The sequence below is a fragment of the Lissotriton vulgaris genome, chromosome 1_1 (assembly GCF_964263255.1).
Source record: "Lissotriton vulgaris chromosome 1_1, aLisVul1.2, whole genome shotgun sequence".
Lineage (NCBI taxonomy): Eukaryota > Metazoa > Chordata > Amphibia > Caudata > Salamandridae > Lissotriton > Lissotriton vulgaris.
Window position 1 is genome coordinate 1,361,957,948 of NC_141685.1, and position 72,089 is coordinate 1,362,030,036.

Here is a 72,089-nt window from a genome sequence, read left to right on the forward strand (position 1 = left end):
GAAGTTGGGTACTTTAGGGCTGATTTCAGTTGCAACACTATGCCTCACGCAAGACACATTACACGGCCACGGGCCCTAGTCAAACGGGCTCAACGACTCGCCTTTACCTCTGACAACAACACCATTACAATGGGCTTTGTACAATGCATTTCCGTGGCGGCAATGCCACCACGGAAAGGCATGCGGAGACTCCCTGCGGGGGCCCCTTGCGGGCCCCCTCGGAGTCCGTGGCTTGGGGGGTGCACATGGGGGGAACCATGTGTGCAACATGGCAGGCACCTGTCATGTTGCGCTTTGCAAAGTGCAACGTGCACTTTTACCATTGCGGTGGGCGGAGATTCCTGCTCCGCCCGCCGCAATGGTAAACATACAGGATGGTCCCGCCTGTGTGGCGGGCGCATCCTAATGCCATTGTTGGGACCCCCGCACTGTGAGCGGGCGGTCCACTTCTCCGTTAGGGTGGCGGGCGGCCAAAGCCCGCCCGCCATCCTAATGGACCCCTAAAGGTTTTCTCCATGTACAACAAGAATAAATCCCATATATAGGGGGATCTATTATCTATTATAAGTTATCTATTACAAGGTCTAGTCTTTTAGCAATCTAATGCTGGGCAAGGTCGTATTACAACCATCATATTACAGCGAGTTCATATGGGGACCTAGGGCAACATCCTTTTGCGGATTAACACTGTTTGTGAACAGACCATAGGTTTTGTATATTGTACAGTTCTCTGTAAAAAAAAACGTAGCACTATCATATTGTTCTACAATTTGCACACAATCAAATCTCCTTAGGCCTTAAAGACGGGTGCCCCAAGAGGCAGTTATAGGCCTTTAGTGAGGCACTATACTCTATAACATGAGTTTTCATATATCAAGTAAAGACGAAGTAACAAGGTGCATCATGAGGATAGAAATCCCTCCCGAGCGTGCTGTATTAAGCCTGCCATAAAAAGCACCAAACCCTCATTCTGCTCATCAGATCCCATCCCTCCCAATTTTATAAACAACAAGAAAATTCAATATAAGTGTTGGACTTGGCCCTTTTTGCAGGGTCATCCCTAAACTTTTTGCCTTCCTCCTCTATTTTTTCTGACCTGTTGTTGGTTGTTTTTTTACTCTGGGCACTTTACCACTGCTTATCAGTGCTAAAGTGCATATGCTCTCCCTATTGTAAATTGATGTATGGATTAGTGATTCCATGATTAGCTGATTTGGTTTACTTATCAGACCCTAGTACAGTGCACTGAGTGTGCCCAGGGCTTGTAAACCAAATGCTGTTAATGGGCTTGCAGCACTGGTTGTGCCACCCACAGAAGCAGCCTGTAAAAGTGTGTCTCAGGTCTGCCATTGCAGAGCCTGTGTGCAGTCTGCTACTGCCATGTTGACTGGGCAAGTGCACCCACTTGCCAGTCCCTAAACCTTCCCTTTTCTTCATATCAGACACCCTTATGGGAGGCCCCAGGGCAGGGTGCATTGTAAGTATAAGTTAGGACAAGCCCTGTTGTGTGTGGCATGTCCTAATAGTGAATTACAGCAATTTTCGTTTTTCACTATTGCAAGGATACCTGTTCTCCATGTGCCAGAATGGGCAGTTAGATTAAACCTCTTATAATTCTAACTGACTCAGAGGACATGGTAGAAATTCAAGTTTAGTACGCCTGAACTCAGAATGATAAAATACATATTTTAGCGAAGTTGGTTTTAACATTCTGTGTTTGAAAATACCACTTTTAGAAAGTAGGTATTTTCTTGTCTAACTACCCAAGCCTGCCTCTACTAGTTTGTGTATTCCTTGTCTGGAGTTTGAGTGACAGGGCTGGGGGATTCCAGGAGACAGGATGAGTCAGCCCAGTGGTGAATATAGAGATCTGCATCTAGATGGGTGGGAGGAGTTGCACTTGGGACCTGAATAGGGCTGTGCCTGCCTTCCACAATGCCGGCTCCACCCCCTGTGGTGCGTCTGATGTCTCTACCCTGCACTGTGAAAAGAGAGAAGGAGTCATGCCAACAGATGCTCCAGGGCTGTGCCTTTCCTCCACAATGCTGGCTCCAACTCCTGTGGGGCGTCTGATGTTTCTGCCCTGCACTGTGAAAGGAGAGAAGGAATCATGTCAACAGAGTGCTCCAGGGCTGTTCCTTTCCTCCGCAATGCTGGCTCCACCTCCTGTGGGGCGTCTGATGTTTCTGCCCTGCACTGTGAAAGGAAAGAAGGAGTCATGTAAATAGAATGCTCCAGAACTGGTTTGGACTAGGCAAAACCCCCTCTGCCCTCAGAGGACAAATAATTTTGGGGTATAAATATTGGGACCCTCATCCCAAGAAATTAGATCACTTTTGGACAACAAGAAAAAACCTTTGCTGAGGAGAGGAACCTGACGAAACTGAGGAAAGACTATCCCTAAGCTGAAGTGCTGCTTGGGGGACTGGCCTACAGTGGTTGCCTGACTGCCAAAGAAAGGTGAGAGGAACTTTGTGTGTACTTTCATCAACTTGTGTAAGGCTCTCCAAGGGCTTGCAACAGAGCTTGCCTCCTGCTGAAGTCTCAGGGACGGCAATTGCAAAAACAACAAGTGATGGACCGAATGTGGATCAATGTCACACATTCACCCCAGTCAAAAGATCTGGGCCCAAATCCATCGTTTTTTTGCACTCCACACCACCCTGGGTTAGACAATGGCGATATGCAAATCAGCTCTGACCCTGTTGCCCCATGGGAACAGTCCAGTCCGAACTACAAAAGCCATGTCCTTCCCAGAACGGAATCAAGCATCCGAGGAACGGACCGGTTTCGAGGTAACACCTCTCATCAGCCCGGCTAGCTTGACTCCAAGTGGTGTGGAGTGCCTGGGACCCACGTCTGGGCATCCCCAGCGCACTTAGGGCGGCAATTGCAAAAACAACAAGTGATGGACCGAATGTGGATCAATGTCACACATTCACCCCAGTCAAAAGATCTGGGCCCAAATCCATCGTTTTTTTGCACTTCACACCACCCTGGGTTAGACAATGGCGATATGCAAATCAGCTCTGACCCTGTTGCCCCATGGGAACAGTCCAGTCCGAACTACAAAAGCCATGTCCTTCCCAGAACGGAATCAAGCATCCGAGGACCATACCGGTTTCGAGGTAACACCTCTCATCAGCCCGGCTAGCTTGACTCCAAGTGGTGTGGAGTGCCTGGGACCCACGTCTGGGCATCCCCAGCGCACTTAGGGCGGCAATTGCAAAAACAACAAGTGATGGACCGAATGTGGATCAATGTCACACATTCACCCCAGTCAAAAGATCTGGGCCCAAATCCATCGTTTTTTTGCACTCCACACCACCCTGGGTTAGACAATGGTGATATGCAAATCAGCTCTGACCCTGTTGCCCCATGGGAACAGTCCAGTCCGAACTACAAAAGCCATGTCCTTCCCAGAACGGAATCAAGCATCCGAGGACCGTACCGGTTTCGAGGTAACACCTCTCATCAGCCCGGCTAGCTTGACTCCAAGTGGTGTGGAGTGCCTGGGACCCACGTCTGGGCATCCCCAGCGCACTTAGGGCGGCAATTGCAAAAACAACAAGTGATGGACCGAATGTGGATCAATGTCACACATTCACCCCAGTCAAAAGATCTGGGCCCAAATCCATCGTTTTTTTGCACTCCACACCACAGCAGACTTCACCCACTGGCTCCTCAAGAGTTCTCCTGAAGTGCCTGCAGTTGTGTTGGACTTTTTAGGGACTTGCGCGTCGCAAGGAGCTGGTAGCACGACTCAAGATCGAGAAGTGTGTCGCAGAGCTGCCTCTTCACAACATGAGGTGCCTCGCATCGCCAGAGGAGAGTATCGATGTTGCAGCAGATGCCGCCGCCTCACCGGGAAGCGTGTCGTAGGAGTAGAGGATCGACGTTGTATCAGTCGCCGCCGCATCTCCGAGTAGCATGTCGCAGGGCCTGTCGCCGCTCATCGCCGGAGAAGAGGATCGACATTGCAGCAGATGCCGCCGCATTACCGGGAAGCGCGTCGCATCAAGGAGAAAGCACCATCTTTATTTCTTTGCACCGGATCTTAGCTGCATTTCCATCGTTGCAACACTTTCGTTGCCCTTCGTGTCGCATCTTAAGGTACATAGACTCAAAGTGTTGCATTTTAAGAACTAAAGAGAACTAAGCTAAAACGACCATCTTAATTTTAGGATTGTGAATTTTTGTTGGTAGTGGTCTTGTGATAAGCCTATATAAAGAATACTTATTTTTTATATAAAACCTGTGTGGTATCCATGTGTAGTGTTGTCACTTGATTACTGTATGTGTTCACAAATGCTTTACACACTGCCTCTGAGATAAACCTGTCTGCTCGTGCCAAGCTACCAATAGGGTGAGCAGGGGTTATTTTAGGAGTATACCCCCCTTACCCAGACTAGAGGCAAGGGGCCCTATTTGTCACAAGTACCTACCTGGGCCAACTACAGACCCCCAAATCTAACAATAAGAAAGGACATTTTGAGACACACAGCTACGGGGTTTGTTTACTAATTACCTTGTCTCTTACTTATGCCAGAGAAGCCATATGATCCTCAGTTACATCTCTTCCTTCTTAGAATGAGTCAGGAGTCGAAAAAATAATTTGGGGTAAAAAGCGAAAAATCTCCTGCGAGTTAGGGGCTTAGATACTCTTTCACTTTTTTTTTACTTTGTTATTTATTTCCTCAAGAAAGATGTATGTGCCCATTACCCTGCTCAAGGACACTACATAATAATTGAAACAGTGAGATTATTTTTGTCCATTGAAACATCCCAAATAACGAAGATGGTTGAAAATAGTTGAAGAAGATTCATAAATGTGATCAGCATGGATTTCGTTTTTTATGGTAATTTGTGTAAATGTGGTTTATTAGATTCTTCATGGCTTTTTAATGGCTAGCATAAGCGTTTACATAAACAAGGGACAAATTAGTAGGCTTGAGTGACAAAAAATTCCACAGCGCTCCATGGAGGTCCACAAGCAGCAGAGTGAGATAAGTCACGCTGCTGATTTTTACCACAAGAAGTAAAACAGCGTGAACAGCACCACAAGCAGAGCAAGAGGAGCAAGCTTCTTTCTGCCAATTGAAAACATGTTTAACTTGAGTGGCAGCTTCCTCAATGCAAGTGGCCGGTTTTTCAACATGAGCAGTAACGATCTGCTGTGACCACCCATGTTGAGGATTCTCGCCAGGAGATAGTCAAGCCTTGGTGAGCCAGGAGAGAGGAAATACTCCACTCCATGCCACTTTGCAGAGTTTTTCAGATCTCCGTGCTCTGTGCGGGGCACAGAGTGGGAAATACTCTGCAAACTCCGGAAGTGCAGCAAAGTTTACTGCCCAGCTAATTAACAGAATTATTTTCTTCATGTTGCTTCTCTTGCACATGTCTGAACCAAGCAAATTCATAGACAAAGACCAGTGTGTCCCTGTGTTTCAAATTTGGGAATGTGATTTAAGAAACATGTTCCACCCAAATCTTAAATTCTGCATTAAAAAACCTTGCTGAGTGGGCCTTTTCAAGAGTGTTGCAATATGCCCCACACCTACTTAGTTTTAAAACTCTATCTTGAAGGATTATGCCAGTCATGTAGCCAAGAATATATGATAGCTCTCATTAAAGGCAAGAGTATGGATTTTCTTTATTTAATTTATTATGTTCCAAGGGCACCTTAAAATGCATAACAAACAAAGAATGGACAATGTTTACCTTCAGTTAAGTGTGGGTAAGAACATTCACATTACACATATTTTTTGTGTTGAAAATTTGTATTGAGTTTTATAATATAATACAAGTTAATAATAAGGCATCAATAAGTGGTTAAAAAATACAATACTAAAAAAAGATATCAATGGAGGTATAACATTTGCTGTTGAATAAAACAAATAAATATGGAATACATAAATAGGTATATAATAAATGTTTATTTAAATAAATATGTAAAGAAAGGAAATGGTGAGGGATCCCCCATAAATGTGATCAGTGATATCAGTCACAGTGGTCAGAATCGAAAGATGGCATTTCGGCTGGTACCTGAAAGTTGAAAGGTACAAGGTCAGATTGGTAAAGTAGGCAATTGCCCATCCTCACAGTCTAGCAAGCAACGTGGAGGCACCATGAGCTCATAAAATATCTTTTGCCTTGCTTTAAATGTTGGCTTGCAAAGAATTTAAATAACTTTAAGTTAGGTAAAGGGGGAGTTAGCTGGGAAGAGAGTATGCCTCTTTAAACACTACAAGAGGTAAGACAGTTCATAAAAATGTGCTTCCATACAATATTGTACTCCAGTAGCGGCCTCATCTCTTCTCCAGTGTCACAACCTCTCCCACGAAGGAGCTACTCCACAGAATTCTACTACTCTTTGAAGTCTCTAAACAGCCAGTAGGAGTTTTGTACTCATTCAGATTATTTATAACAATCTGACCGCGACCTGATAAACACCAGTCTTGGACTCTAGGGGGCAGATAATGTTACTTACCCATCGGGTCCCCCTTGCATATGAACTAGATTTGCAGAATTATTTTGCTCTTCTGTGGCAATCCCAAAGCATCCATATAGGGATGACAGTCAAGCTCTTGGGAGCTCTGTTCTCACATGATGCATGTAATTAATTCATATAAACAAAGTCTTTCTCTTTTAAAAGGTTTTGCACCCAATCTTAATCAACATAAATGTGTTTCTTATATGATGAGGACTGCTTTGAATGACCCTACCCCAGAAACGCTACTTCTACAGCACCATTGGGATGTGAGCCTCAGTCTCTCCATGTCGTATGTTGATTTAACTTTTTCCCAAGACTCTTGAAAACCTATGCATTTACTTCCTTTTCTACACACCCAACTGTAATGTAATTTAAAACATTAATCAAATGTCTTCCATCAGAAGTGGTTCTGGAATTCTAAGACTATGAAGGGCCGATTTTATTCTTTAATATCTAGGAAAAGAATATTGTGGCACAGTAAAACAGTGGACAAAATATAGAGGGACAAAATATCGAATAGTAAATGCACAGAGGGATGTATACATTTGCCATTATTAACGCCACATAAATGAAGATATATGTGTATGTTTTTTTTGGTACACAGATGTGGAATTAGGTACAGAAAATCTATGCAAATACCTTTTGACATTTTGTCTCTCGACTTTTTGTCAATGATATTAATGCCTCACAATATTCATGTTCAGAGACACATTTGGAAGGCCAAATTATTGAACACAGTGAAAATGATGCAACATAATGTAGTGCATTCTGTGATAATACTATTTTGCTGTTTCATCACATATTAATGCTGTTCTCACAAGACGTTCTGCCTCTCCAGTACCAATATAACACTTGGGTGAAACAATCAGGTGAGTAGTTAACGTTTGCCACCGCGCAGCACCATGTGTTATATTTGATCCTTCTAAACCAGCCAAACATTTATTTGTGGAAAACTGCAAAGTGTGTATCATAGGATGGATTATTTGGCAAGTAAAGCAAACCCTAATTAGATGGGAGAAACCCCTGGATACCCTCATGGGTGACAAGCACTGCTTTAAAAATCCACCTTACATTTACATTCCATTCCAGAGACCACATTGATTAGTAACGGTTAGTTGTGTGATTCTTTCAATTGGATAGTACTCACACTCTCTCTCACATTGACAGAAAAAAGCATCAAAATCTTACCTCGCCCTCTGTAGATAGTATGAACTCGCACAACCTGAGAGTGCTGTTCATCATTTTGATCATGTTCTCAAGCTGATAGATAGAGAGAATGGAAACAAGAAGGCTATTTAGACTTGTAAAACTGTTGATATATTTCTCTCTAAAATGGCAAAACTGGTTGATCCTAGGTAATACGATAGGATAGTATTTATAAAGTGCACTTATACCAGCTGGTGTCAAGGCGCTAAGTGAACAGGGAGAAGTGACAGCAACAACAACCTGCTAGGAGGCAAATAACCAGGGGCCAGATGTACGACCGGGGCATTTAGCGACTTGCAAATTACGCTCAATTTCGAGTCGCAATTTGCGAGTCGCTAAATGCCATGTACAACAGTGTCAGAGACACTGTTTGTGATTCCCAATGGGGTTGCACAATACATGCCTCATCAGTATTCATGAGGCACTCGCAGTTTGCGACCCCAGTAAGAATGGCTGGCCTTCAAAGGTATTGCGACTTGCTCGACTTAGAAGACCTCCATGTCTGGGACTGCTTTTCAATAAAGCAGTTTTTTTTTAATCCAGCCCCTTTTCCTTTTCCTTAAAGGAAAACTGGATGTGTTTACAAATTAACGTTTTTGTTTTCCCCTGCATTTGCAAAGTGGAAGGGTCCCCTGGGAACACCTTCTCATTTGAGAGTGCATTATCACCCTCTTGAAGAGGGCGGTAAATTGAGAGTGTTTTGTGACTGCAATTGCAATCGCAAAACATCCTTACATAGGGTAGCAAATCGCAATTAGGAAGGGACACCCTCGGAATGCCCCATCCTAATTGTGAGTTGCAAATCCTATTTATCAAATTGCAAATAAATTGCTACCTGCTAAATAGGGTTTTACATGGCCCTATTCGATTTTGCATGTGCAAACAGGTCGCTAACCCATTTGTGCATGCAAAAATGGGTCATGCATCTGGTCCCAGGTCTTCAAGAGCTTCCTAAAGACCGGAAGGGAGTCTGACTTGGATATCAGAAGGGGCAAAGATTTCCAGAGTTTTACGGCTGCCACAGAAACGGAGCGGCAACCCCACTTGCACCTGCGAAATCTGGGAGTGACCAATTTTTTAAGAGAAGATTTTTTTATTCTTTGCTCAAAGCCAATGCCAGCTGTTTCCTTTGTCTAGTTTAGAAGTGAGGCAAAATTTGATCCTAGAGTGAAATGGAATTTTTGAGCCCATAAGTTCTTGCTTGTCCACAAGTAGGATCAACCCAGTGTATTGTTTTCTCATCTCTCACAGAAGAGGTTAGTCTAGTAGTCAAGACAATTGTTTTAATTAATCCCTGTTACCAGCAGGAGATAGATTCCAACTCTGTCTGTTTACTCTATGCACTAAAACCGTCTTTGAAATTAAGAAATCAGCTCTAGCTTTCTAAGGGTACCAGTGGCTGAGAGACGGATTGAGTTGCTACACCATTCACTCCTTGCTAGTATCGTAAATAATTCCTTTGTTTCTGAGAATGGAGTGCATTTTCCACAGGCAGTTATTCCTGTGATATCTTGCAGATTTACTTTGATTTGTGAAGATGGAATGGAAGAAACAGAGTCCGAGAGAGGAGGCACATAAACATGATGTTATGGTATTTTAAAGAAGACTCACATGTTTCTCAGCTGCTAAGGTGGGGATGTTGAAGGCATCTCTGTGTTCCGGTGGTGTTACTTCTTCAAGTAGTTTATATGGATACTGAAAATATAATAAAAAAGATCAGCATTACCAAGACCATTGTCAACAAAGGTGGACTGTTATGAGTTTCCAGAGATGGAAGTCATGAAACGCTGCACACCTCAAACAACTAAAAATGGAGAAAAAAAATTGTACAAGTAACTGCATACTATGCTTGCTTCCTATTTTGGCATTTCACATCCATAGCACCTTGTGTTCATCACCTTTTAAAGTAGAAGATATGTGTGAGTGAAATGTTTCTATTTATGAGTAATAGATCAAAGATGCAGAAATAGTGAATAATGGTGAGCTGGCAGTGTACAAGTGTACTGCTACTAGAAGTGCTCACTCTGCTCTTTACTCAAGAAATCTTATATGACTCCTAAACAATACATTTTCTACCTTTTTCTACCTTATTGATGAATACCATCCCGGCTCCAAAGGGATCATCTACCATTGACATATCACTCTCCTCCATTACATTGTAAAGAGCATCAGGGAAGAAATTACTGGGGGGGGGGTGGCCAAGCACCCTAGGATTGTGGACACATTTTTAACAAACTGGTGTCTGCTCTGAGAATCGTGCTGAATCCGACCCTTAGGCGACCTTTTTTCGGTTGCAAGCACCTGAACAATGGCCCTCATATTCACCCCCTTTGGCCCATCCAGGGAGCCCGGGATGAGAGAGATCATTTTGGTGATCGACAACATGGGTGTGCGTATGGCCTGCCGAGAGATGGCCTGCCGGTGGCAAACTCCACCTGGAGCTGTGAACCCACCATGGCAAACCCCCTTTTGCATCGATTCCTGGGATGAGCGAGGGAGAGAAGACAGCTGATTAGCCGGGGTGTGGGACAAAGCTGTTTTCACTTCCAAGCGGTAGCTCGTAATAGCAGAACGGGTACCTTAAAGTGGAGGAGATGGGCTGGGCGCTATAAGTAGCCAGGACTGCAACTGCATCCTGGAAGAGCTGACTATGGGGCAACCTTTTCTCTGAGGCAAAAATCCATGAGACGGCCTCCGCGCTTTTCCCCTTCAGCTTACCCAAGCCGGGGACAAGAGAAACGCATTAGGCAAACAACGCCCTGCCGTGAGACTGGCATGACGCTAACGGACACAACCTGGAGCTGCAATCCCACAGCAGCGACCCACGTTTACCTCAGCATTCACTCTTGGGGCACAGCGAGTCAGAAGAAACAGTCAAATGGAGAAGAGAGGTAGGGACCCCCTTTCACCTTTAGGCAGCCACATGGGCTTGTGACAGCCCAGCCAAATTGGCGGACAAGGGTAGATGAGACAGACTGAGCAACATGAGAATCCAGGACTACGATTGCAGCCTGGGTGGGTGGAAACCCGCACATGACGTCTCACCCCAAAGGTAGGAGATGGGCACACAGCTTCCCCCTCAGGAGGTGACCCCCCAGGAGCCCAGAGATCCTGGGAGACTACTACAGCAAACACTGGGCTTGGACGGTCAAACAAGTACAGCAATACTCCACCTCACTGTGGTGTCTCAAGAGGATAGAGGGCGTGGCCCCTGTCCTGGACCAGCGTAGGCAGATGTTCCCTGTATCAGGTGTAGGGGGTGACCCTCCTCTGCCCTTATGGCTGGTGGGCCTCCCAGAGGGCATGTAAAACCAGCACCCAGAGAAATTCCTCATGGAATACTTCAGACCCTGGATCCTGGATTGTGAGTTTTCCCCCTACTTTGTTCTGGAAAGGGCACACAGGGTGGTTGCCCTAAGGCCTCCGCCGGGGGGGACCCACTAGAGCCATTGTCATCAGGGTATTGAACTTTGTGAACTGATAATATATCCTGTGGCAGGTACGCCAACATCTAGACATCCATTGCACCAACTCCAGGGTTATACTCTTCCCTTATTATACAACTAAAGTGCAGCTCCTTTGTAAATCTTTCTTAGAGATTAAGTAGAAAGTCAGGGCTGTGGACATTCAATATATGCTGATATAACCTGCCAAATTGAAATTAATGTCACAGTGGAGAACCATTTTCTTTGAGAGCCCGGAAGAGGCCTGGGAGTGAGCAGTGGAGAGGAAATAACTGCCCATATAAACAAAGGAGCCAATGACATCTCGGGAGACTGTAGGGGGTCAACCATCCCACTCTAAGAAGAAGTGTAGCAGACTGATAGGAGGGCAACTCTGGTCACAACCAGAGGACAGACGTAGAGCATCCTCCTCAGACAGGAGAATTTTGGTACCCTTCCTTCCTTTCCTCCATGTATAGCTACAAATGTTGTCTCATTCACTTATGGAGAAGAGACACATTGCCTCCAGATAGAGGGGCTTGCTTGGAGCGAAGCTACACAAAACTATGGTGATTACTTTCTGCCGACTTCATCCCTCCCACCCCTTCACACCCCACCGCTGTTACCTGTGCCAGCCGCGCCTGAAGTTGCGTACTATAGGGCTGATTTCGGTTGCAACACTATGCCTCACGCAAGACACATTACACGGCCACGGACCCTAGTCAAACGGGCTCAACGACTCGCCAAGACCTCTGACAACAAAACCATCCACTAAAAGCTGTTGTCTTGCAATGTCAGTGGGTTGCTGGATAAAATAAAATGCACAACAATTCTCAATAGGTCCACAAGCTGACCCTGGTGGTTCTATTGTTGCAAGAGACATATTTGCTTGGGAGTAGGGGTTCCTTTTTGGTACAGCATGGCTTTAACTGCGTATATCATGCAGGGTTTACTAGGTGCTCAACAAGAGTTACCTTTCCCCTGATGGTCACGCATGCTATCTGAGACACCATGGATAGATATGTGGTGGTTACTCAATTCCTGAATGGCATCCTATGGATGGTAGTGTCTGTGTATATTTCACCGAACCTGCAGGCGACCACAATGAAAGATCTGATGACAGTTATCACCACAGTCTCGGAGTGGGACCTTATTGTAGCAGGCCACTTCAATAATGTCATGCACCCACAACTTGATGTGAAAAGAGAGGCTCAACCCTGGTGCCATGGTTGGAGTCCCTGGTGCTTTGCAATCAATGGAAAGCAAAGAACTAGTCAGTATGTATTATTTTCACTGCTGGACTCCGATTTCTCAGAAGGGTACCATTGGACCACTGACCGATTTAACTAATTGGGGATGCCTAGGTCTAATACGCACTGAAACCTTCAGGTTGGGTGACTGAAGTATGTTAGATTTTTGGAACACATGAAGGTAAAGATATAACTTTACCTCAGAACAAACTCCACAACAGATGTCTCCCCAATCACATTGTGGGAGGGAAGGAAAGCAGTTCTTCAGGGGAATACAATAGCAGACCCTGCATGGGCAGCAGTGTCCGATTCTCAAAAACAGCGAGAATATGGGAACATTGCTACACAGGTATGCAACCAACTCTGGCAGACAGGTTTGTCCCATAGACACGGGGCCCGACGGTGAGGTGACAAATGTTGCTGAGGCAATCGGCAATGACTGCACACATTACTATGAGAAACTTTACCAATCAAACACGTCGGGCACGTGGAGCAACAACACCCCATAGCTGCGGACCTGATCATGCTGCAGGACTTGGATGCACCTCTGTCGAAGGAGGAATTATTTTCAGCCTTGCAGGAGATGCATTCTGAGAAGGTGCCCGGTTCAAGTGCAGAAAAGGTTACACCAACACTACTCTCTCACTTCTTTACAATGGTCGAAGCTGCAGGTACAGCTATGATAATTCTCTATCATATATAGGGGGCCTCAGTTGTAGTTTTCTCCAAACCATATAGGCCACCTACAGACTGTGCATTTTACAGCCTGATTCCCCTAAGTAATATTTAAACCAAAATATTTGCAAAGGCCGTAGCACCAGGGTACTGAAACAGGTGAGATTCCTAGTGATGCAACTGGACTTAGAGAAGGCCTTCGACTCAATTGAATGACCTTTCCTCCACGCATCATGGAAAAGATTAATTTTGGCCCTAAAGTCCTTCAGTCTGTAAAGATGTTATACACAGTGCCATGTGATAGGGTCAGAGTGAACACCATTTACTCACAACAGTTCCAGCTAGGCAGAGGCCACTGGCAGGGCCACCTGCTGTCTACTCTCCTGTTCGCTCTTGTGATTGAAACACTGGCCAAATAGATCGGGGGATGCGCAGGTTTGGGGCTTGAGGTGGGGTGTAGAATTAGGGTACTGCATCTCTTTGTATGTGGTATGATGTCCTCCTTTATATTCAGCACCTAAACCAACTGATCCTACAGCTGATTTGCATTCTAGAAATCTACAAAGAAGAAACAGGCCTGAGAGTGAACTGGGGGAAATCAGTCATAATCCCTGTGGTGCCATTCCTCCAGAGTTACTTCCAGGTGATCTGGAGCATTTAAATAGTTGGTGTTTGACCTGTCAGCCCGAGGGTGGTCTTCCCCAATCTTTTTGCCTCCACATTTGGCTGAATCTATTGTTGGTCCTAAGACTCTGAGCGCTTTACCACTCTGAATCAGTGCTAAAGAGCATGTGCTTCTTCCTTAAACATGTGTATAATTAGTGTATACTTAATTGACCTGTTTATTTAACTTGTAAGTCCCTTGTAAGGTGGTATATCATATACCCAGGGCCTGTAAATGTAGTGCTACTAGTGGGCTGCAGCTCTGATCGTGCCACCAACAGAAGAAGCCTTTCAAACCTCTCTCAGGCCTGCAACTGCAGTGCCTGTGTTTGCAGTTTAATGCTACTTTGATTTGGCATTTAGAACTACTTACTAAGCCTTAAACTCCCCCTTTATTACTTATAAGTCACCCCTAAGGTAGGCCCTATGTAGCCCTAAGGGCACAGTGTATGCAAGTAAAACGTAGGACATGTACTTTTCTGTTTTGCGTGTCCTGATAGTGACAAACAGCATATTTCACTTTTCACTACAATGAGGTTTTTTCGTGTTTCGTATGTTTGGAATGGTAGTGATAAATCCTACTTACTGGTGAAGTTGAATTTAACATTGCTATTTTAGAAATGCCGCTATGCTTTAAGAAAGTATGCAAAAGAAACAATTGCTGGACAGAATGCTGGACAATGCAAACATTCACCCCCGGTCACAAGGATCTGGGTTTAATCTATCATTCTTTTGCTTACCACACCACCCCAGTTTGGACCCAGCCATATGCAAATCAGTCTTGACCCTGTTCCTTATGGGAGCAGTCCAGCCTGAACTGCCAAGCCAGGTTCAAGACTGATTTGCATGTAGCTGGGTCTGAACTGAAGTGGCGAAGTGAGCTAAAGAATGATGATGCATTCATCCCAATCTGTGACAGGGGGTGAGTGTCTGAAAAGTGTCAGCGCTCCGTACATCATTTCCTTGTGTTTGCTTTGTTCACAATAAGAAAGTAGACATTTATCTGCACATACTGTGTTGTGTGCCTGACAGCCCATCTCCAATAATTGGAGTAAGTGACAGCTACACTTTTTGCATTCCCTCTTGACAGCCACAACCCAGAAAAGATAGGTGTGTCTGAGTAGCCATCAACATGCATTTGTATTCTGATGGCCTTACCTGGGCAGAGTGCAACAGAGGGTCTAACACTTTACTTGAATAGGCAGTGGCCTGTCCCCACACAAAGGACTGATTATCCCCTATAGATAGCCTGGAGGACAGGACTGGGCTGAAAGAGGAAGCTGTGCACTTCAGAGAGCTGCTTTGAATTCACCAACCAGCATCAAAGGCACTTTTGGCTATAAGTCTGGGTCTCTGACCAACACGCCCCACTCAAAATCAGGCACTTCTGGATCTTGAACTGAATCTATGTCAGAAGGACTGCTGTTCTGCTTAAATGACTTATCTTTGGCTTGCAGGCTTGGAAGGCCTGCTTTTCTCTGGTGTTTCTCTGCTGTCTGCTTTTCTCTGACTGCCCTGAAGGAGAGCTGGGCTCTGCCTATCCTCCAAGTGATCTCCAAGGGCTTGTTGGCTGGCCTCCTATTGCATGAGACTGAGGGACATTAAAGTCTCTATCCCTGCTCCAGTACCTGAACTCACTGGAAGTGGCCCAGACACTTGCAGCATGGAATTTGATGAATTGTATGTCTGTGTTTAACAGAACTGGCGCATCAACCAGTTGCAGGAGTAAAATGGGCACAGCGCATCAGAACTAGCGCTTTGCCCTCAGAGATCGATACATTAGACTGCGTATCGCCTCGGCGGCAGCTTGGTAAGATCGATGCATCCCCTCGACTGTGAAGCAGAATCCGATGTGGCACATCACTCAACACATCTACCACCCATTTTCAGAACTGACGTATCGCCTTCACTACGTGGAGCAGATCAACACATCTCACTGTTTGAGACCAGGAAAGGTACTTTTTTCACTTCTTCCTGCCGGGGTTCTGTAGCTGGCCTGCGCTTCCACGCGTTTGGCCTGAACTTTGACCCGATACAGCGCAACCTGAAGTAACCTTTTTAGAGCTGCTTGCTTCTAGGTGCTTTAATGCATTTAAAAATGTTATATATCTCAACTTCTATACATTGGATTTTTGTCATTTTAGGCTTGTTTTGGTTATAATATAATTATCTATCATTTTCTAAACCTGTCTAGAGTCTTGTTGTGGTGTATTCATTGTGTTACTGTGCATGTGTGTGTGTTGCACACATACTTTGCACATTGTCTCTTTGGATACCCCTGAGTGTTCTGTGCCAAGCTGAGCACAGGTTATCTTTTAGTGTGTATCTTGCTTATCCTGACCAGGATTATGGCTTCTGCTTGGACAGGGTGCGTACCTGTGCCAACCAGAAAGCCAATTTCAAACACTGAGGCATGCTCTTATCAAGAGACCCAGAGGAACGCTGGGGCAGGAATATAACCCCTTTGACATGCAAAATTAAGGGACATATGGCAAGATGGAACTCTCTTCCCCTGATCATGATGGGGTCTATAGCCCTCTTCAAAATTGTGGCCTGGTCACAGCTGTTGTATGTTTTGCAACACTACCCCCACAAAATCCCTAGCCTTTTGTTTACAACCCTAGAGGCCAACTTCAATAGCAACAAGTAGCGAGGATCGTTGCTGTGAATCTCCCATAAGAACTGCATACAATCCCCTTATGATGGTGGACTAGGGGCAGTAGACATCAGACTGTATTACTTTACTGGGCTGCCCAGCTGGTTGTGGTTATTGATTGGATCTTTGGTGCACGGGGACCCACTACGAGACGCACATGGACTTTACCAGGCAAGCACCAGGGTTTTGGCTGTATGGGGAGTCCCTCCTACCCACTCCCCCGGCCATTCCAGCCATTCCAGTGATTAGCTGGAAAGAGGCATTGCAATGGATATGAAAGGGAAGGGTGCCCACTAGGAAGAAGCCATTGTGGAAGGGTACATGGCTATGGAAAACAGTAGGGCTCAAGTACACTGAAATAAGTTGGGGATCTCAAAATTGGGAGACGTCTGGCAGACACACCATATGATGTTCTCTGACCATCTCAAAGCTGAATGCCATTTACACAGAACTTATTCCCGGGTTGGGACAGGTAAGGGGACAAAAATTGATGGTTGGGATCAGTTGTTTTTTGGCTAAACATCACATAGCGGGCCATTGAGGATCCGGGGGGCCCTCCCAATCTCAAAGTGGCTAAGAGGGATGGATTTCTTCTTTCCAGCTGAGGAAGCAGTGAATAGGTCCAGAGGGGGACCACAAAAGTATGATAACATCTGGGGACAGTTAAAAAGCGCTTCACAAAATACCCAGAGCGGCCCACCCATAGGAAGTTGTTGGGGGAAAAGCACACAGTTGACTGGGGCACAGACCCATCTATAGTGCACCGGACTGGTTGCAGTGGACTTGACTGTGGTCTACTTCATGGTATTTTGGAACTAAATGGGATATTAAGAAAGGGGAGAATCAGGTGGATGGCGAAGCAGTGTCACAGTATTGTGATCTTAAAATTGTTGAAAACTAAGTAAAATAATTTTTTTAAAGAAATAAATTACTATCCAGCTACAGGAAATACAACAAGAATTATCTCTTGTGCAATAGCTACTCTCGAATCAGAGTGAAATGCAGCAATGAATCTCCACCAATCTGTTCACATCACAGTCAAAGCTGACCCTGCTGATGTGCCATCTGAATTTCTTCACAACTTTTGGTATTATTGACCCAAGTCCTACAAACTAGCATGGGATTTTCAGGGGGAAGAAATCCCTCAATATGGTTGGCTGTATGTCTGCCAGGTCAGTAGAGTACATGCCACCACTGTCCTGTCCAAACGGAGTACACTATTTGATGGTCTGGCCCATCCATCAACACTACAATATTTATGAAGTTCAGATTATAGAAATATCTATGCATACATACATGCAATATCAGTGTAGAGTGTTAGGTTACCTAGGAAGAGGTGGAACTGCTGTTGTGACTGATGTATTCTAAGAGAATCAAATTACATGTTTCTAGATTGACAACTATTGGTTAAAGTAGGCACCTCACTTCAGCCTTTGTAGGTGCTGTTGTATTTCTCTAAACTCTTCATCTAGTCTGAGCCTTTCATTGTCTTGCTTTATTAGCCACTGATCATCTACATTATCCCTTTCATAACCCTCAGCCAATGCACAGAGACCTTCACAGTTATTGGATTGCATAATTTAACAAGCATTTGCAATACATTAGGACTCAGATTTTTGATATTTAGAGCAATTGACGTACATGACAATGCCTTTTACCTGTATATTTTGGTTTGGAGTGAAGTGGATGTATGTGGTGTAGAGTGGAAATATGTGGGTTGTATTGGACATTGTTAGTTTTGAAATTGTGTTGTGTATTTGTGAAAGGGAATGTTGTGGCATAGTGAACAGATAGGGATGAGAGCTGCACAGAATAGATAGAAAAGAAGATCGAGAGGAATAGGTAGTTTGTGCAGGAAGTGGTGATTGATATTGAGATAGGGTAGCAAAAAGAAGGGGACAGCAGGCCATAGATGCATACAGTGGGGCCACATGTGTAAGCAGAAGACACCCAAAGAAGAGGAGGAGAGGATGGGTTTGAGGGATTGAAATTTTGAAAAGGCACGAGAAAGAAACTGTGCTTCAAGACCTGAAGAGAACCATATGAGAGAGGCGGTAAGAGTGTGTGAGGGAGCGAGAGAGAGGGGTGAGAGAGAATACAAGTGAGAGAGAGAGAGAGAAAAAGGCATGAGTGGAAGGGGCACCCATGGGGGAGAAGCGGACCAGTGCAGAGCGTGAGGAGGTACAGGAAGGTAGCGTGTGTGAGCAGGCAGTATAGAGAGGAGACAGTGTATGTGAGGGAGGGATGAGAGGGCAGTGGTATTGCGAGATGAGAGAGGCTGTGGGTATGTGGAAGAGAGATGACAGGTTTGGTGGTAGTGCAAATGTTGGATTGAAATTGTTTGTTGTGAAATTGTGTGGCGTAGTGGGAAGTTGTGTAGTGGAAATATGTGGCATGGTGTGCTGTGGAATTATGCGGATAGAATTTAAGAGTGACAAAGGTTTCAGCAAATGGGAAGCCCATGGGCAGGCTGAAGCCTATGTAGTGGATGCAGTATTTCTTGGTTTGAGACAGCTCATGTGTGCTGTCTAGAGCCAAGACCTAAAAACATGACTTAATCTAACTGTGTAATTTACCATCAGAGAGATACCTGAATAGCGGTGCAAGGCTTTGCCTGTACCAATGCATATATGTTTTCTTCGCATTCTCAGAGTGAGGCATAGAGCAAGATAGACTGACCAAGCAGACACTGTGGTTTATGAGTAAGTGGGAGCAGTATGCCTGACAACAAAAATGACTGCGTGTGTTTTGGCCACGGTATAGGGGTAGTGGACAAATTTGTAGATGCAGACATAAATGTGCAATATGGCATCCTGTCCTTGGGGGTATGCACACAAAGTAGCACACATGTGTACAAAGGTAATCCTAGGAAAATCACATGTACATGCAAATATGGTGTAATCCAATATAATAAAAGAAACATATGTAACAGGTTTCTTCAAATTAGATGAGTGTAAAATGACTCCAATGGTTCTCAAAATGTTCATAGTGTAGTACTTTACAATCTGCCACTCTTTTCGATCACATACCAACCTTTCGACCCACAGTTACGTTCTGAGAAAAGTAGGCGTTGTTCCTATTTTATTGAAGAGGTGGCACACGGATTGAGAGGTTGCTTCAGTGCGGCCCACACTGCAGTGAAAGGCGCCTCCTGCAGAGAGCCCAGGTAGGCAGTGGCAAGGGACACATAAGCTTTTGCATTTTCAAATCCACTGGAGTGTGAGAGGGTACCTAGCCCCAGGAGTTAGAAAGAGAGAGCAATAATAAGGGCACGTTATACAAATGAAAAAGCCCAATAGGGACCCATCTCAGCACCTGTTTTTTAGTACTGCTGGTGCACCGTCAAGACCCAGCCCACTTAAAGCCCTGGGACTACGTGATATTTATTTGTGCCTACCCACTGGATGCCAGTGCACCCATTCCCCTGAGCTGCATACTCCTCAGCATACGCTCCCTGCACAGACATGCAGTAGAAATCTGGGACTTACTCAGCGGAACCTAGGCACCGCTACTACACCTACAACCAGCCTACCATCACCGCATGGACCCCTGTCACCACAGAAGACACAGCTAAAACCATGAGAAGCATACACTCAGGAGCCCCCACTGACCCCAGCCCGACGTACATCTACCACAGAGCCACCTCTCCTATAGCACCCTCAAAACAGGCATGTTTCCCGGTGATTGGAAACACGCTGATGTCAAGATCCTCCTCAAGAAGCCCTCCGCAGAGCTGACAACCTCCAGAACTATAGATCCATCGTTCTCCTCCCCTTTGCAGCCAAAGTCACCGAGAAGATCGTCAACAACCAGCTCACAAACTTATAGAATCCAACTCAATCCTCTACACTTCCCAATTTGTATTACGTAGTAACCTTAGCACTGAGACTGCCCTTATAGCCACCGCGGGCAACATCCGCACCCTCCTCGACCAGGGACACATGACTGCCCTCATCCTATTAGATCTATCAGCAGCCTTCGACACCGTCTCCCACTGTGCATTAACCGCCAGTCTCTGCGACGCCGGAATTCAGGGGAATGGATCCGTTCCTTTCTCACCTCTCTCCTCCCCTTCACAGCCAAAGTCAAACAGAAGATCGTCAACAACCAGCTCACGAACTTTATTGAATCCAACTCGATCCTCTACACTTCCTAATCTGTATTCCGTAGCAACCTCCGCATGAGACTACCCAACTAGCCGCCACGGGCGACATCCTCACCCTCCTTGACCAAGGACACATGGCTGCCCTCATCCCACTAGACCTATCAGCAGCCTTCGACACCGTCTCCCACCGTGCACTAACCGCCAGACTCTGCGACGCCGGCATTCAGGGGAATGGATCCATTCCTTTCTCACCGGCCGAACTCAAATAATCAGACTCCCGCCCTTCCTCTCTGAACCAACAGAGATCAGCTGCGGAGTACCCCAAGGATCCTCTATCAGCCCCACGCTCCTCAACATCTGCATGGTCCTTCTTGCCACCATTGTGAGAAAACACAGACTTAGGATAGTATTCCACGCTTCCGACACCCAGCTCATTTTCTCATTCACGAACCAGGTACACGAACTGCAAATCCTATGCCTAACGATAACACTATCCTCATCAATTGCCCATTACTCTTATGCAATGTAACCCAAACACAAAACCCCTAACACTAGCAGCATAATTTACACCTACATTCCATAAACCTAAACCTAGTTCAATCCTGCAAAGTATCCTTAACCTTAAGAAAATCATTTACCAATACCCTGTATCAAACCCATACTTCATCTCTAGCCATAAAGGTATCCCTAAGACTAACATTAAACAAAAACTGTTCCATAATTGCCACAATATACACAACCTGGAGTCTATCACTGCACCTAACTTTAATGTGTCCCATTACTCCTACTGTAGCTCTTATTCACACACACACACACACTCTCTGGTATTAACACTACAGTCAACACTAAGGGGAGCGCCCTAAGTGTTGACTGTAGTGTTTACACTACAGTCAACACTGAGGTAAGCACAAATTGTACCATGATACAGAGGAGCAAACTTATCTGGGTCATGATGCAGTGTCTGGCCATACCCTTTTCCCTGCCAGACTGTTTTAAATGGCCTCCTCTACAATTTATCACATGTTCCTAATGTTCCTTTTTGTAAATTTTGCATTCCAGCCCATTTATTACACTTCATCCGGCCTGAGCTGGAAAGAACGACTCAAAATGGAGAGTAATGCCACAGCTGGAGAGTACGGCCCCAGCCGGAGAGTAAGGCCTGGGTGTGTAGAGTTTGGCACAGAGGCGAAGATTCCGGCCCGACTGCAAACGTATAGATACGACTCATAAATGACCTCTTTGAATACCAAAAGTCATAAATAACTTCTGTGAATACCAGAAGTTGTAAAGTTAGACTTTTGTCTCAGATTGCCTTTGCTATTCGGCCCCAGGATGTCCTGAATGTTGCACAACACACCAGGGCCAGTGAAGGTTGCCTCCTGGCTTAAGCCAGTCAATATTTCAACTGGAGTTATGAACAGAGCCCTTCCCCTTTCCTCAATGTAACTGTATTGTGTATCCTGTGGATACAGAGCCCAGCCTTTAGCCAGGCCTGGTGTTTGATCCTGAGTACTCCGCCACCTCGGAGTGCAGGGACCGGTCTTAGACCCTGTCTTGTATTGATTCCTAAATGCGAGTCGCCTTGGAGGGCAGCCTTTCCCTTTGTGCTCTATCACTTCTGAAGTCATGGGTAATGCAAAGGAGGAAGTAAAGGTTGAATGTTCTTGTTGTTTATAGTGAATTTAAGACATTGTTGCATTTGGTATCATAAGCCCATTCAAAATAAATATTTAAATTTCTTTTGTTTTCGGTATTGTAGACCACCTACGCCTTTAGACATATTTTTGCTTTTCTTTCTTGTAAACTGTTATCTAATTGCAAATTACACTTTTATAGATGTGAATCGCCACTGCTGAGGAAAGTTGGAAATATGAGACAAAAAGAGATGCATGGTTCTTACCAGGTCAATAGCAAAAAGATAGCCTTTGTACTCTTCAATAACCCGACGGCTTTCGAATGGATGAGTCTTGGCACATGTTTGAAATCCAATTATTATATCCTGCAAAGAGTGAAAGACAACTCACAGCATTAGGGAAACATTAACCAAACACAGGCATTTAGGAATAGAGATTCCATATTCGAAAGAAATTATAATGATACGGTTCTTGATTGGACCTTCAGTGTTTACAACTGGCAATTACAAATGGTTCTCCACTAGTAAAGCAAATATATTCAGTTTCCAGAAAGCATGATTTAAGGATACCCCCTATACAACTATGCTGGAGTGTCCTTACCATGCTACTGAAGAAACATCTATGGACAATAAGATGAGAGTTCAGTCACTATTTGTGTTCTGTAACTTAGTTCTTTCTGGTTTTCACCTAAAGAAACTGCAAGGACTTTTTAGTACACAAGCATTTGGGAAGAAGGAGTGCACTTTCTTTAGAAGGAATGCTTATCCTCTCTTCCTCAAGGGTACTGTGCAGGGATTATACCAGATTCTGCTCTGTCCTTCATTCTTTGAGAAATCGCCCCCCTCTGACAACAGGTAGAAACAGACAGCTCTGTTATCTATTTGGGCCTTTCTGAAAGCTTCACAAAGCTTTAGATCGTCATCCCATTTATCTGCTACATTGATTAAGCTTGATTTATATAAATAATTCACTTGTGTCCATCAAGACGGATCACCTAAAGAGGCAAAAATAATCCCTGATGAAATGCAGCAGTAGTAACCCGAACAAAGGCGCTACACTTCTAGTTTCAGCTAGCTTATTCTTCACCCACTCTGTGGAGGGGTCCACTCTGATATGATTTGGCTATCCATGGGGTAGATATCACACTTTTGGGTGACAGGATGAGCTAAGTGAGGAAGGTGTTTCCTGTTATCATTAATTTACCATCAAGCTCCTTTAATGAAGTTACAATCCAGAACAATATAACCCAGATGTTCTTCAGTTCCTTAAGACTCCATGTGCTTGTTCTGGTCATACAGGGTCACATTTTACCTAAGGGGAATAGAAATACACTTGATACTTACTGCATGGTGAGGAGTTGTAATAAACTTAGTAGAATTGAACATCTTTCGAAGGTAACGTAAGATCAGCTCAGTATCATCGCATGCGGCGAGGCACTTCCCGAGGCACCGGAAAATAAAACCCTAATATAGGAGTAAATTAAAGACAGTCTGAGTTAAGAATGAAAAGAAACTCCTGCCCACTCTATGAGAGTAATACTTATAGAGGAGTATTCATCTTTGATTCACTCTACACATGTCTTCAACTCACACTATGAAACAACTCTTAATGAGTTGAGTGAAATGTTTGTTATGTTATGTCATGTTATATCTTCTGGACATTGTAGAGATTTGGATATGGCCATGAATATGACTCAAAACAATGAAGAGGGAGGACTGGGAGCCAGTAAAGGTCCAGTACCTATGCTCCGAAACTGCTAATCCAAAAGGCAGTGAAGGTACTGTTCCTTTCAGAAAGCAAAGAAAAAGAAAGGCTGACAAAGAAGGGAGAATCCCTTTGATTATATTTTGGTGCCATCACACATCCATGAAGATGTACTATATCATCATAGGACGTGCTCCTCATAGGGCTGGTGCTGCAGTGCCCCACGAAGGGTCGCTTTAGCAAAGACCTTTTTAGGTTTGCTATCTGATGACATGTGCCAGTGTGATGGCATTTTGAATGTGTGGGGTGGAGTGAATGGGTATAGTGAAATGAAGGGAGACTAAAACAGTCTAAGAGATACCACGCAGGACTTTAATGTGATGGTTCCCTCTGCAAGATTGAAAAACGTAATTTGGTAAGGGCTACTATAGGGACGTGATGTATCCAAGTAGCCTAAATCTGTGTGGTCAGGTCAACATGTGTCACGCATGATGGTCCAAAAAGGATCCAAAGTGCTTCTTCAGAACCTAAAAGGGGGGGTAACCCTACCCCACACCTAAGACGTAATATGCAGTGTAGGTATTGCCCTAGAAAACAACTTCTTGTTCAAAATTTTTAAAATTGATCATCCAACCTAGAAACTAAATTAGAAAATAAAGAAGACACACTGTAAACAAATTTGTTTCATGTATGGCAAGTAACTCATGTAGTCCTGTTAAACTTTTCAGAAGGGAGCAATGGTGTATTTTCTGCCTCTCCATGAACAGCAAAGGTCTGAATGATGAAATCCCTTGGTGCAAGGTGTAATTCCCATGTCAGACTCCTGCTAAATCAGATACTCCCTTACAATGGATTTATTGACATGCCGTCATACAGGGGATCTGATCTACCATTTCACCATTGAGACCATGTAACATACCTGCTTTAGAGTCTCATATACCACAAAAAGCAGTGCTTATGATAAGCCTTTTGCGACTTGCCATGGGTATCTTCTTCATTACTACAAATGTTTCTGTGGAAACAATGAGGTGGTACCCTTCATAAGAAAACATTTAACTGTGTTAGTCTACTGTTTTAGATGCCGTTTTACTAATATAATTGATGACTTTGGGCCAGCCCACATTTAACCGCACCACAGACTCCAGGATGGCCACCACTGAAGGATGATACTTCTGTTACACCAGCACATGAGGGTCTCACTCCTATGACTTCTAGCACACCCCTACTCTTCTCTCTTATCCTCATTAGCCATTTGCCCAACAGTGCTCTCCAAGCATGCAAATCCATTGGCAGTAGACCAGTTAGCCGCCCTTGTTACTTATTAAATGTGACCGCCCATATTTACAACATGAACATAGACGCCAATATGCCTAGAATAATCCATGAGGGATGGCAAGCACTTATGTGCACCTGACTTGCTTCCCGTCACTATATATGCGTGAGCACTTAGGTGCCCCATACATTTCTCTTACCATCACCTTCCATTAAGAAAACCTTCAACTGTCTTAGTTTACTGCTTAGATGCCACCTTTCAAAAACCATGGTTGACTTTGGGTCGGCCAGCATTTCAGCACTACACACTCTGAGATGGCCGCCAATGAGGGATGATACCTCTGTTACACCAGCACGTGAGGGGCTTGCTCCTACTGGCTCAAGGTTACCCCTCCTCTCCTCATTGGCCATTTGGTCATCACTTCTTCCCGCAAATGCACACACCACACCTGTAAAAATCACTCCAATTACCTGCACCTTAAAGCAGAGGAGAATAGACTCTTGTGCTTTTGAACTATGGGGCATAATACATTGTATCAAAGTGTAAGACCCTGCACTCACACCTGAAGACAACCAATCACTCATGAAGCGATGTGTAACACCACCAGAGATTGGTTTTATGTTGTCTGTTCCACGTATGTCCACTTGCTTTATCTGTTATATTGTAAGTACAAGTGTGTTTTTCACATTTTTCACATTGTGGTGACTGATCAGCACCAATATTAGCATGAACATTTGTACCTTTGGAGACAATGTGATACAGTGAGCTGGAAAAGCGATTCCAGTGAATCATTGGACCATATATACAAAACATTTGCTTACTGTGTGTTTTTTTTTATATTCTCATTTATTTTCTAGATTGGATGATCAATTTTTAACTTGTTGAACCGGGTATTTTCTTTTGAGGGAATACCTATACTGGATGTCACGCCTTAGGTGTGGGAAAGGGTTATCCACCCGTTTTTTAGGTACTGAAGAAGCATTGTGGATCCTTTTTAGGCCATTGGGCGTGAAACATAGCGACCTGCCCACACTTTAGGCTACTTGGGTACATCACCCTACTAAATTATGTTTTTTAATCCTTGCAAGGGACCCATCACATTAAGGTCCAGTTTGGTATCTCTTAGATAGTTTTAGTCTCCCTTCCCTTCACTTTAGACTTTCACTCCACCCCCACATTCAAAATGCCCTCACACAGACACTTTTCATCAGACAGCAAAAATAAAAAGATCCCCGCTAAAGCGACTCTTTGTGGGGCCCATAGAGCATTACAGTGATGGCCTTACAAGGAGCACGCCCACTATGAAGCATGACATCCTCATTGATGTGTGAGGGCACCAAGAAATAATCCTTAGGGTTCCCCCTTCTTGTCTGCCTTTCTTTCATCCTTGCTTTTCAATAGGAACAATAGCTCCACTGATTTTTGCATGAATATGACCTTACATCCACTGAATGGGGAGTGGCTCTAATGAATAATACCTATTGGCTAAAGAAGATCCATTAGGGCAAGGAGTATAGCCCTGGTATGTGGTGTCTCCTAACGAGCCAGGTGGAGAGGAATTACCTCATGGTGTTTATCTCCATCTGACTCTAAGAAGGTTGGCTTTTCCAGGGAGTTGGAGAACCATACCTGATTTTCCCGACTGACTAATTCCAGTGCTGTGCACCCATAGTATACAAGTGTAGTTTACCAATCACAGTGCGATTGGAATACAAAGTTATATCCTTCTCTGACTTTGTATTAAACTGCCTTTCCAAATGACCCTTGAGAGCACTAACCTCCTCATTCTCATGATGGGCAAAACTGTCAATTTGTGCGGTGAGTTCTTCCATAAAAAAGGCATGCCATTTTCTGTATGGTGCTTGCTTCAGGATAGTCCCCAGGAACTAAAAAGAAAACAGTGAGAGACTTTAATGCAGTAATATAAACATTAATGCAGTATCCACAGCTGATGTTTGCAGTGACTTTGAGAAGATATGGGAAAACAAACTTCAGCTGACAACAACCTCAGTAATGATGAAATAATGTGTGGACAGAAGAACCAGAGAACACATAGAGCAGCACGTAAATAGTGTGGTGTGAAATCAGTGGTCAGAAGAAATAGGATGCCTTTACAGTGGCAGTGATTTATACAGAAACATACGCACCAAAAGCATGCTGCCTGCAAATTATTGTGAAAAGAGTTACAGTGCAGCCATCCAGACAGAAAACACATGGGGATTTCGCAGCTATATCATATACTTAGGAGCAGAATGCAAGCCTCTAGGGGCTGATTTACAAGCCCCTTGAGCCACTTTTAACATGGGAAAAGTGGGAAAAGTGACGAAAAAGGGGCGGACAGGGTTGTAAATCTGCTCCATATACCCTTAGATCACCAGAGTTAGGGCTGAATGAAAATGTAGTGTTAATAAGGGTGAAGACTGAACACAAGGAAAAGAAAATTACCTCACAGGAGCACAATAAAAGCAAAGTGAAGTGTGATGACCTGGCAAAGAATACACTGTTACAAAGGAACCAAGTAGGAGTGCGATAACCAAGGATTGAATAGAGACAGTTATAACCTGGCCATTACAAGGTTACACTAGAACAGTGACAGAGTAACAATTCAGATGAATATGGAGAGCACTGATCACATGCCAAACTGATTGCAGAATATAAACATTCTGATGATGTGAAAAGCAGTTGGCAGACCCGGAAGAGTGATATTGTGACAATCCAGGGAAAGAAGAATGTTGTGCTAGTGTGACTATCCTGGGGACAAAAAGAGTCAGAGGACCTGATTTCCAACACGGGGCTACATTTCTAACCCTGTGTAAAAACAGTCAGATTGATTTAATGCAATAATCACTGCAGTGCCTGTAATTTATGTAGGTAAAACATGGAGATAAAATCTTATACATGCAGGACTATCTGCAGTAAGCACGTAATTCCAAGGTTCTGAATGTGAATATGGCCAATGAGGTTTTAAATGGTTCTGGTAAATATTGCATTCTAGGAAAAAGTTGTGTACCGAGATTGGCTTCTCCCTCACCGTGCCCATTCACAATCCAGAGAAACAATAGGCATATGGTGAACATATTGCAACCACATAGCAGAACAGCACTATGATGGGGTGAATTTAATATCTGCATTAATTCACTCTAAATGAGTGAATATGAAAGACAATGCGTTAAGAGCCATGTGTGACATTCATTAGCAATTAATCCTTACTGAAACAAGCGCGCATTTCCACTGTTCCAAGTCAAAGTTTCTTTCAGTTGCAGCTGAAATAGCAGTTGGGAAAAAAGAAAATATGTAAGTAAAAGTGAACAGCAGGCAACATTTCAAATGCCATGGGCTTAAATACCAAGCACTAGCAGAAGTAGAGTCACACAATTCAAAGTGTGCAAAATCTGGCTGTTGGCTCAGCCTGTCCTGGGATTTGAATTCAATGTCATCAGTTGTTCATGTGCCCTTGATGTCACTCTTACATCCTTATATCTGGTTGTAATTTTAGGTTTATATATTTTTGTTTCCTTTCTTATATAACCGAAAGGCTGCCACATCACTTGTTTGCAGAAGATCTATTTTTACAGAGCTTTAGCCTGAAAGCATTTGGCTGTCAGATGCAGCCTTGATCACATAGGGGATGGCCGTCGTGGTTCAGAGATAAAAAGTGCATACCTGCTCTAAAATTACATACATATAGAAAAATACTCCTTTATTATAACCAAGACCAAAATGATTATAACACTTCATAGTTCGACCTCCTCATCTGTTGACCTATTGTTTCATATCATTCACATTCTCTTCTGCCCTCCACAGCATTCATCATGGGCCAAATCAGCCTTAAGCTAACTTCACTGTAAGTGATGGCATTCTGCTTTTTCAATCAATCAATCAATACACTTGTAGAGCGCACTACTCACCCGTGAGGGTCACAAGGAGCACATCCACAAAGTATTTTTCTTTAGTTCCAGGGACTACTAAGGGAATGTGGGCTTTTTGAGTACCTGGCATCTCCTCCCACAGTAAAGGCTTACAAAAACTGTGAAAAAAACAAGCGTGGACAAAGCCTAAAAACTAGCAGCCAACACCAGGCTTAATAGCTTTGTCAATACTTGTTTGAAATACCATTAATGCTTGTTTAAATTGGGTGCTCAATGGCTTGTGCTTTGGGAACTCACCTTCCAAATATGTTATCAATGGGGGGATCTTCATTCTGATGAGCCTCGCTAAAAACGGGTAGTTTGCAGGAATCAGGCGTTCGAGAAGAGCCAAGACAGCGGTTCCCTTTTCGATATCCCAGCGAGGATGTGAAGAAATGACCTGAAAACCCACAACAAAGAATTCAGCAAGAGAATACTCACTGGTCTTTAAAGCATCTGGAAATGCTACCTTGTTTTCTATACAGTACTTAATACCTCATTGTGGCTGTTTCTGTGTGATATAAATAGTATGTCTTACTGATAACCAATTGACTAGAAATAAAACCATCAAGTTCAAAAGGATAAAAGCCGAGTTGAATGCAAGCTCTCCATGGGCAGGTTGCATAGAAATGCCAGCAAAGAACTTGAGGAGAGGGATCTGTTGGAATATGGTGGGGGTGGATACTCACAAGCAATCTTATGAAGAGGCTGTGTATTGGAATTCCTTTAGCTGTTTAGATACAAAAGAAAGAAGACATGTCATACTCAGTCCATAAAATACTGAGCAACACTTGCCAAAGGAAGACATGTGGCTGACAAACACACTTACGACACTCAGTAGTATCTGCAAAGAAGAGTATGGAGTGATGGGTGGTATTTCAATAAGGCACTAGAGGTCATGAGGATGCTTTAATGTCCCTGCAGATACTGACAAAGACAACCCCACCACAACGGATGCTGCTAGTGGTATACAGTACCTCAATGGTCTGTGCTACAATGCTCCACCTCCCTACCCCAACAATTGCTGTCAAGGATGACAGCCGCAGAAGATGCTACCTAAGCTGTCATGCAATGGTCCTGCTTCAGCTGTCATTGAGTGACAGAAGACTACAGTGGGATAAGAGAGGATGCAACAGGAGCCGTGGACACGCCCTACATATTGAATGGACCATGCTAAAGAGGAGTCATTCTGCGACAGCGGATATCCCAACAGAAAGAGGACACCAAAACATGTTCTTGCATAACCATTTTCTAATAATGTTAATCACCTGGGGAGCAGGCTATAATGAATACATAATTGCCTGTTCTGTTCTGCTTAGGACCCTTTACATGAGTGACAAAGAAATAGACTATGATACCATCTGCCCAGGTTACTTGTACTTTATCAACATATTCACTGGAAAGTTGAGTGGGGACTGCTAATTGGAGCTCTGGAAATGTAGTTTTCAATTACAGGTTCTCACCACATGATGCAAATCTACTTCTTGACCTTGGAGTCAGTCCAAATAATTATTTTCACTTACCCTCATTGAGTAGGCCTCCCTGTCTATCAGGTCCATATGTCAAGTGAGAGCCAATAACTAGCAATTTAGTCTGGATCTGAAGTCCAAAATAATGAACCAGAAACATTGAAGAGACAAATATCATAACCAAAAGTAACTCAATAGAGAAATAAAATACATCCATTTTGCGGCTGACTAAAGTAAAAGCGTATAAATAGGTACCATACCCAGAAAGGTCTGATCACCATACCAGAGATAGGTAACTCCATGGAGAGCAAGAATACTCCAAGGTTTGAAGAGGACCATTAGAGGCCTGAGAAGTCTCACAGAGTGTGTGGAAACCTGAGACAGTCAGCACATTGCATTTAAGTGGCGTGAGGGTAATAACCAGATGAAGAGCTGAAACCAACAGAAAGTAACTTTATGGCTGACAAACTACAATAAGTATATAGAGAACAAGGCGGCGGACCCTCCCATATCACCGGGCACATTATCTTTAAGCGACCAGGGGAGGCATCTATGCTAGTCACAGATAGAAGTACAAAAGGGGGTGGTAATGGACGGAGCATCTGAACCAATCAAACACTCACACCCAGTCAAAAGATCTGGGTTTAATCCATCACCGTTCTTTAGCCCACTCTGCCACCCCAGTTCAGACATGGCTATATGCAAATCAGTCTGACCCTGTGCCTCATGGGAACAGTCCAGTCCAAACTGCCAAGCCATGCCTTCCCTGGACCGGAAACAAGCTTCCGAGGACCGGTTTCTGGCATTCCAGCCGTCTTCAGCCCGGCTTGCTTGAATCCAGTGGCAAAGTGAGCAAGGGACTCACGTCTGAGCATACCCTGCCACACTTATGGCGGCCAAAAGCAGTACAAAAGGGGGTGGTAATGGACGGAGCATCTAAACCAATCAAACACTCACACCCAGTCAAAAGATCTGGGTTTAATCCATCACCATTCTTTAGCCCACTCTGCCCCCCCAGTTCAGACATGGCTATATGCTAATTAGTCTGACCCTGTGCCTCATGGGAACAGTCCAGCCCAATCTGCCAAGCCATGCCTTCCCTGGCCCGGAAACAAGCTTCCGAGGACCGGTTTCTGGCATTCCAGCCGTCTTCAGCCCGGCTTGATTGAATCCAGTGGCAAAGTGAGCAAGGGACTCACGTCTGAGCATACCCTGCCACACTTTTGGCCGCCACAGGACACCTTACACTTTGTCTTCTTATGTAAATATTTTCCCCACCCCAGGAGATTGATTCTTAGGCTCCTTTTAAAAGCCATGAAATTTAGACAAGCCTGGGTTGTAGTAATGCATTTGCAGCTTTTGCCTAACAACCATTCCCTTTTTGTTGCCACAAATTTCCTGAGGGATTCTTTTAGATCAAGAAGCTCAAGATGCGACTGACGTCAGCTTGGACCATGCAAATTTGCACAGTATCTCTTTTAATGTATTGAAGTTCTTCTTATAGTTATATTTTATATTTTTTTGAATCTTTTATGGATGTGACTACTTCCGAATGAAGATTTATTATTATATAGAAAGCAGCAACATCAACACAGATACATATATCACTAAAGTGAGAGCAAACACTGTTATTGAAAGAATGACACCCACATACTATAGTAAATTAACCAAACTCCTGAGCTAATGGACTGGTTCTTCACCTCATGCCAGATCATTACTAAATATGAGGGAATCTGCGGAGAGGAGGAGGAAGCATTAACCACCTTCAATGGTAGATCCCACGGCATCAATGAGTAGGATGTTTAAGACTCACCACATTCCTTAAAGTTGATGCTTGCTTTCTTATCTACAACAAGTACCATCTGGCACAGTGCTGGCACAGATGAAGTATAGCCCTCTTCCAGCATGTAGAGCAAAATCTCTTTCCAAAAGTCCTGCAAGAAAGAGTGGTGAACGTGTTATTTGTATCATTAGCATTTAATAAGGCTTTATTCCCACAGATAAACAATCATGGCTGGTGGGAGGGGTTTTGGCATTTTATTTAGTTCATAGGGCATTTTGCAAGCTCCCATATCCAAGAGATGGGGCTATATTTGATTCATCCCCTTGCTGATACAATTCCTCGCTGATGGGGTCCAAGGCAGATGCCTAGTATTACACTGATGTAGCACTAACCGTGTTTAATGCTACAATCTGGGATTCTGCATCCATTCAAAATGAACCCATTATGTGCAGAGAATGTGTGAAACATGTTACTTTCCAAAAACCCTACAAGTGAGCTGAAGTTTGCAAATTAGCTCATTATCTGTTGGAATCTTCATAGAATCATCTTTAGGAATGTGCCAGAATACGAAAAGCAATGGCTGGGAATGAACAACCATGTTGATATGAAATATTGGTGCCTGATGTATCATGGGACAGGTAGCAAATAGGAGATGCAAATTGAGAAGCAAAGTTATGCAATATAACCGATGTACCATTAAGTCTCATTTCAGTCTATTTAGAAGAAGCTGCAAACCCTTCTGCCTCATTCTAATGAATGAGGTAGGATTCAATTGGTGCTCTTGTACAAATGCTCCAAACCCTGGGAAGTTCTGCATGGGACAGCAGACCTCCATTCCTCCATCAGAGGACACAACTTTTACATCGTATCTCGAACCACTGTGTGCATTAACAATGTGATCCAACTCACTAATGCATCTTTACAATGTATTCCTTTACCACACAGGTAGTTGCGATGCCTCGCCTAAAGGAAAGCGTTGTTGGACTAATTTTGGACTTTAAGGCCAACACTTTCCCTACTGTTGCACATAATGGAGTTGGAATAGTACATTTTACTATTCCAAAGTCCAGCGCTTTCCCTAAGGCAATTCATTGTAACGACTTCTCTGGTAAAGGAATGCGTTTCAAACATGCAATCGTGGTTCAGAACACGTTGTTAAGGCAGGTATGATAAATGCCTGCATGGTTCCAACATACAACCCTGCAGCAGAGGGAGCTTTACAAAAATGTGCTTGTATTTGAGCCGGAGGATAATGAAGATCACCCGGGAATTTAGGAGTCTTTGGACATTCTGCAAGTTATATTTTCTATACACCTAGTTAAATAACCCACCTTGTTTCACATCCCCCTCGCTTACCTCATCAGTATTTCTATGGTGTAATGCAATTGTATTGAGGAGCTGAGAGATTTGGATAAGGATGGTCTCTTCCTCAACATCAGATTCATCATCCAGGTGACTAGCGATCTGTGGAAATGTGGAAAAGAAAGCAAAGTAAAATACGATGTATTTGCACATAATTTTAATTGTGTTTTCTCTCCTTATGGAGGGACAAGAGATTTGAGAGTTAAAACATCACAACTTTCTAATCAAGGTTGTCAAGCACAAAGAGAACCTCTTGACAAATCCAAATGTGAAAGCAAAACTACTAGCCTCAAACATGTAAATAGAAATGTACAAATGCGGTTATGCTCTCATGCTCCGCTCTGTTGAGTATAAAAGTACCCAGCCATTAGGCGTGGGAGGGTATAGCATTCATATACTGTCAAAATACCGGTGGACTCACTTATAATATATAAGGTTCTGATACATGGGACACTACCCCTGAGAAATTGCGCCTCTGGCACCACACAGTAGTATCTCGTGCTCACCACACAGATTTGCCCTTCCCCTATGACTTGATGAGGAAGTATGTGATACCTTATGGGACTTAATACACTCAATAAAGACTAAAGAATACCAGGAACCACGTTTATGGTAGGCAGTTTTGATATGAAATACTGATTTGAAGTATGTTCATGCTACTTTGCGCTGGATTTGGTGGTTTGCCATGTTAGGCATTTAAACTGTAAAGTGGGGTATGCAACAGAAAATAACCCACTAGATAATGCACTGTCAGTGAAAAGCCCAGCTTATCAGTGCAGTAGCTGAATGCCCATGTGCCTTCCCCAATCACCCCAGAAATAGCCCAGTTAGCCTTGGTAAAGTCTAAGGGGCAGTTGGATCTCATAGGCTGGATTGTGTGGTTGGCCTCTGTACTGCCTGTGAGCACTGCTGTTGAGCCAGTCCCATTCCCAAAGTGTCTGAGCATTTTATTTCTTTGCGCTTAAGCCAGTCAACATGTGCATCAGGTTAACTAAGATGGGATCTAGGTGTACAAGCATCATTCTTACAGTGAGATGCAACACAAGGACAGGCATCTGAATTGTCCCCAGCATCAGACCTTGTTAGAATAAAATTGTTTTTGCTGTTTTGATTATGCACTTATTCATGTAAAAATTTGCATTTGCGGCACCATTTTATCTTTGGCCACCATTTTGAATCATGACCAAAACTGACCCTTGCCTTTCCAAAAAATGGCTTTTCATAGGTTTTGTTTTTTTAAGGTTGGGCCTTGCTTAACTGTCAGTCAACATGAGCTTTATTCGACAGATGTCACAAAAGCAATTCACATAAAAACGATTTTTCAAGTTATAAAAAAAATACAATAAATTGAAAATTTCAATAAAAAGAGATAATCAAACACATTAAAAGAGCATATACTATATGTTGATAGACAAAATTAATGCTACTAATTGATAGATAGTTTAGAAAAGTGTCCAAGCATTAAAATATAGCATATTATTATTATTATCGGTAGGAGACTTCATTTACAGAGGTACAAAAGGAGCCTAGATCTAATTGTCCACATCCATCTCAAAAACGTTTCCACTGATACTGCGCACTGGACTGATGGATCAGAACACAATATTCTCATTGCTACACTTAACAAGTGAGTACCCATGTTCCTACAAATGGGTGTCAGCCAGGCTTTGCGGGGAGCAGCGTACGCCGGACAGACAAACAGCACATGCGCGTATGATTCTTCAGTGTCAGTGCAGTTTAGACATTTGTCATCGGCCGCAGTGGACCATGCAGCTGTAAAGGACTTCAAAGGGAAGCAGCCTGCTCTAAACTGAAAACACAGTTTGCGATCTAGCGGCTTAGTACTAATTAAGTCACAGTAAAACATGGATTTGATTTAATTTGTTAGAACTTCCCTGTTAGAGTGGTGGCATCGCTCATTCTATTTGCTTCTTGCACCATCGGTTCCCAGTACTTTTGCTTAATTAAATGTTTTGGTGGGAACCCAGTAGCACTAGGATCATCCCACAGTGATGGCATACCCATGCTAATTAGTAATGATCTGATGTTGCATAGCCAGCCAATCTTGTGGAAGTGATCTGCCTCCATTATATCTTTAAGACCGTCTGCAAAGATGGCCAATTCTGGGGTACGCCAGATTCTACGCCAGAAGAGAATAGGGCATAGCCTTGCAAGGTCTACTATGGCTTTTCTGCCTAAATCATAGGGGTACTTTGATGTAGGCTTGTTATCCCACTCAGGAACTTATTCTCGGAGAAAGCTAGAGGATGCATTTTCTCTAAGCCCCATAATATAGATGTGCAGTGCCGGGGTAAAGGGGCTTAGTCAGTGATGTCTTATGTTCCTTTTTTTCATGGCTCCGGCCAACTGCATGTGCTTTAAGGCCATGGTGTCAATATGCGGCCTCCAGCTAAGTCGTTTATGCAGGGTGATGCCTAGATAAGTAATGCATCAACCTGATCCACGGATTGCCCATCCATTACCCCCCATTAAATGACCTATGTGGTTTAAAGGTCATGAACTTTTATTTGAACTATTGACTGTTAGGCCAGGCAATAAGCAAAATTCTTCAAAATGCAACAGCGAATGCTGTAGCCCACTCAGTGTTTTAGACAGTATAAGCATATGGTCCGCAAACATTATTATGGGAATTTTTGTGCCTGCTAAAACTGGAGCATCTGTGGAAAAGGAAGCTAAAAAGCTAATAATACCATTAATAAGGAGTGAGAATAACGTAGGTGCTAAAACGCAACCCTGACGTACTCCCATCTTTACCGGGAACTGGTCAGTCTTGTTTCCTGGCGCCCCCCCAACAAATGTGGTCATAGTTGTATTCGTAGAGGCGCACAATTAGGAAAAGTAGGTCGGGGGCAAGCCGAGTTCCTGCAGTACCCTCCACAGTTTGGGCCGTGATATCAAGTCAAAAGCAGACTTAATATCAACAAAGGCTGCATAAAGGCTTCCTTTTCCAAGTGTTACTGTCCACCGATAAATTTTAATTAATCGGAATACTTTATAAATAGTGCTCATATTAGCCCAGAAGAGGACTCAAAATGTCATTATCATCAATACAGGTTTTAATTTTTGCCAAGATAAGTTGAGCTACGACTTTCTGGATTGAGTTTAACAGGCTTATTTGCCTGTAGTTCCCGGGTAAGGATGTATCTCCTTTTTTTATAAATCAGGATGATTTCCGCCCCTCTCCAGGTATCCGGGATCAGAGCTCCATGAGCAATTGCATTTGCTAAAAACATTATGTTTTGATTCCATTGTCTTTATCCTGGAGAAAAATATCTGCGGGGACCTTGACTATGCCTGGCGCTCTCCCAATGGTAACAGTGCTCAGCGCCATTGTCACATCAGCTAAGTTGAAGACAGTATCCGATGATTTAAAATAAACCCAAGAAGGGTCATAATCCATTTTATTATTAGATGCATATTGATCTGAAAAAACTTAACCTACAGAGCAGGCTCCACATGATTTTGCAGTGATTACATGTGCTTCCTGCACCCCATTTTATCAGGCTCCAAAAGTGGTGCATGTTCCTCTCCTTACAAGCTTCAATAAGGTCCCGCCATCTTTCACAGTGATCAAAAAGGACATGGTACGTTTGCTGTTCTGGAGGGATTGGGGAGAGCATAAGCAACTGTGGCCTACTCTCACAGGGACACTGACAAAGCCAAGTGTGCTGCAGCCTTCAGGCACCATGCCACCTCCCATTGCCCATGTTTTCACACCATCACCTGCAGCCCCACAAACACTGGTGAAGGGCACTGATCCAAAACTCATTCCTGTCCCCTAGTCAGATGACAGGTGTTTCTACAGCGACTAGAGATATGATCAAAGTGTAAGCGTCCATAGGACTTGAGAAGGTCCAAGAAAAGAGAAGAGGCAGAAGACGTGCCCAAGACAAAATCACTCATTGGATCTGTGGAGGAAGAGGAGGGCAAATAATTAGAATGAGAATAACTAAAGGATATTATTGGACCCTTTTCTGATGTGCGTTGTTCACAACATTGAACAATTTTTCACACCACAAGAGCTTGATGAAAGCCATCAAAGGATCAGAAGGGCCACAGTCCTACTCAAACCAGTGGCAATGACTCTTATTTGGGGACACTGACTGCACTTGTGTTTGACATCAAAACTCGGACCCCACAATAGTAAGGGTACACTGTGTTAATCGTTTCGCAATAATTGAAAAACCATGGATAGGGTATACTTTGGCTGTCTTAGTTTTAAACCTATAATAACTGATAAACCCTCACCAGTTTAAACTTATAAACACTGAAAAAACACCTGCGTACCACTAATTAAATGCCATTCAAAGAAAGGAAAAGGAGAGTGAAAGAGTCATTTTTTCCTGAGGGGGCCTATACAATATAACTTAGTTATACAAGGTGGCAGCAAGAAAGACTGGGCTAACATTATTCTGCTTGAGTTTTGCTGTTGAGGGATGTCACTGAAATAATGCTTTTTCTTCCTTTTGCTTTTTGAAGTTTTGTGGTCTTTGGTCTAAAGATGCAGAGTTTAGAAGCATGTTTTAGGTCGTGTTTAATAATTTGATAAACTGTAGAGAATCAGGAAATATCAAAATCATATTTGATATTTTGGCTGTGTTTGATTCTTTTACTGATAGGTAAAATGGCTGGTTTCATACAAATCTGTCCCAAAATGTGCCATCACATTTATCCACAGAGAATGGGTAAAAGCCCTTGATAGATCAGCCCCAAGTTTCTAGTGAGTCAGTATTGATAGTAGGTGAATTGACAACACCACAGGCTTTAAACATTCAATGCAATGTATAATGACAAGTTTATGTGAAAAAAGTGCTATCGCCAAGCATCTGGGATAGTGGTGGAAACATGACAGGATGAAACATGGATCGCAGTGTCACTCGGTATGCCGCTGCAAAATGTTTCTTTCTAAATTCAACAAAGATTGGAGTGATTTTGATTGTACTTGCAGTGATTCAGCTACATATATAAAAAAGCTGTGTAATGACCTTTCAAAATTGATACCTGTAAGAGATCCTTTCCACTTGTTAGATGGTATGCTAAAAGCATCTTTACAATCTTCAGAGTTAATGAAGAATGCTATTGACTTTTTAGTCCATCCTAGTGCACTGTTTTGTTGTGCGAGGGGACTAAAACACAAATATTTCTCATTTTGTGCTTTGTGTGGCATCAAAGAAAAAGTCATCCCACTGTGAACTGTGTCACTTAGCTGATGGTTCTTGGACCAAGGGGCTGTGAAATGCTATAGTACCCATGTGGAAACCGTTTACAACATGTTTGCTGAATGATGATGCCAAAGGCAAGAAATGTGAGGATATTTGTTCGCAAATTACTAGTGATGTGAAAAGAAGTACACTCTACTAAAGTCTTAGATGTTTACAGGAAAACATAACTGCTGTAGTGGACATAAAAAAAACTAGAGTCGGAAAACACCCTGGTCTTCCAAGTGTTCTGCATACTTGGTGTAAATGTGAAACATCGTCTTGAGAGTTGTCTGGGTGACACCTTAAATTGACTTTGGCACTGCAACATGTTCCATGTTAGAGTGCTTGCCATATGGTAAACAAATCAGTGTTGAAGAGCAATTCAGGAACTTTTATTTTACAATGTACGAGAAACGGCTTGACATAGAAATGTCCCTTCATCAACCATGGCATTTGAAGTCAATGAATCCTCACTGTGGTACACTGTGCAAGTTCTAGTTCCCTTCAGTAAAGGGGAATTTTCTCAGTAGTTTCAAAAGTGCTGCTTTATTTTTGACCACTTCAATAACTCGGAGGGCAGAATCGCCCAGTTCAAAGCAAATGCTGCAGAACCTGTCCAGAGAATTGCAATCTTCAAGGTATAGTGTAGGTATAGAAAGCTATGTCAGTGGCCAGCGTTAGCAAATAGTGTACTGCCTGTCTTGTCATTGCCCATTTCAAGTGCCAATGTTGAGAGGGCCTTTTCACAGAAAAAAGGGACATGGGAAGGAAAAAGCGAGCGCACATGACCAAAGACTCATTGAAGAAGTATTGTATGGTGTACTACAATACGTTTGATTTGCAAAAATGTATTTGGACCTCATATACACTGTACATACACTGTCTATATACCATGCATTATCAGTGTAGAAAGCAAGCAATAATAAAAGCAAAATGTTCCATACACACCAGAAAAACACTGATTCTGTTGCTTTTCATGGCGCAAAAAAGTTGTAACCCCTGACACCACTGATTAGGTCTTGATGAGTCAGCGCGCATGCGCTGTCCATATATAGCTGGTGGCTGCTTTGGGAAGTGCTCCCAAAGCAGCCACCAGCTTGCTAGAATGCGCACAAGCATGCGGCCTGCTGCGCGCGCATCCCTTACGTCAGTGCTTTAAATGGGAAAAAATAAGTGCAGGTACTCATTAAAATGCGCTAGAGGTGTAGTGAGGGGGCGGGGCTAGGGGCGGGGCTAAGGGCAAGACATGATGATACTTAACAACTTGTATATTAGTTGCAGCACACACGAAAACACATGAGAAATATGTTTATATAAACAAAGCAGGTTAACTCATTACACAAAATGAAAGAGAAATGTGATATGTTAACATTTCCTTTTTTTGCAATAGTTGCACCTTCTTAATGTCGTACTGTTAATTGCTGTTGTTCGGCACAATACAATATATTTTTGTGCACGCGAGTAGGAAGAAACTGAAAATATCCCCATGTCCTCGCACCAAAGCTCTTATTGGCACCAAGCAAATGAAGCAACTCATCATGACCCTCCCCAGAAGATATTTCTTGTCTCTTCCATTGTTCTATCCATTCATCCTTTCATCCTACCATTTACATCCTGATGTCCACCATTTAACCTTTACATTCTATTGTCTATTCAGTCTTTCATCAATCATTCAGTTTTTCACCATTCCGTCTGTCCACCCTTCATATCCAAACCTATCCATCCATCTATCTCCAAACCTATCCTTTCACTCATCTATCTCTATATCCACCCTTTCCCTCATCCATCAATCCTTTCGGTCATACATCATCAACCCTTTCACTCCTTTATTCCATCCACCCATTAACTCAATCCCTCCTTTCATTCATCCATCATCTACCCTTTCATGCATCCTTCCTGCCTTTCATGCATCCATCCAATCTTTCACTTATCCACCCATCATCCACTCTTGTAAACACATGGTGCCCCTGGCTCGTGCCCGCAAGGGAAACACTTTGAGTGCCTCCCACTTGTGAGCGCGAGGCGCGCTCTTGTTCTTATCTGTACCTGGTTTGCTTGTACAAATTGTGTGTGTGTTCTTCTGTAACATCAACTTCCCTCTATCACTGCTCTTTACAGCCCCTCAACACGCCTCCTGTCCATAGTCTTGAAGCCACACTACCAAGAAAGTACTTTCAATTCATGCAGCAGGTGCAGTGGCACCAGGCCCCTAATGCCTCTGTTTCCCATTAAACCTAGACTAAAGCTTCATTTTACATTTGATCTAGAAGCCAAAGAGTCTACTTTCTTCCTTGCACGAGGGGCCGTCACACACTGCTTACTCCACTGCACACTTCCATAGATGCTGTACTTGCCTCCGTTGTTATCTGCAAAGTTTGCTCTTTCATGCATGTGCCGTGCCACCCCCCCACCGGCTATCACCATTTTTGCTGACTGACACAATACTCGCACTTCATCTTCGGTGCGGAACTGCAGGTACTGGACTGAGCTCCCAATTGTGTAGGAGGGGCAGTAGCACAGTGTCCTACACAAAGCCATTGAACTCAGATAACTACTTCAGTTCGTCCATCTGCATATCTGTCCCCAGCTTTTTGTGCCGCCTTTCCAGGGCGTAGCTTCAGTTGGCTCAGCAGGTGCAGTGGCTCCTGGACAGTAATCGCACTTGTGCGCTTTTCATCACCCTGGTACGTAGAAACACAAATTGCTGTCCTTCTCAAATCCGCCACCCACAGCATTTCTTGGTTTCCTTTTCTTTTTCTCATTACAAAGCCTCATGACCTCCCTTTATGTTCTTTTAACCGTTTATCTGTCACTGCGTTAAATTACATTCGATCGACATTCAGACGCTTCTTACTTAAATTTATGGAGTTTACTTCCATCATTTGTTGAATTATGCACTATTCCAACCACATTCCATCTAGCCCTTCCAGCCCCTTCTAAAATGCAAACTATTTCTACCGCACGCCGTTTCCTTTGCTTACAACTCAACCACCAAGGTATGTTCTTGTTTTTCCTGTCTCCGCCGTTCCTTTTCTCTCCAGCTGTCTATTGCTTCATGTCGCAGGCCTGTCCTCGCCTTCCTTGTCCCACGCTTTCCTTCCCCCTTTCTTTCCGTCTCTCCTGCTCTTCATTTCCGAAGCTGCCTCTTCTCTTTTCTCTCCCCTTAACACCCCCCCCCCCCTCCAGGGGCTTAATTTTCACAGGTCATGAATGGACCCTGCTTTGTCAAGCACAGCGTGATGGCGAGCACAAACCAGCCCTGCTGAAGAGCTCAGCTGGGGCTCAGATCGGGGCTGCAGAGGCGGCACCTTGGCTGCTAGAGACAGGTTTCACTCCTGCTCACCAGCACAGCCAATGAGCCTACCCTTTCATGAGTACCGGTACTCTCCTCAGCAGGAGAAAAAGTGCCGGTACTCAGAGGGATAAATCTAAGAAGTGCCGGTACTCAGTACCGGTGAGTACCGGCCCATTTAAAGCACTGCCTTACGTGTTTTGGCACGTCATCGCAATTACTTTCGTTTTCACAACGATCGCGATGACCCACATTAGGTCGCTGTGCTTCATGTTTAGACATCATTTGCACCTACAATGCTGTTTCGGCCACCACCTACGTGCTTTTTCAAAATGTCCTTTAGATGTTTAGCATGCGCGCGGGCACTCTCCCACCCCTCCCTCTCGTTTACTTCTTGCCTCGTGCGCGCACCACTCGTGTGCTGCTGAAGCTTGTATTTTTTTCTGTTTCTTTCACTATTATACTTTCAATGTTCATCTATAATGAAACCAAGTGAGATACATGTGGCGTCTCTGTTTCTTCCAGCATGCAGCTGTATGCTCTCTGTTATGTGCCGGGCAGATTCTAAAGCAAATGGTAGAATACAAATGCATGGTTTTGTTTAGTTCCGGTTGTTTCTAGTTTTCTTACATTCTTTGGCGAGAAGGCCCTGTGGGAGTCCATGCTCAGTCTGAACCACAAGGAAGCTGTGATGGAGGTTAGGCTCCACCTAGTGGAGGTAGCGAGCAGAGAGAACCTGCCTATCAATTCGAGCATTGGTATGTTTGGATTATTCAGTGCTGCATTTGACTGGGTAAACGTGGTCGCTCGTCGCTTAACGTATGTCTTGTAAAAGACTGGCAATAGATATTTACTCTAGCTGTGCAGGATGTGTGACTGTAGATTTGTAATGTGTTTGCTAGGCTGGTAAGCCCTGGAAGTAATTAAATATTGGATCCCACAGAGCTTCCAAACAAGCCCAAGCAAATGAGTACTGGGGTACCAGTCTGTCAAATCGCGTCTTTGCACCTTTCTAGGATTTTGAAGTGCTTTATAGGTGCAACGCCAACTTCTGATCTACAAAAGTTTAACAGATAAACCATATTGTTTTCCGTATCCCCATAGTCTCTATTTTTCCCGTTATTGTTAAAAGTAAACAAAAGCATTGTTAAAGCAGTGCAGCTCACAAGCCACTGTTGTTCCTCACTAGTAGTCCATTTTGTTTAGCATACTCGGTGCTCCAGGCAAAGAAGGAAAGCCGTCTATTTTAGTGGCCTTTCCTTGATTTAATGCGCCACCTAGTCCTAATGCCCTGACATTGCTGCCTCATTTCGCCTTATGCGAGTCATGGTCCTGCTGCATGGAACTTTATGTAATATTAAAACCGCACTATCTGCCCATTTATCATGAACAACTGATGAAAAGTGTGGGCACACATCTTCTTTTACATGGAAGTGCGAGATAGTTGTTTCGGAGCTGGGCCGGTGCTGCTACCCTGCTGCAGGACTCCATAAATCATAATAATTCCGACACATTTGCCCAGTCCTATCTCGTCAACAGCCTGTGGAGATATGAGATTTTCTAGGAAAGCTGTAATTTTGATCATTGTATAAACCGTTGAGAAGGGATTTTAAAACAAGCATTGGCATAGCCAATAGGTATTTCCTTTGGGACCTTATAAGTGTTTAGCCATGCACACGAGAATGGACCACAAATAGAAACTGAAAACAGGAAAGCCTAGGTATACTGAAAGGATGACTGTCCAAGTGAAGCTACAAGTAAATATACTGGAAAGCACTTGAGTGGCTTGGTTCACGTCATGGGCACCCTGAAAGAACAAGACATAAAGAAAAGGCATATACAGTGTTGACACTGGTAGTCAGCAGCTGAATTTCAGGTTCAAATGTAATCAGCCTGATGGAGCAAGGGAGACCCATATGGTTGAGGGAGGGTGAAAGACGCACTGGACTGCAAGTGGGGAACATCAGGCTCAAATGGAGAACATGGAATGTTAAGTGGGCCTATGTGAACTAAATAGAGGTACATAAGGTCTATATTCCACCACCAGGGGCAACTATGGAACACTGCAGATCTGTATTACGTGGCAAACAAGCTACATTGGGGCACAAGGGGCTAAAAGGTCCACTTATTTCTTTTGGGCTGACTACGGTTGCTGTTCCCCTAACACATTCACCCACCCAAATATGTACATCTGCCACTTACCTGTTCTTCAATGATGAGACTGTTTTTCCTAAGCACATATTCCATCAAAGCTCTTCCATTCATATCATAATATCCTTTGGTTGTTAAATTGGATATTAAACTTAAAGTGGCAAGAATAACCTGTGATGAAGCAAAAAATGGTTAGTGAGAAACCCTTTTGATGTATAAATAAAACCAAATCCCACATTCTGGTGAGGGAGCAGCACGGGAGTGTGAGAAAACCATACAATCTCTCCTTCCTTTTTGTTCATAGAGGAAATAGAAATACACTTGTATGTGTGGAAAGCTAGTACCTGGATATAGCCTTTGAAAAAATATTGGAAAATGGTTATTAAGACACTCTGAGAATAAAACTTGAATCAATTTAATTAAACTGTTTTTACAGAATGTCTGACCAAAGCGTGATTGAGGGAATATTCAAACATTCCAGGTGGTGTACTCCTTCTATAGGTGATTGGAACTTGGTAAAAGATTGAAAGATACATTGCAAAAGATGTCTAGGTAGGTTACAACTAGCAAAGAAGCTCTCAGGACCTTGTATTGATTACAATGCAAATGAGAAATCAGTAGGCTGTAGATTCCAATAATGTGGAAATGAAAAAAACCTAGAGTAGTCTGTGGGAAGAATGATGGCCACTGTCTAACTCAACCTGCAGGATTTAGCAGACCTACACTATCCCAACACGGCCAGCAGATAACAAATGGGTTAAAGTACTCAGTGTCCATTGTCCCACACCTTGTTGTTTGGTTGATCCATGTCACTTTCAAGAAATCATTTTGGCTCAAGACCGTATATAGTCACAGTCTCCTCTAGTAGCCGGGTTAAAATTCACATCCCTAACATGACTCTGTTCGCTGCATATTTGCACAGGCTGGACCCAATGGCTTCAACCTCCAAAGAATACGTCCATGTTTTATTTCTTTGATTCTTATATTTCTGGTAGAGTTCTGTGTCTGATGTTTCTGGTTTAGTCTACCAAGAATTTAAGGTTTATATCATGCCCTGAGGTTAAAAAATGGTCAACTCAATAAACCTCTCAAAGAGAATACACTAGAGACCCAGTCCTGGATATACAAGTTTTTGTTGGTTATCCAAAGAAAATGACTTTGTTGATTTTCCTTCATGCCTATATCCTGTGCTTGCTTACATGCTGAACACGGTGATGCTGATGGTGAAGTTGCCTGCTTTCTCAATTGCACTGACATTGGGCACATTGTGGACATACATGGAGTCAACAGAGTTACATATATTCCAATTTCTACACAAAATACATCTTTTATATCACAATCAGACTTTTCAAATGTGCACATTGAATATTATCCTGTATTATTGAACCATGTTTGGTGAGAATTGTTTCTTAATACACACTTATTCAGCAATTAGGGAACAGGGACTTTCTATGGGATTGGGTCTGAAAATGAGTTGACACAGAGAAGGACAGGAAAACTTGGATATGTCCACTTGAACAGGGAAACAGTAGACACAAGACACTGAGGAGACACACATGGATGGAGGTTGCATGACCCAACACCTGCACGAAAGACCAGCCTTAGGAAAATACAACAGACTGTGGTATACGCACCACTGCAATGAGTCCACGTAAGTAGAGAATACTGCACTATTCAAAAAGTGCATAACTTAAATTAGATTGCGTTGCTAATTATGAAACTGCTTGACCACAGAATGCTGCACACATAATAACTTGATGGTACCTTGTGATTGTCATCCTCAAGCACGTGACGGACAGCATCCAGATAAGAGGCACCTTCTGAATCTATGAAATGAAGCCATACATCAAATGTTCATAACACATAGATATTGTCTTTGTCTAGTACGATCAGGAATCTATACTACTATAATAAAGGAAGAACTTTCAGCCTTTGAGGCGGGTGAACTCGGCAACCACAGCGCCAATCCACACACCCGATACACCGTTGGAATAGTCAGGGTGTGTAGATGGTTATAGGCTATATAAATAAAAAAAAAAGTTATTTAAAAAATTTACAGTAAAAAAAAATGTAGTCCCTCCGAAGTAGCGCCTGCCGCGACGTGCGAGCTCACGTCTGGAGCGCGGGGAGGAGCGGCATCCAAGAGCGCGACGAGGAGCGGCGGACCTGGCGCGGGGGAGGAGCAGTGATGTGAGGAGCAGCGGATAGGCTAGCGGCGGTGCGAGCAGCGGACAGGCTGGAGGAGCGGCGGCTGAGGTAAGGGGACCCATGTCGGGGCAGGCGGGGGTCGGGGCAGGTGGGGGGTCAGGGTAGGTGGGGGTCGGAGCAGGCAGGGCACGGGACGGGCGGGGCCCAGGCTGCTGGACAATGTCGGGGCGGGCGGGGGTCGGGGAAGCCTGTTGCTCCCGGACAAGGTCAGGACGGGCTGCTAGTAATAGATAAGTAGATGAAGCTTCCACTATTACATGTGCCTACCTACCTGAGGGTCCTGTCAAGTCTTGGTGTGTGTGTCTGTGACTGTGAGCCTCATGGGCCTATCAATGTCTTCCTGTTCTACTGTGCATGTCAGTGTCATCATGTACCACTGAGTGGGTCTGTGTCTTCCTGCCCCATATTTTATGTCCCTTTTTGTTCCTCACCGAAGTCTATGTCAGGATATCTTTCCACAGTGTCCCTGTCCCATTATTGGCTCACAGTGGGAACAATTTATCAAAAAGACAGATGTGGAAATGTTTGACCACTACTTTATTTCTTCACCACGACTCATGTTAACGATGGGAGGATTTATTCTTAAATTACAGTGCTCTACCAGGAACTGTTGGCAGTCAGTGTAGCTGAGGAATATGAAATTGAGGTGATTTGCTCATAGCTGCACCATGTTGGTTAAGTAAGAGGGTAAGTTGGAATTATAACTTAGGGCTCCACATTCCATGAAAAGCATTCAGTCCTTTAACTATCTTCCATGTCTATCGAAATCACATGCTGCCACCCACCCACTGAGAGGCTTACCAGTTTCAGCAAGAAGCTTGCAGAGCAGCTTTATTGTTGTGGCACGGGACTCTGCACCCATATGGATCAAGCTACTTCCAAAATATTTAAGGACCTCACTAGAGCTAGAATGGGCTGCAAGAGTAAAGTGAAAAGAAAAATAGACATACATGAAAAATGACATACAATAAAATCATGCACGGAGGAACTAAACGCAGGGGAGCAGGTCATCAAGGCCAAATGTAAGGAAATTTTCAACGCATATCCAGGAGGTACAATATCAATAGTTTACAACATTTAATGATGATCGGTGGAGCACATGGTACTCATGTGACTACTATAGCTGTATATAGTAAATTGGACAACGTGTTCTAATAGAAAGCTAACAAATGCACTGGGAAGGGAGGTAATTACTGAAGCAACAATAGCTTTTAAGAAGATCAAGTGATGTGCAGAGCAGTGGACAGAAATTAATGTTTCGGAGGACCCGATCACTGGTAAAGACCGTCATATACTTGCAGTATCACAAATATATACATATATACATTTATGACCAACTCACCCAGTGACAGGATAATGGCTGTGGACACCTTGACTGACTCTTCCCTTTCATCTGAACCTCCACGGTAGGGTGCGCAGATCTGTCAATAACAAAGCCATATTAAACAATAATGGAAGCTAGACTATTTGAAAGACAACCCTATACATCTGGAAAGCAAATTCCATTCAGTTGGGAAATGACGGCATAAGAGTTTGTCAGGATTTGTGGGGCCATGATGGTGGAATTGCAAATTCTCAGTTGCCATTCTAAGATTAACGCCTTAGTTTCCTATGGTTTCTGCATGGTTTGGAGACTGAAGTCTCACAACATTGCAGCAGGCAGTCGTACTGAATGCTATTTAACACAGTTGGCACTAGTGACAGCGTCTGCTGTTCAAGGAAATCAAGACAGAGGCTGTTGTTGCACTTCAACTTAGTTTATCTCCAGGGACTGTAAGTGCGTTCCCCCTTTGCATCTCACAGTATCTGGCTAGCAAGGTGGGTTGCATGCTTTTCAGAGCGGGCCTCTTTTGTGCACTTTTCCTCCCTTTTGTGTCCCCAGTTTCTGGTTGGCAGAGTAGTGAGCGAGTGTTTCTGTTGGTGCCTGCATTAGGGTCTTTTTCAGGTCTCACCGCCACTCGCTGCTTCTGCCGTACCGCTAGCAATAATTTCTTTTTTTTGTTCTTTGCTTGCATTCAGTTCTCGCAGATTGGTCCCCATCAGAGCTGCATGTCTTTTTGGTTCCTGTTCATTGCAAATTCCGCACACCAGCATTACTATTTAGAATTTCATGCCATGGTAGTCAAGTTGTGTTCTTCCTTTTTTAGGTCTTGTGACATAGGCAGCGCATGTGCTGCTCTCGTCTTACGAATCTTCTTGGAATTGATACAATTCCAAAAGCCTCGTCTTAGCTCCACCTTTAGCTTTGATTCGTGCGCGACGTTTGGCATCACAAATTATGCCGATAGCAGTGCAATGATTGCATGCAAGGCATGTAAATCGCTGCTTGTTGCCATCCTGTCTCCTTTTAGCCATGCCTAGCGGGATTGGATCTCTTACCCGTGGCGTGACACAGTAGGTATATTATCAGCTTGCCACACTTTTTTTGTAAGCTTCTTTATTCTCTGCCGCCATGACGGTAAGCGTATGCTTCTCATAATTATTTATTTTGTTCATTGCAGCACTTTTTTTTGTAAGCTTGTTTTATGTAGTAGCTATTAAGTGACACATACTTTTGTAGAAGGGAATACTGAATATTACTTTAAGGGTGATTTGTCATCAATTATTCTGGCTGAACGTGCCACACCTGAACCGGTCATTTAAGGAGTTGTGACACTGGTCTTCGACTCCAGCCATTCTGATGACTGGTTGGTGCCATAATTGCGGGTGAGCAGCCGCACGGAAGATGACTATGTAGGTCTGTTAGTAGGGAAGAGCATGATAATGGGAGACAACAGTTACAACACGGTCTTTACACCGCGATATGTTTACAACGCGGTCATTACAACGCAAGTCGTTACAATGACTTGCGCTGGATGGCGCTATATAGTAAGGAATAGTATGATTTACTATTCCAATACCTTCCCTACTGTTACGTAGCTGGAGTTGGAATAGTAAATCATACTATTCCTAAGTCCCTCGCCTCTAGCGCAAGTCGTTCTAACAACTTGCATTGTAATGACCGCGTTGTGAACGTATCGCGGTGTAAAGACCGCGTTGTAAGGTCATACATTCCATGATAACAGCAGGTATGTTTTGACATGAGCACGACATCTTTGTAAGTCATCTTTGAACACGTGTGAAACCTAAAGCAGCATCTTTTAGGTGATTGGATGAAACCGAAACAGTAATGGAAAGAGCGACTCCACTGAACAGTGGCATTTCCTTCTAGAGACAATTGGTAAAACCCTATGATACTCGTGGTTCGAGGTTCATTGCAGGGAACTTGATTCTAGGAGTTTGACATCATGGGATTTTGACAACTTTTTTTGTAGGTATGCTGCTTGCAGGTTAAAGTCCGAGACGGGGACAAGGATTGTGACACAATAGGAGATATAGAGAATGACAAGACAGGTACATGCATTGAAAGTTGGTATGTCTGGGACTCATGAAGATGCTCTTTAAGCCTGAAGGATATTTCACAATAGCCTTGGCTATTCGTCTGAAAAGGCGAGACCTGTGACTTCAGATGTTAGAAGCAAAACCCAGCTCAGATGCGTTCTACCCCGATTGAAGCCTGACACTATCCGGGTATGGTGTGCGACAAGGTGGGTTATGAAGAATGACAGGCAGTGTATGAGGGTTACATGTATTGTTATGGGTGGAGGAAGAGAGACTAGGGCATGAGGACTTTGACATGGCGTAAGGGAGACAGCTTGATGCATGATGACAACTGCTAGTAGCGGAATACCTGCACATTGAGGCTTGCTACCGGGAAGACACAGCGTGACACATGAAAATACTGAACAACTTTAAGTGGGTGATAAGCATGACACTAGTAGGAAGGGGTTAGGAACATTGCATATGTTGAAGTGAGGCAGAATTGCCACTACAATTAAGTGGTGTTTAAACTTTTGACATCTGTAAACAGACACCGACTGAATCACTACTAGAAGCTGGAGCCCCTGCCTGAGCACAATTGCTTCGATTCAAACATCTAAACAATACGGGAAAATAAAGAAACAAGTGTACATCAAACAAAACACACAACATATGCAATTCTTTCACTCACAAATAAAAAACTATGAAAAAGTTGACATTTTAATTGGAAGGTTGGAACTTTTCAAAATGTGTTTTTAGTTCTCAGATTCAAAACAATATGCTGGACTGTTGCAAATCACTTTCTTTTTTGTTCCTACTGCTGGCGTTTTTCGTGTCTAGCAGTGCTCCAGTTGAGGCCACCATTTGTCCAACTGGATTCTAGTTGCTGTTCTTGTGCTGCTCCCACGAATCGTGCTAACAGTACCAACTTAATTTTTAGACTCCCAGTTGCAAATTCCTACTAATTTATAGAACATTAATACATTTTCGATGTTTCGCTAGGTTTGCTTAATTAATTTGCTATTTGATTTGATTTTCTATTGTGGGCAGCCTGAGTAGGTGTTGCAGAATCCAGGTTAAGAACCACTGCACTAGATGGTAGTATCTATATTACCAGGCTGGAGGCATGGCTTTGAAGAGCAATTTTCATGTAACATGAGCCAGGTTGCCACCACGTCGATAGTTACTCCGGAGACCGAGAGCATATAATTAATTAATAGATGTGAAGACCTAGAAAATAGGTCCAGACAGGCAATCTAAGAGGCTGTAATATGGAAAAGGAAAGGGAGAAGAAGGAGAATATGTGGTGGAGTGCTTGAACAGCTCTTTAGACTTCCCTATAGGGATTGAAAGAGACCACAAAGGGGGAGAAAGAGCTCTATGACAAAGCTAGACCTCAGGACATTGTGGCAAAGATCTCCTTGTTTTTGCCAAGATATCCACATACCATCTGAATATATTAATTCTTGCAGAGAGGAGCAAACAGAAGACCATTCAAAGAGGAACCTGTAAAGGGATGGTTTTCCAAGACTTGATACACGACTCTCGGAACAAGTAGACTGTTTATGGGATAGCATGGTTTTGTCTAAATATAAATAAATCTAAAACACTTGCACTGATGCCTGCACAAACAGAAGTGAAGGGATTTAAAAAATAACTTGGATTACACTAAATATTAAAGACTTTGCATCACCCCATCACTGCCAAAGATGGTCCCTGATAAATGGTTAGCATTAGTAAAAGATATTAAGCAGGATCTGAGTAAATGTAGTATGCTCCCAGTCTCTTGGAAAGTACTCATAGCAGCAATAAAAAAAAAAGCATTGAAAATGCATAGGTCTTGCTTTTGATTAAGTTAAAGGCATTAGCTTTGCTAATGCTATTGTATAGCAAAGCGAATGGCTTTAACTTGATTTTCAATTATGCATTTGGATTGTTTGAACTTATTTGTAGGGTAGTTTCTGTACATATTGACTTTAGGAACCCCAGCTGGATAAATAATGAATTTACTTTGATCGATGACATTAATCAGATGTATATGATATATACTATTTATCATTATTTATATAAGTATATGTTATATAGTAAAGTCTAGATGGACAATTGACCCTCAGAGATAATCATTGTTAGTGATTATATATTTGTTTGTAAACCATTGTTATTGGGCAAATCTTTTCTTTTTCATGTCTCCATCCTTGGTGTACCTCCCTGTGTCCCTTCCCTTGTTCCCTTGTCAGGCCACTCTGTTGCTACCTATTATCAGAGCCAGAGTTGCTGAGAGGTAGACTTATGGGTGGTTCCTGCTGATGACCTCTCAACGCTGAAAGATCTGACAGAGGTATTTGCATTGTATTCTTTCTTTGCATCCTTGAAGCAAATTGGTTCATGTAGGCTCTTTATGGGTGATCATTTAATATTTTATACAAGCGAGTTCCCAAATGTTCCCCTCTAAAAATACTCTTACTATAAATTGGATTAATGCAGGACCCTCTTTGTTAGGAAATGTCAGTTGTCTCCTGCTGAAATACTTTGCATGTCCTCATGTATATACTTACCAGGTGATGCAGAGCCGTAAGCACGGTTGGCACAGTTTCCTTCAGTGCTCTGCAACTCTTGGTAACAGCTGCCTTCATGCATAACTCAAGGGTCTGCAAGGAGATAAGTCAATTGAGATGAGGCCAAAGGGCAACATTGAGGACATGGTGAGGGTCAATTGTAAATGACAAACATCAAATTATACATTCTGTATGAATGCTAGAGTGAGTTTGTGTGTGAACAAGCTCTCTTATGTACTAATTCTAAATACACATGACCACAAGTATTTTTTGAAAGGTGACCATTAATATGTCTAATTGTTTCTTCATTGATGGCTCTATTTTTTTGACTCACAGTGCCTCACACAGGAGTACCCTTTTATAATTAATGCCTGTCAGCAATCAAGATCTCTAATGTCCATAGGGATTTCTGTAGAGGTTACCTAATGGAGTCAGATTTTGGATTATAGACCTTCAAGGAACCACAAGAGGACACATGCAGCATTTAACTGGTGTAACTGTAATAAATGATGGATGGAATGCTGAATGATTGAAACATTCTCCCCCAGTCAAGAGATATGGTTTAAATCCATCATTCTTTTGCCCACTATGCCACCAGAGTTTGGACGCAGCCTTATGCAAATCAGTCTTGACACTGTGTCTCATGGGAACAGTCCAGAGAAAATCGCCAAACCAGGTCCTCCCTGGACCAGAAACAAGCATCCTGGGACCGGTTCCAGGTTATGTCACCCTTTATCAGCCAGGCTAGCTTCAATACAGTGGCACAGTGAGCAAGGGACCCATGTCTGTGAATGTCCTTCCCACTTAGGGTGAAAAGTGTAACTGCAACAAATGATGGACGGAATGCTGAATGATTCAAACATACTCCCCAAGTCAAGAGATCTGGGTTAAATCCATTGTTCTTTTGCCCACTGCTGCACCCCAGTTTGGACCCACCCATATGCAATCAGCCTTGACCTTGTGCCTCATGGGAACAGTCCAGAACGAACTGCCAAGCCAGGTCTCCCTGGACAGGAAACAAGCATCCTGGGACCGGTTTTATTTCACCCTTCATCAGCCAGGCTAGCTTGAATCCAGTGGCACACTGAGCAAGGGGCCCACGTCTGGCGCATACTCATCCCACTTAGTGCGATAAGTGTAACTGCAACAAATGATGGACGGAATGCTGAATGATTCAAACATTCTCCCCCAGTCAAGAGATCTGGGTTTCCTTTGCGTATGTCACCCCAAGTTGTAAGGGTATGCCCAGACGTTGGTCCCTAACTCACTACACCACTGGATTCAAGCTAGCTTGGCTGATGAAGGGTGATGCCCTGAAACCGGTCCCAGGATGCTTGTTTCCAGTCCACGGAGGACCTGGCTTGGCAGTTTGAGCTGGATGGGTCTCACAAGGAACAGGGTCAAGACTGATTTGCATATGGCTGTGTCGCAACTGGGGTGGTGCGGTGAGCAAAAGAATGATAGATTTAACCCAAATCCTTGTGACAGGGGGTGAATGTTTGCATTGTCCAGCATTTCGTCTATCAATTGTTCCTTTACATATGTCGCCCTAAGTGGGTGGGTCCCATGCTCACTACACCACTGGATTCAAGCTAGCCTGGCTGATGCAGGGTGATGCTCTGAAACCAGTCCCAGGATGATTGTTTCCAGTCCATGGAGGACCTGGCATGGCAGTTTGGTCTGGAAGTTCCCACAAGGAACTGGGTCAAGACTGATTTGCATATGGATGGGTCCAAACTGGGGTAGTTTGTTACCAAAAGAATGATGGATTTGACACAGATTGTTGTGACTTGGGGTGAATGTTTGCATTGTCCACCATTCTATCCATCAATTGTTCCTTTTGCATATGTCGTCCTGAGTAGTACGGGTATGCCCAGATGTGGGTCCTGTGTGCACTACACCACTGGATTCAAACTAGCCTGGAGGATGAAGGGAGATGCCCTGAAACCGGTCCCAGGATGCTTGTTTCTGGTCCAGGGAAGACCTGGCTTGGCAGTTCGTGTTGGACTGTTCCCTCAAGGAACTTGGTCAAGACTGATTTGCATATGGCTGGGTCCAAATTGAGGTGGTGTGGTGAGCAAAGGAATGATGGATTTAACCCAGATCTTTGTGACTTGGGGTTACTGTTTGCATTGTCCAGCATTCCGTCCATCAATTGCTCCTTTGCATATGTCACCCCAAGTGGGAAGGGTATGCCCAGACGTGGGTCTGGTGCTCATTACACCACTGGATTCAAGCTAGCCTGGCTGATGAAGGGTGATGTCCTGAAACGGGTCCCAGGATGCTTGTTTCTAGTCCATGGGAAGAAAGGCTTTGCAGTTCAGGCTGGATGGTTCCCATAAGGAACAGGGTGAAGACTGATTTGCTTAAGGCTGGGTCCACACTGGGGTGGTGTGGTGAGCAATAGAATGATGGATTTAACCCAGATCCCTGTAACTGGGCTTGAAGGTTTCCATTGCCCAGCAGCCCGCTCATCAATTGTTCCTTTGCAAATGTCGCCCTAAGTGGGAAGGGTATGCCCAGACGTTGGGGCCGTGCTTAATTCACCACTGGATTCAAGCTAGCCTGGCTGATGAAGGGTGATGCCCTGAAACTGGTCCTAGGATGCTTGCTTCCAGTCCAGGGAGGACCTGGCTTGGTAGCTCAGGCTGGACTGTTCCCACAAGGAACAGGTCTAAGACTGAATTGCATATGGCTGGGTCCAAACTGTGGTGGTGTGGTGAACAAAAGAATGATGGATTTAACCCAGGTCTTTGTGACTGTGGGTGAATGTTTGGATTGTCCAGAATTCTGTCCATCAATTGTTTCTTTTGCATTTAACTGGGGCATGCCCTAACGCATGTAGCCTAGAATCACTTCTTGTCATTGTGGGCCCTGTATTCCTAACCACAGTTGCTGAAGGCCCTCGTTTTGGTTGTCCTAGTTCTCTTGGTGATTCTAGTTTTCTGGGTTGTCTGCTATGCCTGCTTCTTATGGCACTCTTGTCTAGATCCTCTTGGCCATTTTAGTCCCTCCCCCCAGTCATGGTCTTCTTGTTCCTCATCCTCCTGCTGGTCTTGATGGTACTAACTAGTTTTGTTGCTCTCCCTTTCCTTTTTCAAATCCTTATTCTGCATTTGCTACACCCATCCCTATTCCTCCTAATGCTTGTTCTCACGATTCTCTTGTTGCTTGTATCCTGGTCCTCCAGTTCATGGTCCACTGATTCTCTTGGGGGACCTGGTAATCCTAGTGCTCCTAGTCTTCTCGGCTGCCCTGGTCCCTCTGCTCCTCCTGGTCATTCTCCTCATCCTGGTCTTCCACCAGCAGGTTTTCCTCTTCATGCTCCTGGTTTACCAGCTCTTCCTTTTCCTAGTTCTCCTAATTTCATGTTGGTTTTCAAGCTATCCTTTTTTCTAGATCTCTTCCTCATGATTATCTTCTTAATCTTCTTTACCCTGTCCCACCTCGTAGTTTTCCTCAAACTCATACTTCTGGTCTTCATCCACATATTCTTGGTCCTGATCTTCTGGGTATTGATAATTGGTCATAAGTGGCCCTCATCCTCCTGAGACCCTTGTCCTGTTGGTAAATATTATCTTTACCATGGTGCTTCTTGCTGTGTCCCTCCTTGTTGTTCTTCTGGTGATCTTGCCTTGGTGTTCTTGGAACTTTTCATCCTTCTGTTCCCAGTCCTGCTGGTCCTCATGATCTTGCTTGTCCTTGTGTTTATGGTCCAGCTAGTCTTGGTCATCCTCTTCCTAGTCCTCTGGATCCTCTAGTGCCATTCCTCCTAGCGGTCCTGATGTTGACCCTCATGGTGATCATGGCGGTGACTGCTGTTCTGTTCCTCCTGGCCTCCTCTTTCTCCTTCTCTTCGTAATTCTCCTCCTTTTTCTGTTCCTGCTCCTCCTGGTTTTCCTCCTTATTCTCCTAGTCCTCTTGGAAGTCCTTTTCCCAGTCCTCCTGGTCTTGATCCTCTTGTTTTCCCTAGTACTTGGACAAGGTATTGGCCCCCTGTTGGTCAAGTGACCCAAATCCTTCTGGTGGTCCTGGAGTTCATAAACTTCTTAGTGGTCCTGGACCCCCTTCAACTCCTCTAGTCATCCTCATGGCCATCTTCCTTCTCCTCATCCTGTGTGTGGTCTTTGTAGTGGTCTAAGTCCTCCTTGTGGATCTGGCCGTCTTCTTCCTTCTTGTTCTTGTGTCCTAGTCCTCCTGATGCCCCTCGTTTTCCACTTGCCAATCATTCTCCTCCTCTTTGGCCTCCTGGTTCTGGTATTCCTCATTCTAATTCTCCTCCTGGTTTTACTGATCCTTCCCTTTGTCTTGGGCATGCTGGTCCTCATGTCCTTGTGGCATCAGTCATTCTAGCAGACTTGGTCTTTGGTGCCTGATCCTCCAGGTCTTTTTCATGGCCCTACTGATATTGCTTTCTCTTCCTTCTTTTGGACATCCAGTTCCTAACCCTACTGGTGGACCTGGTCATTCGCCTCCTCCTCCATTCAGTTGTACTGGCCCTTTTTCTGGTCCTTTGTGAGATTCTTGTACCCTTGTCCTCCTCGTCTGTGTAACCTCTTCACCCCTTAGTTCTCCCTCTTCATCCCACAGGTCCTCTGGGTATCTGCCTGATTCTGCAAGTGCTTCACCAATATATCCTCATCCAAAGTCAACCAGATACAGCCTCCAGTCAGAGGACACACTGAGATTGAGAATGTTTAGATGGACACCATTGAAAGGAAATTAGCCCCCTGTTTACATTTAGATAGTGAAATACAGTCATAATTTGGATGTTCCCCTAAACCCTGGACCTAGGTGCCACTACACCTGTTTCAGTATTAGCATTAGTGGATAAGGGATTTTTCAATGTCCCTCTTGCAGCCCTGCACATTGTGAACCAAGGGAGTGCAGATGTGCCTAATAGGGGGAGGGGTTGCTTAGAAGAGACACAGAGGTGACTTAGAGGCAGTAGCTGCAGCACATAAGATGGGTGACTGAAAGTAGATTTAGGAACACATTTAGGTTCCCAGATGTTAATGAGGAGAATGATCACCTTCAGTGAAGGCTCAGAAGACTCATCAGGGGAACAGCCTCAAAGGTGCATGGCCAGTAGGGTTTACACCAAAATGTTGTCATTTGTTTTTGGTTTGTAGCTGGCTTTAAAATTTTTATTCTAAGTGGAGGCTTTCAAAAGAAGGCCCATAAGGGAATCGTAACACCCTGTCCTTTGAACTGTAAGAGCTCAGACCAGGCAGAAACTGAATCACTTTGGACCTCAACATTAATCTTCTAGTCTCAAGGCTCATAAAAGTATATTTCTGTGCAAATGAAAATTGGCAGATTGAAGAAGTAATGATTCCAATAGCGAGTCCACCAAGGTCTGTCTCTCTTGCTTTTCCAGCAAATATAATTCACACCCCAGTAACTGTAGACTATTTATTTTGCAAAAATATTTTTTAAGTTCACATCGCAACCACAAATAGTATTCAATAATGCAAACACATTATTGATTTCCAACATGGTACATTTCAAGGGCTCCTCTTAAGACTGCTTTGTTTTACCTGTTTGGTCACCAGGAGTGTAATGCAAAGTCATTGTGATCTTTAGTGAAGGTCATTTATACATTTACTTGGACTGTCTAACTTTTATTTCAAAGGGTGTATGCAGCCCCTCAGACTAGAGAAGATACAATGGCACACAGTTTGTTCTAAGAGGTCTTCTTCTTCAACCAACTTTATTTCGTTTCAAGAAACCATAAAAGTGCACAGGACAAAAGCAATATAAATACATAAAAGCACAATAGATACGAATTACAGGTCATAGCAGTGTAATATATAAAACAATTACATTAATAATACATTGATTGTGAAAATGCTAAAACAATACTAAGACGAAAGCCGAAGGGATAAAAACCTCAGAAAAAAGTTCTAGGAAGTGGGCTCATTAGGGGTCACCTATGTTACCTGTGTTATCTATATTATTGTCTAGTATGGGGAGGTCAAAAATATTCACTAAAATAGGTGGGGTACTAATGAGCCCTGCAATGATTGAAATAATATAATTTTCAAGCAATAAAACATAAATGGATGTCATTATACTGATACATTTCACCTAGCTGCTCGTCCTAATATAATGATAGGAGACTTATATTCGATTTTGCGATACAATCATACAAGTACATAAGAGAATCCATCACAGTAAAAAAAAGTATATGAATAGATTCATATGCCATACAATACAAGTGGTATTGTCCCCTATCGTATCACTTTATGAACCCCTCATATGAAACATTGATACTTTATAATATATTAATTGCGAATTTAGAAGTTGTAAAACAAAAAAGTTGCCCTGTCCCAATCAAAGGAACCAATTAAAAGAAGTGGATTTGAAAATTTGCGATGGAGATGTTCAAACATAGGACATATCATCACGATGTGCAAAATATCACTTTTAAAAGACAAATTACAGGAACAAAATGGAGAATCGGTATACTTAAACCATTTTTCCTCTGGATTTAACAACTGATGAAACAGACCCAGCCTAAAAAAGTTAAAAGACAGTACTGGTGAACAGGCATCCCATAGAGTAAGTATGACTGGAACTGTCTTAAAGATGATCATTTTTTTAAATAATGGTTTGGCCAGTGATAGAGCTTCTCTCTCAGCAGCCTGGAACTAACTGTCTGTTGGACTCCTCCCTGCGGTCATGTGCATTCTTGTCAGCAAGCGAGTGAGGCTGCGGTGTTGGAGAGTGGAACGGCCGTTTGGAAGTGACATTGCTGGATTTGCCTCATTGTAGCCGTAGCCGTAACCGTAACTCCTCTGCCACTCCTCTGAGGGCTGTATTGGGCGCTCCCACTGCTGGTGCTGCTCCTTCAAGAACCAGGCGGTGTGTGCCACGGTTGCTCACGGCCTTTTGCAGCCTCTTGCGGCAGCAATTGCAGTTGCAGCTGAAGTGATATGAGCCAAGAGCCCTTGTGCCGGCAAAGAACACGGAGCATCAATGTCATCTGGAGGTGAGGAGAAGAGAGAGGGGAGAGCTAAGCTGAGGGGAGAGCCGTGGTCAAGTACTTACTTTCGCTTAGTTGCGGCCCCCTCTTGACTCCCACTTGACCCTCTTGGCTCTGCCCAGCCCCTCTTCAAACCCTGATGGCCATAAGGCCCTATTGCTCTTTCTCGTCCTGCTGCCTCAACTCTTAACGAATTCCTGCCTGGGGACCCGTGCAGAGGAGTAAACGGTAGTCAGGAGGACTAAGCCCCCTGAAATCCAGAGATGCAGCATCAGCCACAGTAGAGCAGCCGTCAGGCTAATTAGACGGGTCGCGGGACCAGCAGGTTGGGAAGCCAAGCACAAGCGCAGCCACCATTAGTAGGTGGCTGCTAAGTGAGAGACCCGGTAGCCAGCAGAAGCGGCCCGAACAGGACTGGGTGCAGCTTGCAAGCGAACTGCATTGTCCCCACTTGTTGGCCCCGATTGCCTCCCACTTCTCCTCTTGCATTCAGGAGCAGCATCGCAGAAACAGAAAGGAGAGCAGATTAGCAGCAGAGAATAAAACAAGGGCAAAGCGGTGTACAAAGACAACCAGAGATGGTAGCAGCCCTGTGGGGTTAAGAGTTCTTTCTTGTCCTGTCGCTGGGGGTTGAGAGACTCGGGCCCCCGGCTTCTTACTGCACCTAGTCCAAGAGGGGTTCCAGTAGGTGTTTCTCAGTGCACTTACGGGTGGCTGACCAGCTGTCCTCTGCTCTCAGCGTCTATTCCTCCTTGCTGGTGAAACTGTCTGGTACCCTAAGATGCAACTAGAGCCAACAAGCAGATCCACTGGAAGTGAAACTGTGAGAAGTTGGCCTGGCATATGCTGTCCACTATTCTAGTGGGCACCTTGCACAAGTCCAAACGACCCTTATTGATGGTAGGTTTAAAGATAATCTATATAGAAAGCTATCCTAGTGGTAGCTGTGGAGAGCAACCTTCAGGCTAAGTCTTGAAGGTATGTAAAGCAGCTTGTTTTGCCAGTCTATGATCTCATGAATGACCAATTGAAAGGAGAACCACGCTAGGTATATATATAACATATATGCATTTATTCTAAACACATCCCTCTAGTCTCTTTATGAGGCTAGAGGCGAAAGTACATTTGGTAAACTTATTTAGCACACAGTAAATTAGCACAATATATGATTAGCCCTAGGGGCGTAATAAACCATATACTAAGAAAGTAGTATAAGAACTACAATAGACATAGAGACAAGGCCTAGGGCCTGTAAAACCGCTGGGGCAACCAGGAACCACCCAAGGAAGTGACAGAGATGACCCACGGGGCACACGTGCAGTGTCTAAACACAGCCGAGAATCACCATTGACTTCTATGGAGAAAGTTGAGGTTAGAATTTTAAAGATTAGGGACACTCAGAAGTGGACTTGGAGCAAACCCATTTAGAACTAGGCAGCTCTAGAGTCAATACCCACGGGAGCACCGGAGTACTCGAGTTACATCACCCGTGGAAGCCGGGTGCATAGGTGTCTTTTTGTGTCAGGTTTCGTCGTCGTTTTCTATGGTGAGCTGCGGAAAAGAGCTGCAGCGACCAAGTAGAAAGTGTCCGGATGGATCCAAGGGTGGATCAGAGAGATGAAGAACCTGAAAGCAGAGAGGACAGAGTCTGGGTTACTAGCCAGTGACCAGGAAGGCGATGAGCAGATGCCCACCGATGTCCGGTGATTACAGGTGCAGAAGGTGAAGCTTGACTCTTCAGCAATGAGGACCAGGATGCCTCAACAACAATAAGGAGCTGGATTTGAGCAGTGCCATGAGGGATGTCGAGTGCTGTGGTGTCGGTATCTGGATTGGACCCAACAAGCCTTGGCAACAGCAACCCATGTAGAAAGCAAATAAATTGGCGTTGGTGCAGACCAGAAAGGTCTGAGGGACTCACATTTTGGAGGGGAGTCAGGGCACATCTGGAGCAATCAGGGAAGCCCAAGAAACAAAAGAGTTACCTTCATGGGGACCCACCAGTCGACGGCCCAGGGACTATAATTAGCCCAATGCACAACTTCGGGAAAGCTTGGTAAGTTGATGCACTAGCAAATGTGCATAGTGTCCAGGAGTTCCGATTTCAAGTCACTTGTGAGGGCTGCGGGTCTCAGCTTTGCTGGGATCTCATGTCGGCCTCGGGGAAGTCTGGAAGTCTGTGTCCTGTGTTGCAAATCTGTCGGGATCCGGCGGGAGCCTTGGAAATGCAGACCTGCAAGATGCTTCTTTGGAGCCGGTTTGAACAGGGAAGTCACTCCTTGACCACAAGGGAGATCCTTCTGTCTTCTAGTCGAAATAGAATGTCAAAGTTCCAGGATATATGTTGTAGAGTTTCGTCCAGGTATAATCCAAAGTATTAAGGACTGGGTTCCTATACTTATTCTAAGTTTAGTGGTTGGACTTACTCTAGGGTCCCAACTACTGGAGGACCCAGGGAGGGGGTGGTTACACCCCTTTCCCCTTGTCCAGTTTCGCGCCAGAGCAGGGGCTGAGTGCCCCTGCAACCGGTTTGAACTTGGCTATGCGCAGGGACACCAAGTGTGTCCGCAGCACTGTCTGAAAAGCATTCTATAAATGCACCCACCCACCCCCAATACACTAAAGCCTACCTGGGAGGTGGTTACACCTCCCTGTGACAGGAAACCTATTGCCCAGGCCTTCCCTGCTGGAGTTTGGTCCAGCAGCAGGAGGTCAGGCCCGTGTCTGTGGCTGCAGCATCCATTTTGTGATGCTGGGGTTCTTTTAAACTATTACCGGTTAGGTAAGTGTGTACATGTCTTCTCCCTCTAGAAGGGTGGAATTCTACCCCCGCCGCCAGGACTGGTGGGGTGTAGGATTCCAAAGTGTTTGACACCAAACACATGTTTCCATACAGCCATTCCAAAGTTAGCATTTACCGCGAGGTTATAATGCACTTAAGAGTATATGGTCTGGCTGCATCACAGAACAGCATCAGAGAATAGATTCCGAAAGCTGCAGAGTGGCTCAGCTCATACTTGGGCACCCTCTCACACAAAACCAAGCACTCTGCCTTCAGGATTGATAAGGCCTGCCAAGGAGTGACTTATAGGTTTATAGGTGGCAGTGTAGTAGTAGTAGTAGAAAAGCTTTATTCGATTTCACAAAATATAAAATCATAAAAGCGACAATTCATTTGTTAAGTCAAACATTCCAATGAATTACAGATGAGAACAGTAAATAGGTTCATAAAAGTTTTAAGAGCTAATTAAACTTTTCCTTTTCCTCAAGATACTTTTTAAAAAACCTGTCATTATTCCAACACAGTATGTATCATTTAAGGATTGTAGAAACAATAGAGCCGGGCGACATTGATGCCATGAACCTTGTTTTTTTAAAAATGGTTTGATCCATCTTGTCCTTTCTGTTGAATAAAATTTACCAAAACATATTACATGCAGAGTAGATTGGTCTGATATATTATCGCGCGGGCATTTGCAGAGCATTCTGGACCAATCGTTTACTTTAGAAAATGTAGTTAAGCGAAAGAAATAGTAGAATCTAAATCTTGTCAGGATATACCTATCATAGCCCTCCTGACACTAAACCAAATAGGGTTGAATTGAGGCCAAGACCAGGGTGAGTTGGTGTTGTAATACCGTTTTTTTATTTCATTCCACTCCTAGCCTTAATGTTTCTAGATGGTTCCAGCAAAGTGACTTTAAATCTTTCCTCGTTATGTTGTTTAGGGAGTCTGGCTTATGGTAAAACTCTGGTCTCCCCAAGTCATTCGTAAACTTGCGAATATAACACAACCATGGAATGTTGGCGGCCTGATCCAAACCCAAGGAATCTTTAATTATATCTCTATTTAAAACTAGGACAGGTGAGGTCCAGGCTCTGTGCTATAACAGTATTGGTTGCATGCTTATCAAGTCGCTGACATGGCCGATGCCCAGTCCAGAATGACAATTAAAAACAGGAGTACATTGAGTAATAGCTAAAATAAATCTTAAAAAAGCATTTTCTACTTTTTGAATGGCTGAGCTATCACAGGCTCCCCAAACGCCTGCTCCATAAATAGCTGTGCTTATGCACTTAGCCTGATAGATTTATAGCAGGATTTCTGGTGGCCTTTTCCCCATTTTTCTTGCAAATATCATGAGTGCTGCCATTGCTCTTTTAAACGACAATGTCCTGCTTCTAATAGCTGGTCCCCAGGATCCCGATTCTTCTAAAATGATGCCTAAATAGGAGAATGTTTTAGTGGGTGCAAATTTTTTTCATTCCCGGCGAACAGGGCGCAGGATCTATCCTTGCCCCTCCCACAGGTCATAACAAACTTTTTTTAACATTAAGTTTCAAACCCCTATTATCCATAAAGTTTATATAGGTGTCTAGTGCCGTCTGAAGGCCAATTTGTGTTCTCGCCATTAAGACGGCCTCGTCGGCATACAGGAGTGAAACAATCTGTTTATGGTTAACCTGGGGTGAGTCTCGTACTTTGGCCACCAGTTCTTTTTCCAAATCGTTGGTATATAAGGTAAAAAGGAAAAGGGGCGAGTACGCAGCCTTGTCTGACGCCTCTCCTCACATGAAAAGGCTTGGTACATTTACCTTTTAAACCAAATCTCACCTTGGCTGTATGTATGTATGTATGTATTAGCATTTATATAGCGCACTACTTACCCGTAGGGTCCCAAGGCGCTTCGACCGCTGCAAAACCCTTCCTGGCTTCCCTGAGAGATGGTCCCTTAATGGGTATCTCCAGGGTGAGACCAGGCATCCCCGGCGGTCTGGTGGGGCCGTTAGTGAAGATGAGGCAAGCTAATGCCCAGAGTTGCCGAGTGTGATCGCTGATCAGAGTGGGCACCGAGGCGAGAGAATTATCGAGTCCGCTGACCCTGGTCCAGAAACCTGCCGCGCCGGGAATCGAACCCTGGTCCCGGGCCGTCCTCTGCTCTCGGGTCTGTCGCCTCTAACCAGTGAGCCACACTACTTCACTGCTGTAGCACCTGCACAGAGTTGTCTTAAAAATAATATAAGTACCTCATCCACCTTCATGCCTGATCAAATCTGCCATAAACGACTATGGATTACGCAGTCAAAAGCAGCGCTTAAGTCGACAAACGCTGAGTATAATTTGCCTCCCTTAGCCTGAGTATGTTTTCCATGTAAAATGGAAAAATTTAGCACCTGCTCTACAGTGCCCCGCCCCTCCCTAAACCCGTATTGTACTGGACTTAATACGTTAGTATCTTCTGCCCATTGTTGGAGGCTGCTCAAAATAACCCTGCCAGTAACTTTTATAAAGGAGTCAAGCAGGGATATAGGACGTACACAGGAAGGATTATCCTGGTCCCCCTTTTTAAATATAGGGATAATTACTGATTCGGACCAGGTTTTAATGAAGCCCAACTTGCAACTTGATTCAAGAACTCGGGTTAATAGTGGGGACCAAAGTTCAACCAAGTACTTTAATAAGTCGATCGGGGTGCCGTCGGGGCCCGGCGCTTTACCTCCCTTACTTTGTTTTATGGCTTCTAATACTTCCTTGTTACTGATATTAATTTTAATTTGTGCAAATTTTTCTGGACCCTCCTGGGTTGCGATCCCCGTGTATGCAATTTTATCAGTCCCCCCAGGATTATATACTTCTGCGAAGAAGTCTACCCACAGATCTTCTGATATAGCCACCTCAATTCTCGCCCCATCCCCCGTGCTAAAAAACGGTGCCTTAACTGCTCCCCAAAAGAGTGAGCTATCCTTCTTTAACGAAGCATCATATAGATTGGTCCAAGCCAGCTTGCATCTCTTTCTTGCTAAATAGTATTCCTTCCTGCAACTCCTAACTTTTTCAGAATCCCTCCTCGTACTATGTGAGGCCTTTTTCAGTTGGGAGTAGGCCTTTGTACAGTCAGAGTCGAACCATCCATTCTTGTTGGATTTAAAATCTCTGTTGGGGCGCTGTAAGATTTTTTGGATTATCCTTGTAATATCGGCAAAAGAACCCAGTATGTCTAAGTGTGATGCCTCTTCCTGCAGACACTTTAAAATTGGAGTTATAGCCTCCATGATTATTTTCTTATTAGTGACCGCAGGGTCGCTCTTAGCCCATCGAAGGGAATACCCATTTTGTCTATACAATACCCACCCTTGAGTCCAGGCTAAGCTCTCTACCAGCGAGCTTGCCTTTTTATGAGGGAGTAAAATGTTAATACTGAGCGGGAGATGGTCACTGATCCCAACTGTATGGGTAGCGAAATCCGCTACCCAGGTTGCGTAGCTGTTTGAACAAACAATGAATCGATCAGGGTACTGAGTCCTCTCCCTACAAATGTTGGACTAAAATCAACAGTTAGAGAAACCTAGGTTATGTGTTGCCATGACTTCGTTAAAGCTGCCGCCCCCATTAGTGTGAATAAAGTGGGGCTGGTGGTCATCATCATCAACCTCACAATCGCCACATCCACTCAAGAACTGTTGGCAGAGGTTGTGATGAAAATCGCAGCCCTATATGAGGATGCAATCCTTCCCTGAGTTATCGCTCACACTCTTAACGTCCTCATTGAGTCACGGAGCCTATCACAAACCTGGCCCTTATCCAGATTATTATACATGTTAATGATTGTTAACTCAACCAGTGAGGACATTTTGATGACAATAATTTGGTAATAACTGGATGCTTTCACCATTTTTATCCCAACTGCCCCCAAAAGATTTGTGACATACACACAGATCCCACCTTTATTCCTTCCATGACTTGAGTAACCCGCAGGAACATGAAACGTTTTAAAACCGCTAAGATGAATTTCCTCCAAAGACCATGTCTCCTGCAGGCAAAGGATGTCAACATTTTTAATGAAATCTACCCAAATTGGGTTAATAGTCTTGGAACGAAGACCGGAAATATTCCAAAATACTACCCTCGCCCGTCCCTTTACAAATGACTCTTGGGTGCCATGGGTAACCACACTCCCTGCCCTGTGTTCCTCCCCAATTGTTACTATGGAAACCGGGGTGACACCTCCATCACTGCCAGAAGTTCCAGGGCCTAATTGCGGCAGTTTGTTCAGCAGTACTTTTTGTGCCTGTTCTGAGGTGGTCATTCCTGTGTCAGCATCCACGGGGGGTAGAAAATGGGGAGCAACCAATTTTAAGGTTTGTCGTTAGCATTCCTAACCTCGTAAATGAATACTCCCTCATGCCCTGGATCTTCTATAATTGGGGGCGTTGGGTAGCTGGTTGAAATACTACATTCCCGGGAGACCCTTGCCAGTATAGGTAAATCTACTTCATCTAGCGAGTGTAGAGGGGCAAACCTATTTGTAACTTCCAAATTATACCTCGGTGGATTGTTAAGAGGGTGACCAAAGGGGTGAATATTAAACTTATTTGGCATTTTGGGATAGTAGAAAAACCAAGTGGGAGCACATTTATGCCCGCCGTCCGCCTTCTATTATCCCCGTCCCGATCCAAGATTTCTTTGACTAAGGGTGGGGAGGCAAATGATAAAACTAAGCAATCCCCAACAAAGGACTTATTATTTGGGGCAAGCCACCTTACTCGCTTGCCATTTTAAATGAATGTAACATATCTCGTGTTAATCCCGTTTTCTGACCCAGGAAATGAATAGCTTTGTTTCTCAGTGTTTCCCAGTTTTCCCTCACCCCGTCCTCCACTATGGGAACGTTGGCCAAAACCAACGTATAGGGAGCTGCCGCGGGTGGGAGGTTCAGATTTGGCAAAAAATAGCCGTCATCTTGGTAAGGAAGTGTACTACTCCCTGTTTTTCCAGGTCCATCTACCGTGGGCATGGAAGAACGATGCCCACTATTATTTTGACTGGCAGAAGTGGGCGGCCTAACTTTGTGCGGACTGCAAGGCCGGCTAGGCTGAGTGTTGCTAGTACTACTAGGAGCAACCTGTTTACTGTGTACCTCTTTCCCTTGCACTGTGAGTATTGTCAAACACGAATATGGTGAGATCAACTATTGACTTCATGATGTCTCCATAATCAGTGTAGTTTTGGCCCTTGCTTAAGCGTTCATCGTTAGTGGATTTTGGACACATTTTTCTTTTGTTCCTTTCTGCTTTTTCTTACCTCTTTCCCTATATGTGATTTACTTTTACTCTTTAGGACATTTGGGGTTGCTGGAAATTCATGGATCTGAGGTACTAAAATAGTGTGGGGAGGATTCTTGGACATGCATACTCTTTTTTGGCAGGGGAGATCAGAGCCCTCTTGGTCAATTACAGAAATCTCGTCGCTACCCTGCTGTAAACACACATTGTGGTGATCCAGGGGAGATACATTTGCTATAAAAATTGCAGGTACATCACTCAACTCGTTTCTAACAGGTTCAATGATGCTTGTTGCGGACAGCCCTATATTGAGTTTTTCCTCTACGTTAGAAATTCGCTTCTCTATGGCTCCTACTGCACCCGTCAAATATTTCATTAGGGTCGTACTCGACTCTTTAACAATAGACGTTTTCTTGCCCGGTGGGCTAGTGTGTAGCTTTCTTTTCCCCATTTAACAAAAGGCCAGTTAGTAACTGCTATACCCTGATCGGTTGATGGAACTATACCCTTGCTGTTGTTTCACAAAGTTGGTACGTACTTATGAGTAAACAGCCCTGCACGCCCTCGCCACTTACATGTACAAACTAGACACAATAGACAGAGTGCACAAGTAAATATCCGGGTATTTAACTTACAGTGCGGTTGATAATTATCACCAGCTTTCTTTCCTGGTCCCCCTGTTGGCCCTCTAGGTTGATTAGCAGACCCAATAAGAATATGGGGTTGCAGACCCCGAGTCGATTATGGGTTATTGCAGACAGCAAGGATTACATACAATAAAGTCTATAGTGTCATTTACCCGTGGTTAAGTATTTCAATCCGCTCCAAAGCTAGTGATGAAACCAAAAGACCTGGTCCAGCCCAGCCCAGCCTCCTCCGGCCTTTGACGGGCGCGGACGGGCCCGCCCTTGGCCCAGGCTTTGCCCGGGCACGCCCGTGCGCGTCCCGCACCGCGGGAGGCGTGCTGATCTTTTAAGCGCCTCCGGGTGCTTAGAGGTGATGTCAATCAGGTGCGCGGCCCCCAAAGCACCCTGGGAGGTGTAGTCTGCTGGTTCCGGTGCTGCGTGGGCGGCAGTTCACTCCGGCAGGCGAGCCGGACCAGCAGCGATACTGCTGATGTCCCCAAACAAGTAGGTTTATCCAGAGAATGCAAGTAAAAGTGTCCCGCGTCGCAGGAGGCGCCCTGATCTATTAAACGCCTCCGGGCGCTTAGAGGTGGTGTCAATCAGGTGCGCGGCCCCCAAAGCACCCTGGGAGGTGTAGTCTGCGGGTCCCGGTGGTGCGTGGGCGGCAGTTCACTTCAGCAGGCGAGCCGGACCAGCGGCGATACTGCTGATGTCCCCAAACAGGTAGGATTATCCAGAGAATGCAAGTAAAAGTTTCCCGCACCACGGGAGGCGCCCTGATCTTTTAAGCGCCTCCGGGCGCTTAGAGGTGATGTCAATCAGTTGCGCGGCCCCCAAAGCACCCTGGGAGGTGTAGTCTGTGAGTCACGGTGCTGCGTGGGCGGCGGTTCACTCCGGCAGGTGAGCCGGACCAGCGGCGATACTGCTGATGTACCCAAAAAGGCAGGATTATCCAGAGAATGCAAGTAAAAGTTTCTCGCGCTGCGGGAGGCGCCCTGATCTTTTAAGTGCCTCCGGGTCAGGATCGGACGTGGAGGGAGGCCCTCGCCTGTTCAGCTCTGACGATGAGGGCAGTGACGCACCTGCGTCTTGAGAAGGCTCAATGACGCCTCCAATAGTGACTCCTCAAACAGCTAACACATTGATATAACAGTCTAGTGGGCGCCCAGGACACACAGTGAGAGTTGCATGACCCGGAACTGAACCGCGTGCATGCACAATGGCATCCAGTCACCGGGATGTAGAGCGGCGACCGTCAGGACTTATTATGATGATTATAACACAAAGTCACTCTAATCCAGTGAAAACAATCAACACTCACTGTGATGCAAGGGGGCACATTCCCGCAGTCTTTTATGAATGTGCAGCCGCACCGGCAGAAGTCAGGGAGAGGAACCGCCACTACCCCACAACAATGAACTAAAGTCTACCTATGATGACCAGTTTGAACGTATTGCCTCCATCAGTAGGTCCCCCAAGTTGGGACTGTTCCCCAGAGTTGCAGTTTGTCCCCCTTTCTTTCCTAAATTTCCAAGATATCCTTAAGCGGGTGAGATGTGAAGAGACTGGACAATACAGAGTTCTCAGAGACGGTGAGCGGTGGGGGGAGGGTGGGGTGGGTAGGGGGAAGGGGACAATACAGCTAGAGAAGAACGCGGATTGTTCGTGTGACACGACACATAAAACACCAAACACAGACATAAAATTCGTCACACTGAACGTCAGGGGTATGCATACAGCTACGAAACGTTACTCTGTCTACGCCTATGTTAAGAGGCAACAGACCCAAGTGGCCCTCCTACAGGAGACACATCTGCCAGAACAGGAAGTAGGCCGCCTGCACAAAAAATGGCGGGCATACTCTTGTGCCACTGTGTACTCCGCCTTCACCAGAGGTACACTTATATGGATAAGACCAGGGGTGCCCTTTAAGGAACAAACTCGACACATAGATAGGGAAGGGCGATATGTAATCATGACAGGGCTATTAGAGGGTCAACCTATACTCATATGATGTATATACGCCCCCAATGTGGAACAAGACCAGTATTGGGAAAAACTTACAAACGTGCTAGCTCACTACACAGCCATGCCATGGCTCCTAGGGGGAGACTACAACTGCGTACTAGATTTACACCTAGATAGATCACATTCCCCACCACTATACTCGCCTGCGCATAAACAAACTGACCGCTTCCGTAGATGGGTAGAGCACTGGTCACTAGTGGATGCCTGGAGGGCGCGGAACCCAGACGCCAGGATGTACTCCTTTCACTCCATCCCTCACAACTTGCGAGTTAGACATAATAGGTTCCTGTGCTCCACAGACCTCTTACCCAAGATGCAATACGCTTACTATATGGGAAGGATAGTGTCGGACCATGATGCACACATAGGGACCCTTAGATGAAGACCGCCCCAACCCCCAGTCCCAACATGGAAACTGCCCCAAGACTGTCTCACTGATCAGGCCTTTCGCCACATCCATGGGGAATATATCCAGGAACATTTTCTACGGAACGCTGGCTCGGCCTCCTCCAGGGCAATAGAGTGGGATGCATATAAGGTCAGCGCCAGAGGACAATGTATCCAACAGGTGGTGGGGGTACGGAGAACACTAGAACAGACACTAAACGGAGCAGAGAAAAGATTGGCAGACATGTCCCGAGACACGGACCAGGGAATGGCCACACTAGCGCAGCTCTCAGTGGCAAAACTCTTACACGCAGAGGCGCCACGAGACCTACGCAAATACAACTTCGGCGCATATGCAACCAGGGCACACAGGGAGGGCAATAGAACGGGAGCGTTACTGGCATGGGTAGTCAAACAGGAAACGGCGTCACATCCCATCACAGAGCTCACAGTCAGGAATGGGCACCTAAAACACTCCCAAATCGACATCCTACACATATTTCAGGACTATTATACAGAAGTATACCGTGCCCCGACACCGGAGACACCAAGTGAGCTGGCACAATTTATGGACCCATCGCCTATGCCCACAATCTCCCTGGCAGATAGGAATGATTTAGACAGCAAAATTACACCCTCCGACATAAAGCATGCAATCGGGCCGTTAGCAAAGAAAAAAGCGCCGGGTATGGACGGATTCCCACTAGAGTACTACAGCACGTTCGCTGCCCAGATAGTGCCCCACCTAGCATCCACATACGACGACACCCTAACCAGAGGCATTTTACCGGAGTCGTTCTGCGAATCGGTGTTGGTGACATTTCCGAAACCCCATAGAGACCCAACACTCCCGGCCTCTTACAGGCCGATAACACTTCTGAACGCAGACTGCAAGATCCTGGGAAAGCTGTTGTCCAATTGCTACAGTCAAATTCTCCCAGCCTTGGTACATCCTGACCAATGCGGCTTCGTGCCACGATTTAAGGGTAAAAGACAGATTCCCACTTGCGGCGTGCCTGATCCTTGATTTAGAAAAGGCATTTAACACACTGACATGGCCCCCTCTGTTTGAAGTCCCTTGGAAAATAAATATTGGCCCAACACTGATGGCATACACAAAGCTCCTATACAGAGGCGTCACCTCTAGGGTGAGAGTCAGCAAACTTATCTCAGCCCCATTCCCGGTGGAGAGGGGGACTAGACAGGGGTGCCCCCCCTCCCCCCTCCTTTTTGCACTGGCAGTGGAACCCCTGGCCATACGATTACGACGAGAGGGGGAAGCATGGGGTATCCCGATAGCGGAAACACTACACTGCGTATCGCTATATGCAGATGATCTGCTGATATACGTTCGGGACGTAACAGGCAGCTTCACCTCAATATGGGCAGCTTTACAGGAATTTGGAGAGACCTCCGGTCTCAAAGTCAATTGGGGAAAATCAACAGTTTACCCACTCGGTCCCCAATTGGCGCCACAGAACATAGAGATAGGCACACAGACATTGAAGTGGAGCGAAGCGACCCCAGATATCTGGGAGTACGCCTATATCACTCCCCGGAGGACCTCTACGAAGGTAACCATTG

General features: G+C 44.4%; 1 protein-coding gene across 1 annotated transcript; it reads right to left on the minus strand.

Annotated features, from left to right (window-relative positions):
• Positions 1-6,000: 6,000 nt before the first annotated feature.
• LOC147749172 (maestro heat-like repeat-containing protein family member 1) lies at positions 6,001-47,359 on the minus strand. The gene is made up of 14 exons (XM_086936538.1): positions 47,299-47,359; positions 46,054-46,115; positions 44,341-44,460; positions 33,619-33,726; positions 32,293-32,413; positions 29,700-29,740; positions 29,269-29,410; positions 28,313-28,365; positions 26,881-26,988; positions 23,469-23,588; positions 22,392-22,490; positions 9,311-9,394; positions 7,682-7,753; positions 6,001-6,045 (listed from the first exon to the last, which is right to left on the minus strand). The coding sequence occupies exons 1-14, from the start codon at positions 47,357-47,359 to the stop codon at positions 6,001-6,003; spliced, it is 1,236 nt and encodes a 411-aa protein (XP_086792664.1).
• Between the last annotated feature and the right edge of the window lie 24,730 nt (positions 47,360-72,089).

Bases quoted from the DNA above. Each gene is read 5' to 3' on its own strand.
- LOC147749172 (XM_086936538.1), bottom strand. From the start codon at position 47,359: ATGGGTGCAGAGTCCCGTGCCACAACAATAAAGCTGCTCTGCAAGCTT. The intron at 33,727-44,340 runs GTAAGTGGCAGA...ACATTTCCACAG, and splicing joins GTCTCATCATTGAAGAACAG to ATCGCTAGTCACCTGGATGA. The intron at 29,411-29,699 runs GTGAGTATCCAC...GTGGGTTTTCAG, and splicing joins GCCTCTTCATAAGATTGCTT to GTCATTTCTTCACATCCTCG.